Consider the following 72,089-nt stretch of genomic DNA (forward strand, 5'->3'; position numbering starts at 1 on the left):
TACACTACTCCCACAATGCTCCTTGTATCAGAACCTAGAAGAATATCTACTAGAGATAGAGTACCCAAAGATTTTGGTGAGGATTTTGTGACCTACCATTTAGAGGCTAATCCATCCACCTATAAGGAAACGATGAGATCTAGGGACTCACTGCTATGGAAAGAAGTCATTGATGAGAAAATGAGCTCTTTAATGCAGAATGAGACCTGACACCTTGTTGATCTGCCTGGAGAGGCCAAGACAATATGGTGTAAATGGGTACTGAAGAAGAAACTTAATTCGGATGGGTCTATAGCCAGGTATAAAGCACGGTTAATAGCTAGGGGCTATACCCAAGTGAAAGGGATATATTATTTTGACATCTACTCCTCGGTCTGCCATTTGGCAATGATAAGGGTTCTTCTTGCCATAGCATCTATTGAGCACTATGTTGTGCATCAAATGGATGTAAAAATAGCTTTCCTAAATGGAGACCTAACAGAAGAAATCTACATGAACCAACCTGAAGCGTTTGTCATGGAAGGTTATGAAAAAAGAGTTTGTAAATAAAATAAATCCTTCTATGGTCTTGAACTAGCACCTAAATTATGGCATGAGAAGTTTGAGAAGACAGTAAATAACCTTAGTTTTCAGACCAGCAACTCGGATAAGTGCCTTTATTTTTTGTCTGAGTCAAACAAGGTCGCGATTATCTGCTTGTATGTAGACGACATGTTGATTCTAGGTTCTGATCTCTCTGTAGTGAGTGACATTAAAGAAACCTTGTCCAAAGAATTTGATATGAAAGATCTTGGTGTGGTAGATATCATTCTTGGGATGAGAGTAAGCTTTAGTGAGCAAGGGGTCACCCTCAGTCAATCTCATTACATTGAGAGGCTACTTTTTAGTTGGGGATATAATGATTGTAAACCAATTGAGACACCCTATGACTATAACAAACGGTTGAAACCTAACACATGCGACATCATGAATCAGTTAGAATATTCTAAACTGATTGGTAGTCTCATGTATACAATGAGTTACGCTAGGCCAGACATAGCCTTTACGGTAGGCATGTTGAGTCGTTTCACTAGTAATCCTAAAAAAGAACATTGGGATGCCCTAACGAGGCTGATGAGATACCTTAAGGGTACTCTAGGTTATGCTCTATGTTATACTGGACATCCTCCAACTTTGGAAGGATATTCTGATGCATCTTGGTGCTTAGATTTAGGAGATAGTAGATCCACCAGTGGTTACGTATTTACACTAGGAGGAGCAGCTGTAGCATGGAAATTCAATAGACAGACTAGTATTGCTCTGTCATCTATGGAATCGAAACTTTATGCTCTAGCTTCTGAAGGAGATGAAGCAGAGTGGATAAAGGATCTGATCATGGATATTCCATTGAAGAGTTTCAAGTTAAACTCTATATCTATATTCTGTGATAATCAAGCAACAAAGACGATAGTGAATAACTCACTCTTTAATGGTAAGAGGAGACACATCAGGCTGAAACAGACCATGCTGAATTATCGAACAGAACAAGGGATTATCACTTTGATTGATGTGACATTGAATGATAATACGGCAGATGCCCTTACAAAGGGATTGAACTGATCGAAAATTCAAAACTACGGGGGAGATGGGGTTAAAGACCATATAGTCAGGTCTTAACCTAACCCAGTATTATTTTGAATTATTCGAATCTCATCTAGCCTTGGAAAGCATTCGGGATAGTTTACATGTTTCAGATAACTTAGTTAGGTTACTAAGTATGAGGGTTTATGAAACCATTCCAAACTTGATGGTGTAGTAAATTTTTCATGTGAAGTTTCTTCACTTTGTTATTCCCCAAAGAAATATGAAAAATGTCTGATATGTTTCAATGATATTGTACTAGTCTTTATGTCATTCCAAATTTGATGACATGTCTTTCATAGTATGGTATACCATTCTAAATTTGATGATACAACATAAATCTATGACTGATATGACAAACACAGTATTCCAAATGGAAACATTGTATGGTCCTTATGATAGAGACTATATAGGATCGAGTTCTTGTAAAAAAACTTGATAATGATGCTTATTATTTTTTATTTACCTTCATCCATATATGGAATGTACTAAGTTCTTATTGTTGAACTAGATACTATTATGCAAATGATTGAATTCATATTATCTTATGAAATTCATATTTGACAAATTACAGAGAATGGCGAAGATGGAGGAGAACGGTTGAATCTGGATCTCGCTGAGGATGATTTACTTGATGAGTAAAGTTACATGGATTGCAAGGACTTTTCATTTTGATTATTTCTATTGGTTTAGCCAGTTGCATGTGGAACTTCGGATTTATTGTTGAGTGTAGTTTTGATCTAAAACCCTAGTTTTATTTTTTGAAGTTTTATTGCTTATTTGATTTATTGGATTATTGATATTCAATTTATTCAATTTATATTGATTCAATTATTGATTGAACAATGGTTTTTATACATGTGTGGTGAATATATGTAGAATATAGGAGGAGATTGTAAGGGTATTATGTAATATCCCTTCATATGTTTTAATATAATCCTACTTGTATTAATACTCATGTTGTGAGGGACAATCTAGTAATTAGCCCATCTGACCTAAACCCTAGTTTCCTATAAATACTAGCTGGAGGCAGCAGTCTGAGTATTCCAAACTAGATACGCAGGGTGTAATGCTTTAAGCAACCTTGTGCTTAAACCCTAAACCCTAACAGGTTCAATCTTTCTTTGGAAGGCATGCTAGAATGCCTCAGCAATCATGCCTAATCTTAAGAGAAATGTGATTGCTTCCGTCATTTGCCTACACTGTGATCTGATGATGGAGAGAATAGAGCATGTGTCTTTTTTTATTGCCCCTTTGCTCAACAAGCTATATTTGCATCGTCAGTGAATCCTCCAATTCCTATTTATTAGTGGATTATAAAATGGGGTAAATCCCAGGGTTGATCAAGAAGGAGCAACAAAAGATCCACTCTTCTCATGCTATCATTATGTGGAAATTTGGAAGATGAGAAACTCAAGATGCTTTAATGTGGTTTTTGTTATCGGTGAAGCTTGATTTTGGTCCAGAATGTAAGGTTGAGATCTTCGGAGGGCCATTTCGGCCTCAAAACGATATCGAATTGCCAAAAATTGGCGTACGATGTGTTGTGTTAGGCTCATCAAGACCTTCGAAACGGTATATTTTGGTATATATGTTATGTTTTGGTCCGATCCTGTCCGGTTTGGCAATTTCTAGGTCTAGGGGTATTTTTTGTACTTTCTCTGGTTAGGGCTTCTCTATATAATGTTCTTATCTCTGAGAAGGCTGTAAGTGAGGGTTTGTAACATTTTCAGAGAATAGTAAAATTCGTTGGGTGTGGATGTAGCTTCCATCTTGGGAGTGAACCACGTAAATCTTGTGTGTTTGTGTGTACTTGTTCTTCTCTGTTTTTCGTATTTCTTCTGCAAATCGTCACTTCTGGACGTTGTTTTTTTAATAGTTTTGCCTCCTTCAGGACTGGATCTCATCTGTCAATAGAAATATAGAGGAAGTTCTTTCCTTGATTCATGGGTCCTCTTCCACTCAGAGCTCTGTTGGGTTGCCTGCTCCCCCTCCTAGTAACCATCTAGAGGTGGTCCTAGTCTTCTCTAATGCTACATTGTCAGTTAAGCCGCAAGTTTTGGGCTTGGGCTGTTTTATTATGAATGCTAGGTCGCTGCTCTACTTGATTGTGTCTAATCATGTGGCTCCTTCATCTGTTATAGTGGGCGAGTCCTAGCTCTCTGTCTCGCTATGAGATGTGCTCTCCAAGCAAGATATAGACAAGCTATCTTTCACTCTGACTGCCTCTCTTTGGTTTGATGTTTGTTTGCCTTAGTCTTGCCAGCCTCAGCTGGAAATTATCGCAGTTATTGAGGATATAAATTCCTTCAGTTAAAGTTTGATTACTATTGTTTCCACAATATTCCAAGAGCAGAAAATGTTTTAGCTCATTCCTAGTCTAAGTGGGTAGTGGGTTACACTTATCAAGATCTTTGGGTCTCCTTGTTACCTGAGTTTGCCTATTGAATCATTCTAGTATTTTTGCCTGGTTAGGCTTGTTTGACCTTTTCTCCATCTGTAATGTAACATTCTCAAAAGGGAAAAAAAAATTATTACACATAAATTAGCACAAATTAATGGCAGAGAAATTTCTATGACATACTATGAAATACCAGATATTACCATAACACATAAGACATAGTTACTAGACTAAATCTATTGATTCTGTATATTTTCTTTTGTTATTATTATTAGTATTATTATTTTTTACTTTTGACTTATATTTAGTAACTTTTGGTTTTTCTTATTGTTGAAATTTTTTTTAAGTATCATAAATAGACATCGACCTTTTTAATTGGATTGAATCCTTTTAAATCCAAGAAAAAAAGGTTGTTCATCAAAGAATATGTGGACTGTTATACCCTATTGTGTCGTATGGGAAGATGATGTAATTATTTAGACTATTGGATGGTTAGGTAATAGTTTGACTTAATCACAAGTCTAGTTTTAGAGTCATATTAATAATGTACTTTCCTCTTGTATATGTCAATGCATTCTCTAAGTAGTCTAAGTATTTTTTTTTTAAAGTAAGAATTAGTCTAAGTATTAGTGCATGAAGAAAATTCCTTGCTCAGTTGGTTGGTGCCTTGCTATTACTGTGTGTAGGCTCCCGCCAAGGTTCAATATCCAGGTATCGGACTCGGGATTGGTCATGACTGAAACCATTCTGGATCAGGATCGGATCGGTCAAAAAACCCCCCAAAAATTATTTTTTATGGATCGGGTCATGTATTGGCCAAAGTTGGTGGGTGTTGTGATTTCGGGATCGGATCGACCGATATTATTTGGATCAGATCGGTCAAAATCAGTTGGTATCGGTTAGTATCGGTCAAGATAATATAAAAAACTTAAAAACTTTGAAAATATAAAAACATATATTCAGGTGGATCGGTCAAGGATCGGATCGGATCAGCCGATCCAACCGAGTTGGGCAATCCAATCAACAATCCAGTCAAACCTTATTGTATCGGTCAAATCTTGAGATCGGCCTTGACCGATACCAATCCGATCTGACCAATAACGGCTGATCCAATCCGATACCTCAAACCCTGGCTCCCAAAAGATCATAGGTTTGATTCTCCTATCTTCACCTTATGCCAAAATGCATTCCCTTTCCCCACAGCTAAATACCATAAACAATAAAAGGAGTATTAACATGAATCTTCTTGGTAGTTCCCTTTTTTGTTTTTTTGGTTTGGGGGGAGATGTAATTGTTTCGAATACTTTCAATACTTTATTTTTTCATATGGCAACATACTTTGGATTGAAACTTGCCAAATGAGCAAGGGACCTTGACCTTTACCTATCAACCAGATTTCAACCCCATCAAGCATTCAAGCATGGATTTGGCTCCTGTTCTGCAGTGGCGGGAGCTGGAGCGTCCAGCCCATGGAAACCACCCAAAAATAGGGGGTGGGATGGTCATTTCACATGTGGGGCCCAGGTGGAACCCACCTATGAAATGACCACCCCACCCCTGTTTTTACTGTGGTTTTGCTGGGTTGGACGCTCCAGCTCCCGCCACTGCTGGACAGGAGCCTTTTCCTTCAATGATACACCAAAAAAACTGACTTCTTCCATCATAGAAAACCCTAACACTAACAAAATTAAACCCAATTGATCAACCAAGAAAGACAAATTCATAAAACTCTCCGACAGGATCAAACCACAAAACCCCAACTTCCCCCAACTTGAAATCCATTAAACCGTAACGGATCTGATTGCGAATCTCTAGAGGATACGGCCAATCCATCACCGATATTGTGTTACTAACACAAACAATAATAGCGTCTTCCTCTCTCCTTTTTCTATCTCTAAAGCTAACTCTGGAAATGTGACTTAAAATTTCACTATTTTTGAGTATCTTCGCTTTTTGTGGGGTTTTGATTTGGTTTTTGGGGCCCCGATTCTATTCAATCCCAGGCCGTAGAGGATCCAAATCCTTAGATTGGAGAGGCTCGTAGCACGAAGAAGGAAGAGGGGGCTTACTTTCTAAAGATAAAAGCAAATGTTTATGTTACCCCTCATATTTGGGTTTTATGAGCATGTGCTCATTATATTTAAGGCTCTGTTTGTTTCAGTGTAAAATTTTGCTTAAAAATTCACTTCAAAAAATTTGATTCATAAAATTTTACATGTATAAAAGTTTTTCAATGCTTCTTTTTTTATGAAAACAAACATTAAAAAGCTTTTCAACATATGAAATTTTACATTTACGAAGTAAAATTTATCGCAGAAAATTTTTCAGGTAAAATATGACATCTAAATAAACAAAGTCGCAGAATAATGAAAGAAAAACGTTTTTTGCCATAATCCATAATAGACTTAAGAGTCTATTATGATTTTGGGAGTATTTTCATTTATTTTAAATAAAAACAAGTTTAATTATCAATAAATAAATAAATAAAAATAAGTTTCAAAAATGATACCAAACACATGAAAAATGATACCAAAAAGACCCTAAATACTAATATTTATTTAATAAGACAGGAGTTGATCTCATAATTTATATATGTATATTGTCATATTTTTTTTTGCTCCGTATTTTTTAAAAATATACGTTTTAATATCGTACCATCTATTTAATTTATCTTTTATCAATATTTTTGACTTGTCTCATTCAAATTCTGCGTCGTTTTAAACACATCATACCTATCAAAGCTTTTCTGTTCAAGCTGATCTTGTTTGGCTTCATTCCCCTCGCCCCTTTTATTCATCTTGCCTTGTATGCCGACTTTTCTGGAACCTTGTTCTAGCGTTAATAAATTCTCTTTATCAAAAAATATATATATATCAAAGTTTTTTTTTATCATTCCCATTTTGACTTACTATTAGTGTACATGGCAAAAGTAGGGGTGTCATTCATAGATTCCACGCTGGACTGATTGTGTCACTCTGGCCTACCATTGTGCAAATTCGTTATAATCTTCTTTCTTTTTTTCTTTGACCATAGATGACATTATTATGATTGTAAATCAGAAAAAGTTTTATAATATTTCGGGTAATAAAATTTTCAGAATCTACCCCCTTATAAGGGTGTCAAAATCTAGCCCGAACCGTTAAGATTGACTAAAACTGACCGAAAAATCCGGATCAAACCGAACAATCCTTATTGGATTGGTTTTAGACTAGGGTATTACAAGACCGGTTGAAAATGGAAAGGCACCAGATCAATCGATAACAAACCGAAAACCAAACCAAATGAAACCGATAAAAAAATCATTGAGTATAAGCTTATGAATATGTGGATTGATTATCCATTGGTTTCAATATTAGTGAGCAATTTTTTGGTTATAAGGGGAATTGTTACAAATCAATGAGTATGAGGTTATGAAAAAAAAAGAAATTGATTTGTAACCATGCTTCTTCCATTGATCTCCTTGTTTACTATACAAAATTAGTTGGTTATCAAAAAATTATTTGATAGTAGTGTTCTTTTTGTGATTTCAATATTAATTGTCTTCTCAGTGACTATTCATTGATTTCAATTTTAATTATCTTTCCCTTACGATTAATGATAAATAACTATATGATTTGTAACAATGATTTGGCTACAAACTCTATTTATCCATTGATTTGAATATTAATTATCTTCTATTCTTCCCCATATAATTTATTCTTTTTTGTTTGGATTACAATATGAACATATCAAATCAATTTTCTTATTTTTGGTTATATACTTGTTTTTTTACTTGGGAAGGTGAATTGAAGTGTTTTAATCGAATCTTTCTTCTTTACAAATTATGAATTTAAGATTTCATTGTGGCTCAAACCCGAAAGCAAACCGATCTAAACCGTAACTGTATCGGACCGAAATCGAAACTGACCAAAAATCGAAGTTTCTTAACGGTTTGATTTTGGTCTCACCATTCCGAGACCAAAATCGAGCTGAACCGACCGTTTGACACCCCTACCCCCTTAGCATGGTTCTAAGTATCAATTACGTATCGCCCGATATCATATCCCCCATATCGGGCGATACGTACCAGTTTTGTTAGTCACTTATATCGATACCATACCGATACCATATCGGTAGCATGGTACGGATAAGGGGTAAAATGGTCAGAAAACTCATTATTTAAAAAAACTTAGGGGTAATTTTGTCCGATACAACCGGTCCAAGCCGATACTGTATTGGTATCATATCGGTTTTGCATATTGCCGATACCCGTTCCAATACCATGCACTAAAACCATGCCCCTTAGTGGCTGGCTCAGGTTCTCGTACGAGAACCATTCTCATACTACGTGAGCCACACAGATGGAATCCAAAAGTGGTACCACAGACCGTACGAGAACCTGAGCTGCACTCTACTCCCTTATGGTGCTAGTTTGCTAGAATTTTGAAATAAGACTTAGTTTTCTTCCAATTTCATACTATAACAATACAGTCAAGACTCAAGACTGCTTCAATGGGCTTCAATTTTAGAGTTTTGGGCTTGTTTTGGTTAAAATAGAGTCCATCCATGGTTATATGAGTCCTAAGGGTTTTTTTTTTTTTTGGGTAATAGCCCAATATATAAGCCCATATATGAGGATCATGTGCCAAGTATGGGACTAAGATAATTAGTCTAAATCTTAGGTTCCTATTAGTAATAGTCTTAAGTTGCGTTTGGTATGCATTCTTGGAATGTATTCTAGGTCGATTTTGCATTCTCAGACGATAAAAACAACAATTTTAATCACCCAAGAATGCATATCAAACACAGCCTTAGTTTCAATGTTTTGCAAGTATTCAAGTATTAGAGCTCCTTTTGAAGTTGAATTTAGTATCAGTTTTCGTTGTGGATAAAATCTAGCCTTAGGAGCGACTAAGATAGTTCCACATCAGTGAGTGAATAGAAGACTGTGATCCATATAAGGATTGGAGTCCTCATTCCCTCAAAAGGCCTTTTAAAACCGTGCGGGTGACATTAAGTTAGTTTTGGCGGGCAGTCCAGAGCGGACAATATTATGAGACATATTCTCTGGCCTCATCATTAACGTCGTCTATGGTAACTCCTACTCCCGCAAGTAAAAGCAACACACACTTTGTTGTGGATAAAAATTAGCCTGAGGGGTGACTAAGATAATCCCATAATGATGAGTGAAGGGAAAACCGTAGTCCATACTCCATACCCTGTTTTCTGGGTAAACTTTGGAACATCAACTTCTGAATGTAAAAATCCCTAGTTTGTTTGTTAGAATTCAGTGATGTTTTCTGGTACAAGGGGCGCTCAACCCACATTTCAGCACTAACCGATCATTATTTTCTCTGATATAATTCTTATCCCTTGGGTCTTCAAATCTGCCTTTTTGGTTTCTATGCTTTTCATATATATATATATTGATCTGTGGTTAGGATTACAATTTGCTTCTTAATTAACAGTTCAGTTCTCACATTCTTATCCTTAAATAAATAATTTAAAATATATATATCTTTGAATTTTGAGTCAATTCCTAGTTTTAACTTTTAACTACTTGTTTCTTGTAAGGATGTCAATGGATATTCGAAAATCTGTATTCGATCCTCATTTGTATCCGTTCAGGAGAATCCGAATCCATCCGAAAATTAATCGGATACGAATATGATAATCTTCCTATCCGACTGATTATTATCCGATTCGTTTGGCAATCCGATGATAATAAAATGTCTGAAATTTATTTGTGTCTATCTATCCGATTAAATTACCTTATTGGATTTTGTTTTTTTATTTTTATAATTTTATAATTTAAGATAATGTGCCTTTTTTTAAATTTTCTATTGGTTTATATATATTATTTTATGCACCGTGATACATGGAATCACATATCTATTAAAATTAATACAAGATAAAATAAAAAGTAAAAAAAAAAAAAAAAAACAGTAAAAAGACTTTTTTTGGTAAAAAAACAGTAAAAAAATTAAAGACTAAGAAGAGTAGAAGAAAGGGTTGTTGAACTCTCGAGTCTCAACCCTAACCCTCATCAACACAACTGAATCTGTCTGAAAACTAATAGGATGTTATCCAAATCCGTCCGAATATAATCGAATACAAATATGATAATGCCACTATCAGACCAAATTCGATCCGTTTACATCCTTAGTTTCTTGCAAGTTTCTCTCTCTTTATTCTTTACCAGCACAGCAGCACCCTAGTATCTCCATTAAATAATATAATTCTTATCTTTTCCCAATTTTGTAATCAACTCATGATGCTTTGCTTGTATGTCCCATGAAGATTATTTTTTCTTATCATCAACATTATTATTAGGATCGGCGTTCTCTATGGGGAGACCGGCCATGCGCACATGTTGACATCATGGGGAGCAGGATTTTCGCCTTTCATGGGGGTAGGGTGATCATTTCACATCCCTCTATATCTGAGCGTGGACGATACACTCTCCCACAGAGAACTTTTCTCCTTATTATTGTTACTATTGCTATTACTTTTTGTGCAGTATGTTGGTATTAAATATTGGGAGAAAGTTCTGTGTCCGGGAGTGTGGCCTATGCCAGCACTCCCATGTGTCTATCTCTCTCCTCTTCAAAACAAGGGGGCATAAGTGTCTTTTCATATGAGGGGCGAGAGATAGACTCATTGGAGTGCTAGCGTAGGCCACACTCCCAGACAGAGTTCTTCTTCATAATATTTTAATATAGAAATGATTTCTATATACAAAGTGGGCAAAATGACCACCCCACTCCATGAAAGGCAAAAATGCTCATCCTATTGATGCTTCTACGCATGCTCACATTGGCCCTGTTACGCACACAAGACCACGCTCCCTCACTTATAACTCTTCCCTTATTTTAATCAAAGCTCTAACCTTTTCGGTTTGTCCCTAATCCCCTATGCTTCTGGGATTTGGCTCTTTTGCTTAAATTGACATCACAAAAAAACTTTTAAGGATTGAATTTATCACTTTATACTCAACTATTTCGTGAGATTCGATTCAAGTTTCAGATTCTATTCTACCTTTACTATCACATAGGGATTCAGTTGATGATATTGGTGCCGGTATCGGTCACCATCGATGCTGATACTAATACCAATACAGATCAACCATATCAAGACAGATCGGACGATTTTGGCCCCCAAGATTCAGATACCTTTTTTTTATTTTTTTCGAACTATTTCCCTTCATATTTTTTGTAAACCGATACAGCCAGGTATTGCCGATACCGATCCATGCCGCTAAATCCAAGTTCAGGAATTCTTCTTTAAAATGTTACTTGTTGACCATGAGGGTGGAGAAGACTCAAATTTCTTTATTTTATACAGAAGCCAGATTCGTTACCAAAAGATACTTGGAAGCCCTTTTTCTAGTAACTAATTCTTTTCTTTAGACACCCGTTCTGAATTCCAAATTCCAAATTCCAAATTCCACATTCCAGAAAGCCCCTTCCCCAAAGTTAATTATCCTTTGTCCCAAGAGTCGATTTTACTTTTCCCAAAAAGGTTCAAAACCTGTGTAAGAATATAGATTTACACCCTATTCTGTTCTATTTAAGATGTCATTAGATTGAAGTGAGCCTAAGAGACCAAATTAGGGTTTTGAAACCTAGGTTACAAAGGTTCAACCAGCATATCTGTGCAAAATATATATGAAAAACATATGTACAAATATCAATTTCTCTTCAAAAGAAAGTGCAGTTTTTTTCTACACTATCAATGCCTCTCCTCCGTCCCTACTAAAAGGATTAGAACATAGGGGGGACACAAAAACAAAGCAAAATGTGTTCCATGTGCCATAGCATAAGGTATCGCATAGGAATTTGTACAAACCAGGATAGCCGAAGAGAGATCAGATTAATCAAACTGTTCCCAATCGTTAGTTGCGTTTGCAGAAGACGGCAGCGGGGGTGGAGCATTCAGGCTTCCCACTCCAGAATCAAAGGTCTCCCACTTGGTTGTCACAGATGCAGCGTTGCTGCTACTGCTGAAAGGGTTAGAGTTTCGTGCCTTTAGAACGTCAAGCATCTCCACGTAACTCTGCACACGACGAACCTGTACAGGACATAGAATATTGATAATGGTATCAATGAAACTAAATGTCAAAGAAGAATAGCTGAACTAAGGACCTACCTTATGGCATTCTAACAAAAAGAACCAGTGTTAGTGGGACTGGCTTGACTATCAAGAAATCCATGAGTATGTATACTTTAGCTTCAGGTGTTTGAACATCATCAATAAAATATCGGTTAAAAGAATATTTCCTTTCCGTTGCTGCAAAAATTACTATATGTGTCGCGGCACTACCGGTAATACAATAACACAAGGACTTGCATGCATGACAATGACATTTGGTTACACAACTCAAGCAAGGAAAATACCCAACACATGGCAGCTTAAAGATATGGAAATATGACAAAACTCACTTTTCATAATTCATTACTTCATCAAAATAATCATACCCCGTATCCATGTCTTGCACTTATATATCATGTTGAATGGTTTTACACAATTTATCAGATAGACAGAATAAGAGTTGATCCAAACTGGCAGAACCTGTGTATGAAATAACAAGATGTGGAGGACACTTAACTATTTTCAGAAGATCCAGGGGATAGCCACCTGTTAACAAAACTAATATATACTTAAAGAGGATTTGTTGATACAGTTGGAATGTAAAGGGCAGATTGAACTTCTGAAATTTTGTTATAAATCATGGAACCTACTTGGTTTCTCAAAAACAATATAAATATACCATCTATTAATAAAATTTAGATTAAGGGGGGCTTATACAACAGAACTTACCCATTTTTACACCATTTCAATAGTGTGTGTGTTGTGTGACAAGGATGATAAATCAATTGATCAAAGAACTAAAATAAGAGGTAGAGGGAGGCACAATGGATCTAAAAAGCGTAATTGATGCATCCCAAGTCACGAAACCCTGCTTTGGGATCACTGTGAAGCCACAAGGATACCAGATACCTCAAATTAAGAGTGCCGTTGCTAAACTATAATTATTGCGAAGTTCAAGATCCCTCAAGGAGGACAAATAAACTCAATGGCAGGATTGTAATTAAACCCAAAACAGAGACAATCTTGGAAATTCAAAGGGACTGGTGATAAAGTTAGAACAACTGATAAAAGGAGGGGTATAATGGGTAATATCAGCAACTAAGGGGTTTATTTGTAAAATAAAAAGGTCTTCTACCTAGCAATACAGCACTGGTTTATGATAACCAGCAATCGCATAGGTTAAGAGATCTCCTTCCTCAAAGCTCTGATTGAAGTGAAATTTCAGGACATGCATTCCAACAAACTACCTTCTTGAATCCAACTCATAAAGACCCAAGAGAATAAGTGAATGGTTAATATTTTAATGCTGAAATCATACCTGGTGGTAGAAACCAAACCAGCTGAGATTTCATGTTGGGTTCTCTCAGCCATAGTACTAAATCTCGCGAAATCTCGATCGAGATCTCGAATATTTCAAGTATCTCGACCTGACTGAAACGAAACAGCAGCTCGAATAAAAAAAATGCAAAAACTTGGTCGAAATTTCAACCGTCTCGCGAGATTTCGAGATTCCTTTTTCAAAAGTAGCTTTATAAATACCAAAATTCGTTAGTCTCGGTCGAAATTTCGACCGAGACTTAACAAGCTCTAGTTTTTTGGGTTTTTTCTCCTTGTTCTTCATCCTTTCACTTCTCCTTGCTGATTCTTGCACCGGCCTTCGAATCTTCGACGCATCTACGCCGGAGTACACACCATTAGCACATTTGTGAAGCTTTTCCACTATTTCAGGTAAAACCAATTTCTCCAAAAATGCTTTTTTGAAAGAAGCATGATCAATACTTGTTTGTTTGTGATGAAATTAATATATGTTAGACACCGGAGGCCCATCTACAACCTCACAGTGTCGAAATTTTTTTTCCATGTATATTATTTTTTTGCTTCAAAATTTTGATTTTCTTACAAGAATGTAAAAAAAATAGGGGTTATGTACATTGTATGGTGATCAATTCCCAATTTTGAGTACGACCCCCACTCACAGGGATGTAGTGGATCATCTTTTGTAGATGACATCTTTTCCTACCCAACCCACCAGCCGTACCTGTACATGCTCCCAAAGGTGTCATATCATAGTGGATCAGTGGGTAGTACTTCTTCACAGTTTGGTGACCCAGATCCTAGGATAGGTTACCTTCAACATGTTGATGATGCAATTTACATGGCCATTGTGGATGACTACACTTGTTTCTTCTCTCATACTATGACGTGGCATTCATTTGTCCTACAGTCAGAGAACAATGTACGTCAGCTCCATCAGAACTATGAGTGGGGTCGATCCTGGACATCAGAGTAATTATTATTAGAATATTTATAAACATTTGAGTCACTAGATGACTACTTGACTTGTATTGGACTATTGGGAATATTGTCATATTGATATCATCGTCCTAACTTGTTATTTACATATTGTACTTAATATTATGACTTAAGTTATGACTTATGAGTCATTCACTTTATGTTTCCAACTTCCAAGTCAATTTACTTGTTTAAATTGCTTATTAATCATTAATTTGTTATGTCCTCTAGAACTTAAAGTCTTAAACAATGTGTATGTGTAATTAACTAAGTTATACATTAGGATTCGACCGTACATTGTCAATCAATGGTGCAAATCCAAAACACTACTTTGGGTGACTATTTTTGCAATTTGAACATTTAAATGTGTTCATATAGCCTAAAATAGGGTTTCCATGAAGTTTCAGGCCTTCATTTGGCCTAAAGCCCACCGAAATGACCTACCGAAACATAACAGAAAAATGCAAAATTTCGACCGAAATATCCGAAATTTCGGATATTTCGATCAGCCCGAAACACCGAAACGAAATGAGTTTTCGAACTATGCTCAGCAGAAAGGGTTTTTAAAGGTGAAACTTTGGGATTAAAGTCGCCTAGGGTAGATCAGTTCACACCCAAAAGATGAAACAGAACAGAAGGGTATAACATGAGAAGAATGTACAAGTCTGAATGGACCAAGAATAATGCAAAAGAACTCAACCAGTAGGGGCATACCCCTAAGGATCAGCACCACATAACAAAGATAAGGGAGCACCCACACCTAAGGGAACGTTCCCCAACTGCAAACAGATCCATCATGATCGCTGGTTCCACGAAGATTGCACCCCACTTATGAACCAAGTTGCTGTTCCTCCTTGAGTCTTTTCCTTTTAGCGTCATGACACTGCATTGATTCACAACATCTGAATGGATGACTAAGATCAAACAAAGCCTGATTCTTGTCTTGTTTTGAAAAATTCTGAAGTTTCTCCTTGCCATATGTGGTTGATGGTAGCACAAAAAGCCAGTTTAGCAATGGCTCCAGTCAATCTCCTCCAATTCCCTCTCTATACAATGCAGTCAAGGCAATGCAGTGAGGAGAGAAGGGTTTGAATCTCCTTCCAAATCTGGACTGTGAAGGAGCATTGGAAGAAAAAGGTGGGTTCCAACTCTTCGTGCCCGTGCCCAATGAAAACCGCAGTGAGGGGATTATTGATCTTCTTCTTTGCCAACTGATCAACAGTAGGCAAATCATCAACCATGCAGCACCAAGCAATAAAAGAATGGTGAGTAATGTTACCTTGGAACCAGATGGATTTAGCCCAACCACTCTCCTCCTGGTTTAATAGAGAATCCCAAGCTGGTTTGGACGAAAAAGGACCCTGACAGATGAGGCTTCTAAATCACTGTCAGGATCCGTAGCATTAAGTTTTGATCTTGGAAAGATTTGACCACACTTCAAGAAGCTCTAACGAGACTGAGGAACTGGGGCACCAGTTTCCATCTCTTAAGATGTCTTTCACAAGAGTCTGTATGTTAGATCCCGCATCATACCTAATATGGTCCATACCGTTTGATAAGAATGCCCTCAAAATGCCAAGGGTCCAACCAGAGCTTGGTTGAGTGACCATCTCCAATCAAGTGCTCCACCATTTTCTCTGTCTTAGATCTAATTTTCAGGATCTTATGCCCATAGTTCAAAAACCCGTTTCGTTTCGGTATTTCGGGCTAACCGAAATATCCAAAATTTTGCATTTTTCTGTTATGTTTCGGTAGGTCATTTCGGTGGGTTTTAGGCTAAGTTAAGGCCTAAAACTTCATGGAAACCCTATTTTAGGCTATATAAACACATTTAAATGTTCAAATTGCAAAAATAGTCACCCAAAGTGGTGTTTTGGATTTGCACCATTGATTGGAAATGTTCGGTCGAATCCTAATGCATAACTTAGTTAATTACGCATACACATTGTTTAAGACTTTAAGTACTAGAGGACATAATAAATTAATGATTAATAAGCAATTTAAACAAGTAAATTGACTTGGAAGTTGGAAACATAAAGTGAATGACTCATAAGTCATAACTTAAGTCATAATATTAAGTACAATAAGTAAATAACAAGCTAAGAAGATGATATCAATATGACAATATCCCCAATAGTCCAATACAAGTCAAGTAGTCATCTAGTGACTCAAATGTTTACCAATATTCTAATAATAATTACTCTGACGTCCAGGATCGACCCTACTCATAGTCTGATGGAGCCGACGTGCATTGTTCTCTGACTGTAGGACAAATGAATGCCACGTCATAGTATGGGAGAAGAAACGAGTGTAGTCATCCACAGTGGCCATGTAAATTGCATCATCAACATGCTGAATGTAACCTATCCTAGGATCTGGGTCACCAAACTGTGAAAAAGTACTACCCACTGATCCATTATAATATGACGCGTCTGGAAGAATGTTCGAGTACGGCTGGTGAGTTGGGTAGGAAAAGATGTCATCTACAAAAGATGATCCACTACATCCCTGTGAGTGGGAGTCGTACTCAAAACTGGAAATGCATGGAGAAGAGATTTAATTGATCACCATACAATGTACATAACCCCTATTTTTTTTTACATTCTTGTTATAAGAAAATCAAAATTTTGAAGCAGAAAAATAAAAGAATAATATATATAGAAAAAAAATTTCGACACCGTGAGGTTGTAGATCGGTCTCCGGTGCCTAACATATATTAATTTCATCACAAACAAACAAGTATTGATCATGCTTCTTTCAAAAAAGCATTTTTGGAGAAATTGGCTTTACCTGAAATAGTGGAAAAGTTTCACAAATGTGTTGGTGTGCACTCTGGCGTAGATGCGGCGAAGATTCGAAGGCCGGTGCAAGAATCAACAAGGAGAAGTGAAAGGATGAAGAACAAGGAGAAAAAAACCCAAAAAACCAGAGCTTGTTAAGTATCGGTCGAAATTTCAACCGAGACTAACGTGTTTTGGTATTTATAAAGCTACTTTTGAAAAAGGAATCTCGATATCTCGCGAGATTTTGATTTTGTCTTGAGATATCGCGAGATGGTCGAAATTTCGACCGAGTTTCTGCATTTTTTTTATTCGAGCTGCTGTTTCGTTTCGGTCAGGTCGAGATACTCGAAATATTCGAGATCTCAATCGACATTTCGCAAGATTTAGTACTATGCTTATGCCAAACCCAAGAACAGTTTTGCAAGGCTTTAACCGTCCATAAGGATTCAGTCTTCAGATAACTTTATGTAGTGGTTAGTACTACATAGTTGTTTGTAGGAGTGCAACCAGGCCAGGCTGAGCCGGATTTTTTAAAACCCAGCCCAACCCTAGGTCCCCTCTGCTCAACCCAAGCCCAGCTCAGCCCGAGGTTGGGCTGGAATATCGCAACCCAGGCCCAGCCTGGCCCTGGCCAGTCTAGGTCGGGTTGGCCCTGATTGACCTTAGCAGTCCCTATTTTTGCCATTTTAGTGCTAGGCAAGGCCTGGCTGGCCATTTTTTTCACCGTATGTATGATATTATTAAGTATAATTGTATATTTTCTATTTAAATATACAGGGTCAGGCCGAGCTGGAGTCAACCCGAGTCCTCAACACATGGCCGGTCCAGCCTTACCCCGGCCTGAAAATCTCAACCCTACCACAGCCCGCGTGCTGAAAAGCCCAACCCAGGCCCTGTCGGGCTCAGGGCAGGCTTGGGCGGGCTTGGGTTCACCGGGCCAAACTTACCCCTTTAGTTGTTTGTTTCTATTTTACACTGATTTCAATTTTGTTATTCCAGATGTTAGTCTTCTAGACAGTTACTATTTCTGAAGGTTGAAAGGATTCTCCTTTTCCTACATAAAGGGTTTCCTATTTTGAGTTGTACCCTATGTTATTATTAAAGAGAAGGGCTGTAGTATCCCCAATAATAGTAGAAAATTCTGGTTTTGTTAACCAATGTCTAGTGAGAAATAGTTTACCACTTTGGTGGGAGCTAGGGAACCGGTGGGAAGTTGGTGAGGTCCGAGTGAGAGACTCAACCATCTATCCTTTTATTTTTTTTCTTCTTTTCTTTCAAATCTGTCCTGTGCATTCAAGTGCTGTGATCTGTTTTCATTGATATATTAATGTTGGAAGATTGGATGTGTATACAAAATTCTGTTGCGCATCATCTCAACTTTTTTAAAGCTGTGTTTATGCAGGCTATATTGGTGGAGTGATATCACTGTTTTAAAGGAGATATCAGTATCACATCGTAAGCTACAGTTGGAGGTAAGACAGACCTGCAATAGGTCTTTCTTGCTAATTTTTTATGCTTGATTGAAAGGTTCCAGCTGTTAGATGGAGTAGATTTTTGATATCATGTTATATACCTATTGAAGGGTGAAATCGATCAAGGTTTGACACTTTTATTTTGTGGATTGGAAGTTAGTTACAGCATAGTTCGTAACTCCAAATTCCAAAAATTGAGTTTCTATTTTGGGACCCACTCGTATCTCTGAATCCAACCATTGGATTGCTACGAAGTTTTTATGGGAAGTGTTCCTCCATACCAGCCCTATACCTGATTTAACTTTGAGGCTGATCTGATCTGTTGATTGGTTGTTATTGGGTATCTCCTATTCTGTCCTTCATTCATGCCGTGTGATTCTGCTTGTTGGGTTGAAATCTGAAACCTTATATAAGGATAAGGATGCCTTGATACCATCATGAGTCCAAATAAAAGATTGTCAAGCCCCAGTTTAACTTTCCCAATCATAATAAGCCAGCTTTTTGTAACATTTATATTTTCATTAATACATACTTTGCTGACCTTTAGCAAAAAAAAAAAAAAAAAACAGGTAGAAAGGAAAACTTTTACACGCCATGTTCTCCTCTCTGCATCAACTTGACTTTAAGAACAAAAACATAATAGATAACAGCAAGGACAATCATCCTTGCCTCTTTTTTTTTTTTTTTTTTTTTTTTTTTTTTTTTTTGTGGGGGGGGGGGGGGGGGTTGTGTGGTTAGGGACAGTTAACACTCTGTGATTTCCAAGAGATTAAAGGATGACTCATCAGCTATGTAGAATTTCAAGATTTGTTCAGGAGGAATACTCATAATACTTACTGTTTGGCTAGATGGAGGAAAAGGAGTTGAGATGAATGCAGCAGTAACTTTTGTGAAATTATGAACCCATGGAGGAAAATTTGACAACTTCTGAAAAGACAGATGGGGTTTAACCACCCCATTAAATTATCCATCTCATCTAAGCCTACCTAACTATGAGGGGTGGCAGCCATACTTGCATGTTTTAGTTAGTTTAACTGATTAATTAATTCAATTTTATCTAGACTCAATTCAATTCTTTAATTTTTTGTCTTCATCTATGTTAACATTTCATTTTCGTGAAGCTTGTTCAGGTCAAGTTCAAGTTAACCTGAGTCAGGTCTAGCAGGTTATGTTGGGTGCACCTTGTTGAAATATGCTTGATTTTTTAGTGCAATTCTTGAGGGGTATAAAGGTTGGTTCATAAATCAAGTAAAGTTTTGCAAATTGAACAACATTTGGGGGTGGGACCGTTGGAGTACTCAATGTCATGTGCACACACAGTCCTAAGTGTGTGCCTTCTTTCTTAGCGCCCCCCCCCCCCCCCTTCTCCAAGAAAAAAGCTAATCTATATTCATTCCTTGAGAAAGATCATACTTTCAACTTATATCATCGACAACAAACCATTCAAAAGTATGTAAAAGCTATACATCATGCAATCTGAAAATCCAAATTATGGATCTCAAATGCATTTTCAGGCCCACTGATCAAATCTGCTATCAGAGCTGAGATAAAGGAGGCAACTACGTTGTTAAGAGAAGAAATCAGATCGATGGAAGGGGAGGGAAAAAAGATGAGATCGATCTTCTTGGAAGGAAGAAAAGAGAAAAAACGTGTGGAAGAGAAGAGAAGAGAACTTTGGGATACCAATCCCATATGCACTGCTCAACAGCACCAAACTCTTGAAAAAAAAACTCATATTCTTTATTCAAATCATCTCTAATTGATGGGAGTATATTACATATATAAAGATGATCTAAAATTCCTAAATTATCTCATAAAAGGACTTCGAATCACTCTATTATACTGACATAAAGTAAATAGACTTAAAACATAATTCTTAAAAGATATTGAGTATCCTAATCTAACTCAAATACTCAAGTACTAATCCCATGTACTAACTTTATCCTTGCTTTATAGGTTTATAAATTAAGCCCATTACAATGAAACCCAAAAAAAAAATTTAATAAAAGGCCCAACCTATAATATAACTATCTAAAGGTCAATTCCAACCTATTGGATTGTCACAAGCACATTATGAGCCTCCCAAGCTTGGATATAGGCCTCCAAGCAAGATTAATGCCTAATGCAACTGCATCAATTCCCCCGGTGTTGAAAAAAACTCGCTCTCAAGTTTTGTAGAAAGGCAGTAATAGAAGGGCTCAAGAGAATGTCTCATGCTCCACCCAGTATTATGAATCAAGATCAGAAGATGAAACGTTGATGGTTTATCCTCATCTTGAAATATATGGGGAACAACAAGCTCAATATGTAGAACATCCATCACTACAGTAGTGTATATTGTTGCTTCACCCATAATAATCATCTCGTCTCCCTTTGTCATTTCTTGTTGTCCCTCATCAGAGTGGTCTTCCACTTGTGTTGACTCTTTCGGCTCTTTCTGCAACTGTACTATTGATTTCACCTCCTTTGATTTTGAGGATACTTCATCAACCAACCCTTACAAAACAAGTGTATGTCGTAGCTGAAAAGGTTTTAGGATGCGCAAATTACAATCGCAATCATCTACACCTCTTCACTCTTCCAACCATTGCTGACCAACTTTAATGATGCTTTCAGAAGATTCAAATATCTCAAAATAACCATCACAATATTGGAAAATTGAGAATTTGACAAAGAAATCATCCTCAGACTAAATGATGATCTTGTTGGTCTTTGAAAGCATCTCCACCACAAACTGCGAGATGAAATTGTCACTCTGCCCTTAATCTATGAATAAAATAACAGTTTTATGTTGGACATACGAAAACAAGTCTTGAAAACATAGGTATCTATGGCCAGGTTCGGCTCTGATACCAAATAATGCAATTTGAAAATTTAGATTATGGATCTCAGATGCAAGCAAACCACTAATCCAAATCAGTTATCAGCTTTGGGATAAAGGAAGCAACTGCATTGTTAAGAGAAGGAACCGGATTGATGGAAGGGGAGGGAAAAAAGATGAGATCGATCTTCTTGGAAGGAAGAAGAGAGAAAACAAGTAGAAGGAAAGAGGAGAAGATAAGAGGAAATCAGGTTTGGGATACCAATCTCGTATGCACGACTCAACAACACCAAAACTCTTGATAAAAAAAACTTATATTCTTTAATAAAATCATTTATAATTGATGGGGGTGTGCTCCTAATCACTCTCTTATAATGACTTAACGTAAATAGACTTAAAACAGAACTCTTCAAAGCTATTAAGCATCTTAATCTAACTCAAATACTGAACTCCTAATCCCGTGTACTAACTTTATCCTCACTTTATGGGCTTATAAATTAGACCCATTACAATGAAACTCAGAAACATTAAAGGTCCAACCTATAATATAACTACCCAAAGGTCAATTCCAACGTATTGGACTGCCACTAGCACATTATGAGCCTCCCAAGTCCCAAACTTGGATATAGGCCTCCATATGGGATTAATGTCTAATGCAACAACATCAATACAATTATATCCACTATGAAATATACATAATTGAACATGGATCATTCAATCAGAAAACTTTCTAACCTCAAAAATCATTCTATGATATGAGACTCCACATACAAGAAGTCTCCATTCACCGCTTCTCTAGCTATGTCTTCTACTTGTGCACCTTTTCTACTTTTCTATTCAAACCTTTTTCCCAGGTTGACACTGAGAAGGGGGTGAATCAGGATCACTAAAAAACACTCTCAAACAATTTCCCACGCCCCTGTTGGTGTTTCCCAAATTTCCAACACAGTTGGCTCTCGCACAAATTACTCCTAAATAGATAGCACTACTCAACTGGCACTACTAAACCTTACACTGCTGTCCGGAGCTGATACACATAAAGCTGCTAAGAGCTGGTATATCTATACTGTCCACTATTGTCCCTCATAGACTGGCACTGTCACTGGCACACAATCGTGTGAGACACCTTTCCTCAACCACAGGCAGAAATACAATTCTTGTGGGAAGGTCTACCTGGTGTCCACACCCATCTTACAGACAACCACTCCAATATACAATGCAAACATACACAACCACAACACAAGACATACGTGCTTCGGCAAGTTCCCTACATGCACAGAGTAATGGTCACACTGATCCCAGCATCTACTCAATATTAGTCTTTAACTGCAATCAACAGTTCAGCTGTGACTCAATACAACTTGCCTGCTTCAACTACTGATGACTAAAAGAGCAAGGGTGTTACCCCCAAAGGTACCCCGCACCCACTGGTTATCCAAATACAGAATTGGGCTTATAACAATGTCCTACAATGAAAGCATATCTAGTCTAGGTCTCAACAATATACTCCTTAAGACTAGCATATACAAATGAATACAGAAATACAAATGATAATGCTAAGAGATAGAAATGCTCACAACCATGCACTGTCTCTGATTTCTAGTATCCGGAGAAACTCTGAATGGGCAGTGGAGCTTCACAAGAGATGCCCTGGCAGTGGGATCTCTTCTTCTTCTTCTTCCCTCTTCTTTTGTGGACTTGTGAAAGCTTTCAGAGACTTCAACAATGTCACACACACACACACCTTCTCTTTCTTTTTCTTCCTTGTTGTTTTCACAAACACCTTGAGTGCACACACAACAATATCTTTCTTTTCTTTTTCCCTTCCTCTCTTCTTCCTTTTCCTTTTCTTGTCCTTCCTTTCTTCTTCCTTCTTCCTTCTCTTTCCTTCTTATTCTTCCCTTTTTCTTTCCTTCTTCTTATTCTTCCCTTTTTCTTTCTTTTATGCCACAACCCGCATAAATCAACAATGAGTGCTACCTTCAATTTCAGCAGCTTCAATGGAGCTCTAAGAATGTAAGAGCAATGTTGGTGATGGCATCAATGCACACAATGGGAAAGAGGGTTTTACGATTTTTTGCACTATTGAGGCTGCAACCCATGTGTTTTCTTCTTCCCACAATGTAGAGCTCGGAAAAACGGAAAAAAAACCCAACTTGGATCACCTCAAACGGTTGGCCAATGACAATGCTCCAATTCGAATATTCTCTGGAATATTCCATGGTGTATGGTACGTTACGCTAGATGGAATCAAGGCGGGCAGCAGTGTACCGTGGACCATGGTAATAAGTTGCGCCACCTCCACTAAGTCGCGACTTGGAATCTTTGAGAGCGTATAATGTATATCTTGAGATCCGTGCATGATAGGAACATCCGAGTCGCACCTCTACGAAGGTGCTTTGACACATTTCGATCTCCCTTTAGTCCGACCATGTTTGGATAGATCTCGACCGTTAGATCTAAATCTGAAGTTCTGATGTCTACTGTCTACGATCCTTTGGATCGGAATATTCCATTCAAATATTCCTAAGTCCTCAGATTAAGTCTTGTCCTGTCAAATGGAATCTTAATGGTGCATATGGTGTACCGTCAGAACACAGAACAAACACTCCACAGGCATCACTTTCATGTGGGATGACATACTAAAGATCTGTGTACCGTCGAATCATCTTGTGTCGAAGGGAATCAACGAAGCTTTACGCTGCACTGGCGTTACACCATAACAATCTGCATATGACAGCTTTTGATTCAATGTTTTGTGGTGTACCAAAGTAGATACACTCAACCAATGAGAGACCAGCCAATGGAATCTTATCCTTCACCTACTGTGCACTAACGTTCCTGGTCACCGATTGAGTATCAGAAGACGTGGTTTAATCTCATCCACTGAGACTTTGATCCAGTGCTTGACAGTGTACTCCCTTTATTTATGCTCCCAGCCAACCAGAACACCCGAAAGGGTATCTAGGCCATATGTCTCTCGTGCGATCGAATTTTTGGACGCGGTTTGCAGCGTCGAGCAAGTAACAAGAAGAACTATCACTATGCATGTAGAAATCAGTCAAAACTCACAGAATGCATCTGAAGAACCCAAAAACTTCAGATTTGCTTCCAATCTGCACGACTGCACAGAAACAGAAATATTTTCATCAACCGGAATTGAAACAACACACTTCCAGTTGTGTTTGAAAGGCGACTTGATGCTCTACATTTCTCATGTAGATTGTTCCACCCAGTTCTGCCATTTAACCCTCCGAAAATGCCGACAAACCCGCTGCTAGTGCGTGATCCTATGAAACCATCATTCCGGAGGCATCTAGCCTTCACTAGAGGCTGTCCAAGGCCGCCAAACACTGATAAACCATGCAATGAGGTGCCCTATGCTGCCACATACGCCCGGATACTCCTGTGTCACTGCCAAAAATGTCCAAAATACCCCTGTGAGCTGTGTCAACACTCAACAGACCACTGTGACTGACATAATCATGAAAATAGCCCAGGATGCTGACTGTAACCTGTCTAGGCCATCTGTACTCTGTAAGATTACTGAAATACCACTGTAATGCTGTATTTGCCCAAAACTGACAGAAATGCCCCTGGATGACTCCCAAACACTGTGGGACCTCTGTGTACACTGCCAAACCCCAAAAATACAATCACTGCCACTGTAACATTGTAAGAACTGTTGGGGATGCTGGGAATATTGTCCAGTCACTGCCTGCACTGCCAGATGTCTGCCATCTCATCCAGAATGTTGCCTGAACTATCCTGACCTCTATAACTGCCCTAGACTGCCACTATCACTATAGTGCACCAAGATGCACTATGTTGACAACAATGACAACCAATACGCAGACATTGTCATCTGCACTGTGTGTTTAACACCTTTTAACCTCCATCATGTTGTATCCTTGTGCATTTTGTTCACCTCTTTGCTACTTCATCATCTACAGTCTGCTTTGTTATCAATATTATTTCATTTCACAATTTTCTTAAAAATAAACATTTCAAACTTAACCCTACCCATGTCTCATGCTCACAACCCCTCATCTAACATGAATATTGATTAGGCAGATTGAGATACCGTCTATTAGGCTATATACGCAGAACAAAATCCACTTGTTATCAAAAGAATTAGGTGTGGAAATACCCAAGCTAAGCCCATTCATAATCAGGAAGGTTTACATGGCCAAGGTATATATATATAACATTTAATGCTAAATAATTGAAGTAAATGTCATAACAGTTTTTGAACTTTGTCGCAACTTGCCATGTGGCAAAAATGAGTGGGTACATGTGATAGAGGAAGTAACACACATCTCATTGGTCATGTTTCACCCCAAACAACTAAGGTAAGTGTCTTAAAAGATCACTTAATAGATTGGCAAAATGGTATGCAGGTCCATGGAGGATTTGTGGTTTACAATTGACTGCTTCAAGAGAGGATACTTGCATTCTTGGCCAAATGGCTATGACGGTATCATAGAATGCCCTTATATGTATAGGATGGACCTAAGCATGAAATCAACTCTAATGCTTGGGACTAGTGGTAAAAGGGTCACCTAGATTTGTCCTCGAGATCATTAAAAGACTCCTTCCTTAAGCTTCCCCTCAGCAATAAGATTGACCTGGGCAAGTGGGGTAGGATTAAATTTGGGAAGACAGGTAGTCGAGTGACATGTTCTGGGTCTTAGGTTTCCTTGGAATTCTCTCTTTAAACTTTTCAGAGCTCAGCCCTATCTCCCTAAAATTATCATCTTCAGAGGTAATACTCTAAAGAGGTCTTAGATAGTCAAAGATCAATAAATGAACTATTCTGTCACATCTCCTACAAGATATCTATCTCTAACAAGGTCAACGGGATAAGTAGGTTTGGATTCTAAATATATGCTACAAGATATTTCTACAAAGAACTAGACAAAGTGGCTCTGGATTTCTTACCTACTACGTGATCAACCCTTCAACTAGGAAACTGGACCTATCCATCATAAGGCTGTTTGAAAACCTTGTGCATAAAACGCAAAGTCCTTGCCAACGAAACCAGTCATAAAAAGGTCAACAAGTGTTATATTGATGCAGTCTGATATAGATGGAGGGTAAAAAATGGTGCACTCGGATTACCTAAGGATAAGTTCAGACGCAGCCCACAGGATAGGAATGCAGTGACAAGTTAGAAAACCAGATATAGTGAATCTTATTAATTCAAAATCCAAGACTCCGATCTGAAGCAAAATCTGGTCGAGTGTACCCCAAAAACAGTATATCGGAATCACAAAAACTGATGATGATCCATTGGTTGTATGTTGGACTATGGATGGATTAGAAACTCTAGATCCGATGTTTTTTAGAAACCCAGATATCTCTAAACCTGCAGGTCAAATGTTTACCAAAATCAAATTGAAGGACACTGCTAGGGGAGAGAATATCTCCTCAAAATTAGGAGCAGATTTGATAGATAGATCTTTTATTACAACACTCTTCAGGTCTGACCAGAGAATTTAGAAACAGAATATCGCTGGTTAAGATAATGTCTGATTTCAGACATATATCTCTCTTCTCTGTTCAGCCGGTAGAGTACTGATCTCTGCCCAGAAAAAAAAGAAGGTTAGAAAAATAGGGACTCTTATTCTCGTTAGTAAGAAGTAATCAAAACCAAATCAAATGCTGCAGCCATGAAAATAGGACAGTGGTACATGACCAAATCTTCTTGATAATGCAATCTTCTACATAATCTCCTTTCCATGCAAATCACACTAGTACCGGTCGTGGGGCTAACTAGAACCAGAACAAGGTCTAGTTTTGGGCCTGGTTCTTTCTCCTCCTACATTGGTACTGTTGGAGCTCTGCATCACTACTCTCTTGGGAAGATCATAAAATTCAGTGTCAAGGGATCGAGGGAGCCTTTCCAGCCTACTCAGTGAGTGTGATTCATGTTCTCCTAAGACCTATTGAAGCAAGAGACTAAGCTCAGGTGGAAATAAAAATTTAGTGTTATACACACTCCTAGACATTTTACAGGGAGGGGGGAACATAGTTAAATGTTTTGACGTGAAGAGGAAATATAATTATAAGCACACCATTGTGATCCTCTACTTGACAAACAAAAAAATTACAGACTTTTTAATGTGTCTGCATGTCGAGATTAAGAATTGCCATTTTCCAAACACCTCCTATCAATGTGCGACACTTTACGGTGCGCTTGTTGTGGAAACATACTTTAAATGTCACCGAGATTTATTGTTCAGATAATTTTCAGCCAATCGGTTACATGCTTTATGCATTGTTCGGCATCATTCCAGTAATTTGACAAGAATCAAAATCATATGCTGAATAATATATCGCCAGAATATTGATGTTGCCCTCAAATATATAATTATGTATGCATGTTATTTTTATACAACTTAATGTAATTAAGTTTCAATACAGAACACTGTAGAGCCAGCATACTTTTTCTCATTTTTATGCATTGCTCCTTAAAAAAGGTAATACACAATGATTCCTTTCAATCCAACTGTCCTTGTACAAAATAGGAACCCATATATAAACATGTAGGCACTGTATATAACCTAAAGGACGTTGAAAGAGAGAAAAATGTAGAGGAAGCAATAATTTGTAGGACTCTCCATGCATTGCACACAAAAAAAAATTGATACAAAACAAATTTAAATTCAAAAGTTTTTGTACAAAATCGGAGCTCAACTATACAGATTTGAGGATTTGAAACACAAAAAAAGAAATCTTTTTGTCAATTGAAGAAGACCAGACCTTCATTTTCAGCCTTCTAGAAATGTTCTTCTCATTCAATTTTAAAATTTCTTTATATCTCCGCCTTTTGTGATAAGTCAGAAGGATTTTAATACAATGAAGAGAAAGGAGGCAACCAATATTACACAAGCTCACTGAAGAGCTTTAACAAACTATGTTTTTCTAAAGTAAAAATCAACACCTCCTGCAACTGGCATCTATCCAGGAAATGACTCCTACTGATTTCTGATAACTAAGATATTCAACCTCCTAAATTCAGCACAATTAAAATCCCACCATGGCACCATAGTAAGTTGTTTCTAATTCTGTTGACATAGGGGGAGAGTTCCTACAAAGAGATGAGCCCTCAAGAAATGGAATCAAGCACTAAATAACAATATGATTGCAATCTGTTAGGCTTTAGTAGGAGAGAGAATAGCCCTTATTCAGTCCTAAGGTGAAACAAGGATGTGTTAGGGCTTGGAGATCCAGCATATAAGTGATAATAAAGGAAAATGAAGAGGAAGAAAATACAAAAGCGATAACTAGATAAGCTATAATAACCAAGTCTTTACCACAGGCAAAAACTAGAACTGGAACAGAACAGCAAAGTCCAACAACCCAACTTCAATTCAATAAAGCAAACAACAATCCAACTATTCAACTTGGCCAGCCCCCATTGTCTTATACAGGCTGCAATGTTTTTGAAAAATAAAAAACCCCTGACTTAATAATTCTCAAACACAGATTCCCTTGTCAAGATAGGAGCCTTCTAGATTTTATAGGCTGTCTAATTTACTAATAACTCAGAAACTAGGGGCCACTTTCGAATTTAGTGACACATGACTCCAACTTTCTATTTTGGCTCCAATTACAAATTTAGCAACTCCAATGAAAATTTCTCGGAAACTGGAAACTCTGAAATAGAAACTAAACTAAAACTCCCCACTGACAAATTTTGGGAATAGAAATCTCATAGCATCAAAACACTCAGTCATTAAATTGGCTAAAGCTTAACTAAAACAGCTAGCAATTCCAAGATCTTGGTCTCATTGAAAAGCTAAGAAGGATTTTAAGTGGCACCTAAATCATGCCAACCAGAGAAATTTTGACCTTGCAGAAATTGACCCAAATGGGTGTGGGGAGTGCGGAAGAGAGAGAGAGAGAGAGAGAAATGAAATATAAGTCTTCATCTTTGCATACAATGTATCAACTACAAACAAAAATATAAAACGGGAAAAAGTTCAGAGAGAGCAATAATGACTGATATCATCATCTTCCCTTCACCTAGGTGAAACAAACATTTCCCACATAAAAGGAGTTCAATAATAGGATTTAAGCGGTCTGAGAAGGTTCACAGACTGATAATGGAGATCCTTCAAACAATCGGTTGGCCAAAACCAACATGTACTAAATGGATTGATTATTGTACCCAAGTCACATTCCCCAATAGCATATTTAATGACCCATTAAACATAACATTAATTTCAGTCTTCACCAGAAAATATTTTAAAACAAAGATAAAGTCAACTATTCCATATGAATTCAATGCCTCTTGGTAGTAACACAAGAATGACAAAGAAATAGAACTAAGTGGCAATATTTTTTTTTTTTTTATGAGAATTAAGTGGCAATCTTAATCATAGTAGACCAATTGCTGACTGACCTCAATCCGTCTTTGCACTTTTGCTTCTCCTTTAGCCTCAATGCTATCCAGTTTCAGTAATTGTACCATAAATAGCTCTGTCAAGAGAACAAATTCCTTCTCTGCAACCTTGGTACCTCCACGCATAGCTGCCTCTAAGGCAGCCACCTACAAAATAAAACATTCTCCATGAGTCCCAGTAGTGCTGCAAATGGATTTCTCTGGATGATGGGATCCACCTTTTCAGAGAGCTTGTTAACGTCAGCTCTGACTTTAGCAACAGCTTCACAAGCTTTTGATATCTCTTGATTCTTCTTCATTTCCTCAAGCTTTTTCTCTTTGCTAGCAGGATCCTCCAGGAGTACCACCTTGGACATGTCCTTTACACCTACCATGTGTAAGCACTCATCATCTTCTTTTTCCTTCCCTCTGAATAATAGTCTCTGTTCTTTAGGTTCCAATCCAGTTTCCTGGGCAAGGACCTTCTTCAATTCCCCTACATTATCGACCATCCAGGCCATAGATCAATTTCATCAAGGAAAGAAACAAAGAGTTAAAAGAAAAACAGTAATTACTAAAATTAGTCTCAAGGGAGGAAGGCCCACTGCAATAATCCCTTCCCAAAGATCGAATTACGCATAAATACACCATTATCATCAAGAAAAACTAGACAATAGCGGATGTAAAGCAATATGACAATGATCCAAAGGACTGAGTGAGAATTCCATTCCATTGATACCAACCCATCCGCTATTTTTTTTTTAAGGGGGCCCTTCAACAGAGAGATGTCAAATCAAGTAAGCACAGATACATCTACTGCACTGCACAGAGATGAAAAAAGACACATGAAGAGAGAAGAGAAAATGACTAACCAAGACCAACTTGAAGGTCGAAAGCGAATAGACAAAACAGTGACAAAAGGGGAGAAACGGCAAGAGTTGCCCAAATTAGCTTAATGCAAGTATTTGTGAACTAAAATCTTTAGAAAATAGAAGAACCCATCAAGGAAAATATAGGAATTACCAAAAGTTGCTTGAGCAGGGACGTTGACCTCGTGCTGGTAAGAGCCATGAGAGACTTTGATCTTGATCGTGGGTCCAGAAGCATCAACCCCATCGTCTCTTTTCTGAACAAGCATACCACCAGGCCTCAACTCCCAATCGATCGCCTCCTTGTTCACATTTTCCATAGCTCCTTTGAAATTGGATCCTTTCATACTCAGCTAAGCAACAAAAAACCAAAAAAAAATGAAGGGGGTTGGGATGGAAAGAAAAAAGGAAAAAATCAAGACAAAAGGCGAAGTGGGTGAGAGAGGTGTGAGTTTTCTGCAATAGCAAGAGAAGCGGTTGCGTTAGCAAGCAAAAAGGAAGTGGAAGATTGACAGGCAAAAGCACCTTTTACAGAGTAGCGGCTGGTCGGTTCCGTTTTGGCTATTTGGCAGAGAGAGAGAGATTGATTACGACTGCGTGTGGAGTAAAGAACGGTTTTCTACGGCTACAGCAAATCAGTAATAAAATCTCTTTCATCATCAAGCTCCTATGAGACGGGTATTGCAACTTCTCATGCTCAAGCTTCTGGATCATGTTAAGATTGGATTCCCTTCAGATTCCTGATATTGGTTTTTGGTTATTTGTTTGGGACAAAACATGTAAGCATGGTTCTTTTCCATATGTCGATTGAGCCCTTTTGTGGGGTAATTTCTTATGGGAACTTCTGGTGGGGGTAAGTTGTCAAGAATCAAGATGTCCTAAACAATACTCATTTGGAAGAGCATCTCATAAATTATTGCAAAACTACTCCGAGAAAGGTCAATGACGAATGATGATTTACAAACAAAAAAAAACATTTGTAGGGATTAATAAATCAATATCAGGAAGTCCTTGTAGGCCTTTCCCACCAATAAACATTAATGAAGATAAAAAATAATAAAATGGGTTGTTATTAGCGGAAGAAGGGTGGGTTACTTTTCCACGTAACAAAAATGTGAAAAGATTATTATATAATAAAAAGAGAAATTTATGAAATACTCCCTGAAAATGGGTCGAAACTCAGATCACTTCCTGAAATTTGAAAATACTCAGATCACGCCCTCTACACTAATGGTGTTAGTCTGCTGTTAATTATTATTGTAAAAAGACTAATTTAACCTTGTACTAAAACTTTAGAATTAAATTTACAGTACTACCCTTTCCCTCTCCTTCTTCCCCAAATCGCTAAACCAAGAATGAGAATGGAGAAAACCCATTTAGGGTTTTAATAACCACCACCGTGGTCTCTTGCGGCGACCGAACCAGAGGCCGGCGGCCAAGCTCAAACACGGCCAAAGACCGTCAAGGTCCGACGGCCATAACCCCGGCCTCAGATGCCGGTGAAACCCAAAAAAATCCCTAAACAACTTTTCCCCTGTTTGGTGAAGAAAACCCATTGAAGAACCTATCTGTGCAAGCCAAGATCAGAAAGATCTTCATGCCTGCACTGAGCTTCACCATGACTGAAGGAAAGACCTTCGAAAGGGGTGGAATAAGTCTTAAGAAACCAACTGAATCTGATGGTCAGATTCAGATTAATTTCAGAAATCAAATCTGAAAAAAAAAAAAACCCCCCAAAAACAGGGTACCGCCATCATTACTGCTACAAAGATAGAAGAAGGGAAAGGAGGAGAAAAATATATAAAAAAACACGGAACAGAGAAGAGAAGAAGAATGAGAAGAAAAAAAAAAGCAGCGGCAGTGGGAGATTTGCTTTGATTTCAACTAGGGTGAATTTCGGTTTTTGGAAAAGAAAAAAAAAAAAGGGGGAACATCAAGGATGCTATAGATTTGCTTTGATTTCAAGGTGAATTACAGTTTGCTTGCATTATTCCGCTGATTACACCCAATATCTCCTGGAATGAAACCCACTTCTGAGATATGTCAAACCTTTGAATCTCCAGCTTTTTGGCATATTAAACTCACCACCAAAATTCTCGGTAGAATGCTAAAGAGCAGAAAACCATTTTCTTCTCCACCCATCCACAACAGAGATAGTGTTAGGGTCCCAAGTTCGTGGGCTTTGATCGTAACAAGTCTGTTCATGCCTGTCTTCTCTCCGGCGAACTTCAGAAATTGAAGCCGGTGGTTGAAGAAGAAGGGTGCTTGAATAAGGGCGTGAGTGAAGGCAGACTCTTTGTCAGTGGTTTTCGAGTATATCTCGGCAAGTCATGTTTCAAATTCGTTGTCTTTCTTCATTCCGGCGAACTTCAGTTTTGGAGTCGCAGGTCATTTAGAAAGAGAGTCAAGAACAAAGAGGAAAACATTCGAATTTGGGGATTTTTCTTTGTAAGGGTAATATTGTAATTTTATATTGCACAAGGGTAATTTAAAGTTTAAAAAAATATTTAAATAACTGACTTCATCATTTAACGATGGATCACTAACTGTAGGTTGTAATCTGAGTATTGGGCTCTAATACAAGGACTGATCTGAGTTTTTTCAAATTTCAGGGGATGATCTGAGTTTCGATTCATTTTCAAGGGGTGTTTTGTTAATTTTTCTAATAAAAAATAAAACAAATAAGTATCATTAAATAGGACAATTTGGACATTTCATTATTTTATTAAAATCTCATATTTATAATATAAAATGATATTTTAAAAGGATATTTCTGTCATTTAACAACATACATTGCCTCCCTAATACACGATTGTAATTTCTCTCTCCCTAGTTGATCTAACGGATGAGAGTTTTCAAGCTTAACCCAACTCAACCCTAACCTAACCTAACATTCTCTCTCCTCTCGCACTCCTCCCCGTCTCTCGTTTCTCTTTCTTCCTTCCTTCTTCCTCCTTCTTTTTTCTTCTCCGGGGCGAACACCACCGTCACACGTCCAACCGACCCACTCCCCTGGTTTAAATCAACTCTGTTTTTGTCCTTTCCAAAATAACCTCCTACTCCCACCAACTCTTTGGGAATGAAGACTCCAATTGCGGTCAAAGGGGCAAATGAGTCTTCAGTTTAGAATGTGGGATTTCTTCCTTTACTACGTACATGATCGAAGAAGAAGAAGAACAGGAAGAAGACCAGTTTCGTGCTACTCTTTCGAGTGCGTTTTTAGGCGAGAAACTATCGAATTCCAGAGGGATTTGGGGTGAAAGACGAACGCGGACATTCAAATTGCTAGCACCACTATAGAACATAAGGACAATTTCTCACTTCCCACCTTTTCTCTCTCTCTCTCTCTCTCTCTCTCACACACACACACACACACACACACGCTGTCACTCCCTTTTCTGGGCTGATTGCCATTACTATAAGGTCAAGCTCCTTGTGAAGAAGAAAAGAAAAAAAGACGAAAGTGGGAGAGATTAATTATATAGGAAAACAGAGAGTAGAAAGATAGCACTGTAAGGAGGAAAGAAAAAAAAAATGATGGGTTTTCGTTTGGGATTTTTTATGATTTTGTCTGTGATGGTTCTAGCTTCTGCAACTCCTCAGATTCTACCCATCTTGTCATTCGATGAAGGGTATTCTCATTTGTTTGGGGATAATAATCTCATGATATTAAAAGATGGAAAAATGGTTTATATCTCACTAAATGAAAGATCGGGTCTCTTCCGTTTCTTTGTTTTTAAACAGTTCTGCTCTATTCCCCTGTTTCTTCACTTCTTCTTCTTCCACCCCCCTCTCATATTTTAGTGTTTTTCTTTTTCTGGTTTTCTATGGGGAAAACAGGTGATGGGTTTGTCTCTCGGGACCTTTACTTGCATGGGTTGGTGGTTTCTTCATCTATCGCCATTGCGTCTAATTTCTCCTAATTGAGCAGTTTCGTACTCCTGTTCCTTTCTTCATCTTCAGAAAAAAAGAAATTTCGTGAAGCTTGAAACTCATTTCAATGGCAGGAGAGACTGGCGAAGAGGGCGATGATTTTGGAGATTGCAGCTTTTTCAGGGACTTTTAGCTCGCCGGGAAAAAGAAAGAAAGAGGTTGGTTCATCGTCGGAGAGTCGGAGACGAGAGATTTGGGTATTGATTTTGGGTTGGGGAAGATGGGTAGTGTAGAATTACATTTAAGCCCTTTATTAAAAAATTAATCTAATATTCTTGGGTTTTCTGGATTTTTCAGCAATGAAGAATGTGATTTTACGCCAGGATCCTTATAAAATTATTTCCAACTGCATCCTAAATTGAAGTTTGAAGAGGATAGTAGCTGTCTTATTATGTTTGGATAAATAACAGACCCTTGCTACGTTAATAATTACCCTAATAAAATATATGAAAAACTAATATTGAAGATGTTAACAGAACCTGAATTTTGATCCGATTCAGGGGCGCCCACCCATGGGGCAACCACGTGGACCACGATTTGCCTTGGATAGATCGGCCACTTAAGGAGGTGACCTTCCTCCTTTGATCTCTTCTCTCTTAGGACTCATAATTCGATTGTGAATCTATAAGGGGGAAGGGGGCTGATTATATATACTTATCTATTCTCAGCCCTAATCCCGATTGTTAAGATTTTGGTCTCTCTCTCTCTCTCTCTCACATTCTTTTTTCTACAAGTTGATATCGTATTCTCTGGGGGATTCTATCTATTTCCAAGGATTTGTGGTGTGGAGTTCTCCATTGAGAAGCCTAACAAGATCTCTAGAAGTTGAAGAAGATCATCAACATTGTTGTGAAGCTTGTAACCATATATGTTTGAGATCCTCTTCCGCTGCGTTCATCTCCGTTTCAGATAACACCCTTACGATGTTGATTTGCTTATAGCAGATAAATCAAATTTAAGTCAAATCACAAAAATGCACATACAACTTTTTAAGTGAAAATCTCTTTCGAGAAGGAAAAAATCACGAAACCTAGTCCAAAATCCAAAGAGATCTCCCATTAATTTTAATGGGATTATAATATTCCTCTCCAGTTACACTAGAGGCAACCAGTACAATTTCAATGGAAGAACCCCCTATTAATGGGATTATAATATTCCTCTCTTGAGGAGGTTGCTCCCCCTATTCACCATTACATGTACCATTTGTAAGAACCTCATCATTACCATCTTTCAATATCTCATGCATCATCATCATGTACCATGGGTGGAAGAACTGGATTTCTCAGTCCTTTAAGTGGGATCCTTGAGTTGGGATAGGTTTCACTTGTAAGATTTCTGAAGGTGTGTTTATTCTCTATAATTATTTCCTTTTGGAGATTGGTGAGAGTTATAGTATGAGTGAGCTTGGGTTCCATAAACAATGTTTTGGGTGAGATGTAATTTTTTCTAAATAGTGAAATGAGCTCCGTGTGATTGCCCTGTGGATGTAGACCACCGTTCCAAACCACATAAATCCTATGTCATTCTCATCTTTTATTTTTCTGTGTTTGTCTTAATTACATACTTTAGTTTCATATGTGCCAATTAATGCGGAACATATTTCCGCAGCATTATACTTGTAATCTTTTTGAAGTCTAGAACTGTAATTAACTAGCAAAAAAAGTAATTTGTAGACGTACTTATACTAATGTATGGTAAGAATTTTCCCAACCGATCAACCTTTTGGCTTTAGGTAGCTATGCTTAGTTGATTCAATTTTTGATAACACTGAGAGCAACAAGGAAGAATTCTCCAAGAATACCCACAAAAAAAAAATTGAACAAAAAGACGGGCCTGAGCCACATAGATGGAATCTGAGAGTGAGACCCACTTCTCTGGGATACCATCTATGCGGCTCAGGTGGTACGAGAATGGTTTTCGTATGAGAACTAGAGCCTCTCTCTCTCTCTCTGGTTAGGTCATGTTCTTGGTTGTGTCAAAGTTGCCTCAACCCTAATGTAATCGTGCGAAAGCATTCCAATTACCAACCATGTTAATGTCAATGCACTGCAATATATCATGTTTTGGACCATATTGAATTTTTTTTTTGGAAACTACAACATTACACAAAATCAGGTTTCTATACATTTACTTTTTGGGTTTAAAGAACTACCAAAAATTGTGAATTTTCCCAACCCTGTATGTTTCTTATCCATTTTACCCTGAACTTCAACCACCCTGCGGCCCAATGCATGTCCCAACGGTTGTAATGGGGGTGAGAAAGAGAGAGAGTTCTAATAGGGGTGGGAAATGAGAACAAGATGCTGGTCCCGGATCTTGTATGACGAGGCTTGATTTCTCGAAATTAGTAAGGATGGCCCGCGGGAGGGGTTGCAGGGAAGGACACCCGACATGGTGATCAAAGAGTAAATTTGACAACAAAAAAAAGACACAAAAAAATTTGTGGAGTGAGGATTACTGTTTTGACTAGTTTTGTAAATTAACCTAAAATCAATTTTAAGTAATTTTGTTAATTGAAATCAAATTAATTCATCAATGATAAAAAAAAAATATTATTATATAAACGAAAAACAATGGTCTCTCTCCCAAACACAGGAAAAACAACACTACTTGGTTGCGCCTCCTACGCTCCAACATAGGGATGGTGAAAATGACCACCCCACCCCTCGTGTTGGATGTCTGGGCGTGCTCTCCCATTGGCTTCCGCATTGGTGCAAGAGCCACGCAACCAAGCGTTGTTCTCTCTCTTGACAAAAATATGGAGAAAAGTTCTTTGTGGAGAGTGTGCCGCCCATGTGGCCACGCCCATACATAAAGGCATTGACCCCTTGTGCGCTTAGGGCCACATTCTCCCACACCCAAAAGATATATATTTATTTCGAACATTTAAAAGGTTATCATTATCAAATAAGTCAAACATGTCAAGTGTGTAACATGCGCGGTGTAAAATGGGCTTATGGACAGTTTGTACCAAATGTCCTCTACTCAAATGTCAAATTTTAATCGAATCAGAATTGACCACATGGCAAAACAAAGCGTGGAAAAATTCAAGAATACTAAGAGGGTCAATCAAACAACCGAGGGGATTGCATGGACATACTTGAACGACTATGTCATTTGATGGAGTGATAAATGATTGAATTTGAAGCTAAAATTCGACACATGACTAATTTAAAACATTTCTTAGATATCCAATGGTTAGAATTAGCTGCTTTGTTGAACTTATTCCAGGATATCTCTGGTCAGCAAATTAATTATAAGAAGAGTGGGGTGTTATTAAGTTGGCATGTTGGTGAAGATATTAAAAAATCTGAAGATTACAGCCTCTGAGGCACAAAGATAATAACGAGACAATTAGCTGAAATCACAAAAAGATGAAGTAGTATAGTTAGTACATCTGGAGGGCCCCAAATCCTCAAAAAAATATTTACTTTGTTAAGAGATGCGGGTGTATATATAGCGGATCTAAATTGTCTACTGCCGAGCTGCCCCACTCGGGCAAGGCGCTCGGGCAGGGTTAAGGTAGTTATTGCATGCTTTACTGTGTCTGCGCAGCACGGCAATTAATAGAGGATCTAAATTGGTGTATAGGTCAAGTGGACTGTTAATTCTTATTTGTGTGTTTACCTTTATCGGTGTTGGTGGGGGATTCTGGGTGAATAGAAAATAATATTAAAACAAGACGAAAAACTATACAACAAACCCACGAAGGGAACAAGAGAGAAACAAATTAAGCTGAAATTACAAGGAAATAACTACTTAAGCAACCTAATTTGAAGACCCCCTGATGAAACAATATATCGATTCTTTGCAGAGTTTAAATCCGAAGCATAAATATGGCTAACCTTAGGTTTTTTATCTCAAAATCAATTGAGCTCCAAATCTGATTGAGAGTTCTAGATGAAGAAGTCCACCTACGCTTGTTTCTCTCCCACCACATATGATAAAAAATAGCACAAAAAGTCATCTTGGCAACTCTATTACAGACAAATTGTAATTTCCGTTAAATTCACTTTTGATCCATTTCCTTTCACCTTCAAAGGAAGAAGAAGGATTGTGAGAACGATGATTGATATCTTCAAAGTAGTTCCAACAAAAACAACAATTAGGAATATTAATATTCCTAAGAAGAAGAAAATCTTGGGTGGGTCGGGAGAAAGTTATGGCCCTCCAAGTAATAAAGCAGTTGATGGGCTGCACAGGCGTCCTATGTTCATAATGCTTTTTTGGGTCGTTTTCTTTTGAGCTTTTGATTTGATTTTATTTGGTTTTGTTCCTTTGCCTTCCCCATTTAGAAGGCTAAAATGGAATCGAAATTGACTGCACTGTTTACAATTGAACCGAATCGGTCTGCAAAGAAATTATCCAGTACAATTATGATTTCATAGGTTCTCTATCCGGTGTGATTCGGTTCAGAACCAGGAAACCAAATAAGAACCGTTTGCATAGGATGAACATATATACTTTTGGTTTAGTAGTACTAACTACTAGGTGTTCTTGATTTTACAACTTTTTTAGTGATGGGTGAGGTATGTTGGTGGGTTCTGTAAAGAGATAAATAACTAAAGGAAAAAAACTCTCCGAGCCTAAGGTGTACACCACACCTTCTCACATGTATTATTTTAATAATTATTTTAAGGTGAAAAAAACAATGAATAAAAATTAAATGTGAGAAGGTATAGAGTACCTTGCTTGCTCAGAAAAGCCTCTCCCATAACTAAATAAGAACGTATGTATCCTATTCCAAACTCCCATACAAATTAAGCTTTATTAATATATGATTGGATCGAGTGGCTACAGAATCTCCAAATGGTACATATATAATAAAGGAAAGAGTGTAATGTAACATGTAAGTAGTGTAACCATGAAAGATATATTTCTTGCATATTCAATCTCCATATCAAGGAGAATTTAAATCTCTGAACCTGTTGTTCATAAGCAGACTGAGGGATTTTTACCCTTGTAGCACTGCCTTCATGGATTGGATGTAGCAGGGCTTTGGAAGGACTCTCTTCCTCACCACATCCGCAAAAGATGTACTTTCCGTCTCTTTGGAATGGCGTCGAGAAGAATCATCGTGCACACCTTGATCATCATCCTCCCGATCTTCCAACAAATGTATTCGCATCTTCATTGAATGTCATCTTCTAGGGACTAAAATAACTTCTCAAATTGGGTTGTCTTCTTCTTGCTTTTCCAAAACTGGTACTACAAACTGCATGTAAACCAGATAACAAAAATTCTACAAAAAAAAGAAAACAAACTAGATAACAAAAACTGAATTGAATCTGATTAAATAATCTGATTGAATGTAAAACAATTATGATTTTATTGATTCCTACCCAGTTCGGTTTTGATCTACACTTTGTCAAAATGGATATCGCACTGCACCGAACCGAATAACCGGAACAGGATTAATTAACACCTTTAGATATGATTAAACACAACATTATTTTTAGTTTTTCAAATCTTCCTTGTAAGAGTAGACCAATAGATGTCAAAATCTAACTGATTAGGCACATTGTTGAAAAAATTTAACAAAAAAGAAAGGGAGAGGTTTTGTACATAGGTAAAATAGCCATGCATGGTGCATGAGCGTGCTTTCAATTGTTGGATAGGTATGATTCTGTACAATACACGACCTCTCATCCCTATCCTTATCCAACGGTTGCAGGCAGAATGGTGCACCATGCACGATCATGCACAAAACTTTTTGCCTAAAAAAAAAAATACAACCTTTAAATTGAAAGCCCTGAAACTGCAGATCTTTATACCTTCCAGTTCCCTGCCTGGCCCAGTTCCCCAATGCCTCGAACAAGGAATGATCACCCTACCCGTATCCGAATACTCTGCCAAGGTGGGGTCCATCTCCTTATTAGAGGTGCTGAGGAACTGGAGGAGATAATTTTCCCTGAAACTACTGGGTGCAATGGTGAGGATTATCATCTCCAATTCGCGAGCACCTCCAATTCCTCTAATAGGTGGGAGTAGACCCCACTTTTGGGCAGTGTTTTTGGGTAGGGGGTAGAGAGGTCATTTCCGCCTCATGTGAGGAATTGAAGGAATTGGAGGAGATAGCGAATTGGAGGGGTAAGGATTCCTAAACAACATGCGACAACAAATGAGCAAAGAAACATCGCATCAGTGATGGAATCATCCTGCCCCTAATACAGGAATTTTTATCACCTCTAATTCGTTGCCTGCTTCAATTCCCTCCAATCCCTCACATAGGAGTAGAAATGACCACCCTACCCCATCTTGGGCAGTGGGTAAGGTGGTCATTTCTGCTCCTATGTGAGGGATTGGAGGGAATTAAAGCGGGCAGGAATTGAAGGTGATAACGATTCCCTAATATAGAGAAACTGACGAACTTCAAATAAAAAATAGAATCAATATGAGAATTAGAACAAACAGCAGATATGTATAATTAAATATAATAATGCAAAGGAAGGGAAGCCTTAAGGAGGTGGAGAAGGAAACTTGTGGTCTTGAAGACATCTCTAATCAAGGTGTGACCTTAAGAAACAAGAAACAGATTCAAAATGAGAATCAGATCGATCAGCAAGCAGTTATTTATAATCAAATATTACAAATCCAAAAGAAGGGGAGCCGTATGAAGACGAAAGAAACTTGTGGGCTATGATGAGACACGAAAGCAAAGCTAGAGAGGGAGGGAGCATTGGAGAAGAGAAGACTTGAATCCAAAACTACATCTTCTAACGACGAATTTTTATTTGTTGCCGTACGTAGCAGCGGTCATGTGTGTACAGTACGACGTCAGTCATCAAAAACGTTCTGTGAGTTCCGAAGGCTTCTCATGTTTTGGACTTATATATGGTGGGTTTAATATATATATATATATCAGATGCCCACCAACATCTCTCTCTCCCCTCTTTAATGCAATGAAAGCCATCTCCTGTTATCAAACAAAAACAAAAAACCATCTCCTATCCTGTCAAGCTGTCACCCGGTCCCTACTATGCTACCACGAAGCAACATATCTCTCTCTCTCTCAAGCCCTTATGGGTAAATAGCTTACCAATAAGGAAGGGAAAAAAATGGTTTCTTTTGTCTTCCGGAAGATCTGTTTCCCTTATTTGGTGGTTCAATTATCTGGATCGTTCATCTGTTTGACTGCATCTAGTATTTGAAACCCGGGGCACAGCGGGTACGATAATAGAAAAAACATCAAGGATTGGGTGCGAAATATTTCATATCCTTTCAACATCAGACATTCATTACAACAAGGGAAGCTCAAATTGTGAGTTGTTTTGGTTTAGAGGCTATTCCTCCAATAGTAAAACTGTCAGTCTTGATTTATTGGTGTTCATTTTTTATTTGTGTGAAACTGAATATAGATGGTGCTTGTAAAGGTAACCCAGGATTAGGTGTCGGGAGACGAGTTATTAGAAAGAAGAACGGATATGCACCGGAGGTATTCTTTAATTTATATGGAGAATGCACCAACTCGGTGGCCAAATTAATGGTTTTGAGGGATGTCCTGAAGCTGTGTTCAGATATGAGTTTTACGGATGTTGTGATTAATTCCAATTCTACTTCTACGCTTAAAGTGATCAACCAAAAGAAGTGTAATCTCATGAAGGAGTGGTATTGGTTTCAGAAAATTTTGATGTTGTGTAACTCTACTCGCTTGGCGATTTCTTTCACGTTCAGGGAAAGTAACAGAGCGGTTGATTGGTTGGTCAATTGGGCTTGCGAAACGGCAGTCAACATAGTTTCCAGTTTGGGGAAGAGCCTCTGGGGGAGCTTCGGTGTATTTTACAGTAAGACAGGGCTGGTTTGCTGGTCTTTCGAAAAAGGTAGTGCTTGATTTTTTTCTCGTTGTTTCCTTTTGATGTAAAGGGTAGGGTTTTCCATGTTTTAGTGGTTGAGAGTTTGAGCTATGTGGGTTGGGGTAAGGTGGCAATGTTCCCCTCTTGTATTTGGTTTTTAATTATACTTTTATTAATAAAATTTTAGGGGTCTCCCCCGGGTCCCAGATAATATTCGGGTGTTTAAAAAAAAAAAAAAAAAAAAAGACTGCGTCTAAAATTTTGATAGGTTTCCAATAAAAATATTTTTAACAATTTTATTATGGGAAAGAGAACACCACCTAGTCACACAACGCACACCACCCCTACACCTTGACATAGCGGTGTACAAAATGACTGATGCACCACTGGAACCCTGGAAATGACCTGGGGTGTGGCAGTCATTTCACATGCCCCTGTGTCAGAGCGCAGGGGCCGCATGTATTGGCTTGACCAGGTGGTGTTCTTTCTCCCTTTTATTATATTCGGTCAAATTCAACTCAAGTGGATAAGCTGTTAGACTTCCATCTTGGAGAAAAATTTAGAGGGAAGTTTTTCTTTCATTGCGTCAGAAGGGTTTAATCACTTTAATGGCCACCATCTAGGGTCCTAAAACTAGGGCGAGCCTTAGTGCAACGGTAAAGGTATGCTCCACTGTTAGAAATATTTTTAACAATTTTATTATGGGAAAGAGAGCACCACTTGGTCGCACAGTGCACATCGTCCCTACGCCTTGACATAGGGGTGTAAGAAATGACCACTACACCACTGGAACCCTAGAAATGACCAGAGGTGTGGCAGCCATTTCGCACGCCCCTGTGTCAGAGCGCAGGGGCCACATGTCTGGCATGATTGGGTGGCGTTCTTTCTCCCTTTTATTATATTCGGTCAAATTCAACTCGAGTGGACGGGCTATTAGACTTCCATCTTGGAGCAAAATTTAAAGGGTTTAATGGCCATCTTCTAGGGTCCTAAAACTAGGGCGGGCCTTAGCGCAACGGTAAAGGTTTGCTCCATTGTGACCAAGTGGTCATGGGTTGAATCTAGAAACAGTCTCTCTAAGAAAGTAGGGGTAAGGCTGCGTACACTATGACCCTCCCTAGACCCCATAGTGGTGGGAGCCTCGCGTACTGGATATGCCATGTATCTAGGGTCCTAAAACATTCTCTTATATATTTTTGAATGGTCGAACATACTTCTTCACCGTGGCTTAAGAAAAAATTGATCCAGATTGAAATATTGGCAGTTTTCTTCAAGCCTCAGAGAAGAAGGAATTCTTTTAGTATATGGTCAACATTATGGTAGGATGGAAGTATAGAGTAGTGAGGGGTAATTTGGACATCCAACAAATAAAAGTAGTAATAATGATCTCAGAAGGTTATTTGGTGTTTCTTTTATCGTGGGGGAAGAAAAATTTCTCCTTTTCAAAATTAAACGTAGAATTTTACCAACTAACCTTTCACAAAAGATCCGAGAGATTTGTATCTTACACTTTCTATTAATTACTAAAAATTTTTTAAGTTAAGTATATATAAAATTTTCAAATTAATTTGATGCTGTGTTTGGAATGCATTCTAGGTCGATTTCACATTCTTAATTGATAAAAATAACCTAAACATACAAAATTGACCTTGAATGAATATCAAACACAATCTAAAAGTGATTATATGTCACTGTCTAACAATATCATAATATATTTTTAAATATAATGTGAAATTACAATATTTATCCTTATTGAATATATATAGTAATTAATAAAATATAAATATAAATTTTCTAATAATTGATTGGCCATGTGAATCACATTTTGTGTGAGGTCAGCATTTTTGTTTTCAGGTAAGGTGAGCTAATAGTTAGGGTTGGATCGAGCCTGAAATCTGAATATTGAATCAGACCATTTATTTCGATATTTGATCCAAATTGGCAGGCTGGCAGCCCTATTGCGGCGCCCCTGGATTTTGCGAGTTGGGTTGAGCAACTCCCACTTTGAAGATAATTCTGCCTTCTGGAGTTTGGATCATTGACACAAGAATGGTTGTCTTGTCTGAAATCTTAACTCCTATGTGGAGCTGCTCGATCCATTCTAATAGTTAGTAAAAACGAAAAAAAAAAAAGAAAAAAGGAAAATAGACGGTAAATCTAAAATTTCAAATAATATGGTTAAAAAACACACAAACAGTTTGACTTTATAGATTTAAGAAAAGAAATTTGAGTAATTGGAGGGGATAACGAATTGGAGGAGATAACAATTCGAGTAAAAACCCCCATTAAAACTTCTACCTAGCTCAAACATGGGTTGTTCATTCAATTTGGATTGAAAGACGCATGCCCCTAGAGATCTGATCCCAATAATTGCTCCTTGAATTTTCGATACTTTTGATTTGGTCTTCGTGAGCCGTTCTGGCCTTGTGATTCTAAGAGCTTTCTTAGTTTTGAGGGTTTTTCCTTCAAACTTAGATTAATTGCCTTTGAATCATAATTGTTTTATTTTTTTTTCAATAAATTGATATGGGTGCGTCTATTTATAAGGTTACAAACAGATTTTGTAACCATATATTTTTTACCCGTATCAAATGATGTATCAATTATTTAATGAGGTTAAATAGGAAAAATTGCTACCCTCATCCTGCCCAGTTTTGTTTCTTCTCCAAAACTGTCAATCCCCCTCTTTCTCTGTTATCCGAATTTTCTCCTCTTCCTGTCTCTCCTCCCCAGACCTGCAACTTCTACTCCCCCACCCTCACGCTTCGACGGGTGACTCGACGACACCGATAATGGAGTGAAATACCCCAAAAGTGTGCTGGGGCTCGATATCAGATAGAAAGTGTGTCCTCAGGGGAAGGAGGCATGAATCCAGCACGAAATTGATTCGGTTGTGGGTTTTTGTTTGGGATGATATCTGCTTTAATGGTATTCTGGGCTAAATAAGAATTGTATTTTTTATTGGGAATCGTTGAACCATGCCTGAAATTTTGCAAGTGAAAACTGTTCAATCTTGAAGAGGGCTCTGGGACGAAATCAGAGAAGTCTTTGAAAATTTTTGACAAAGTCAGGTACACGGGCCATCCTAGAAACCAAATCAATGAATCAACCAAAGCGTACACTTGAAATGAAGTGATTATGTGAGTTGCAGGTTATCGTTTATGGGGTTTTTGTAGTTTTGGGGTTTATCAACTCTCTCTTCCCCGTTTATCCATTGATCGAAACAAAGCACCCTGACGGGGTATTGCCATCTAGACAATTTCCCTCAAGATAACGACACTACACTTATAATGGTTTCCACTGAACCCCATAATTAAGCCAGATTCGGAGGTAGGAACGAAGAAGACGAGTTCTTTGATGGTCATCACATATCTTCATACCCTTTGGTGTATGAAGAAGAATGCTTCACTTTCTCTCAAATTCCATGGAGATTATTCAAGCGACAGAGAGAGAGAGAGAGATGCACATAAGAGGAGAACACAAAGTAGTCAATTAAGGCAGGGTGGCTTGCTAAGTTCCGGTGGGAATGAAGACTTCAAGTCTGAAACAAAGAGAGGTAAGGGAAGGAGATAGGAGGCAATGAATTGAAATTACAGAAATGTCCATAATAAAAGAAATGGTAACTTGGTAAGTGATTCCTCCAGGGTTAAGAAAAAGAGGTTACAAAAGTGAGTTATAATCGAGTTGGTTACAAACAGGTTTACCCAATTGATATTACCTATTAAAAAAACAAAAAAAACACATATGCCTTTTATCTTAATAGGATTTTGGTTTTTTTACCAAAAAGATGGTAGATCTATCATCATGGGTTTTAATCTTTGATTTAGATACCATACAGGTGTCACGCAAGCTATCACAAATTCACGACCCTAAAATCTGCAAGTGTAATCGTGTCTTTGTGGAACTTTCTCTGCATGAGTGCATGTCGCTCATTCCAAGTTTGCAGAAGAGACTTTACTTTCTACCAAAGCAACTTCCTTACCTCCTTCTTCTGAGTGACCAACCACTTACAGAGCGAGAAGAGAGAGAGAGAGAGAGAGAGCAGCTCCGTCATTGAAAGAATTGGACTGGACAAAAAATCAAAACACAACCTAAATTTTTTCACTTTAAAATAATATAATCCAAGCCTCTCTGTTGATTCGGTAATTTCGGCCTGCTTCTTCTGCTAAGCCCATCAACCAAACCTGCTAGGCCAGGCCACCAGAGGAAGGAAGAGAGAAGAAAGAAGAAAACCAAAAAAAAAATAAAAAATAAAAATTGACCACCGCCCTTGACACCCACAAGATAGAAAACCAAGTCTCAAAACTTGCAGACTTGACCCTTCACATCGATTAAACAATCCATTACAAAGAACGAGGCTACCTGGGTTCGATTCTCACTATTTCTTTTTTAAGATTTTAAAGTAAAAGAGAATGGATGGTGCAGCAAGCAATAAACACCCAATCGAAGGCATCCCTCTCTTAACTCCTTTGCTCAGTAGCTCTTCCTCTTCAGCAGAGATTAACAGCAACAGCAACAGCAACAGCAACAGGGTTAGCAGGAAAATCAAAGGGAAAGGTGGTCCAGATAATAACAAATTCAGATATAGAGGTGTAAGGCAGCGTAGCTGGGGAAAATGGGTAGCTGAGATTCGTGAACCTCGTCAACGAAGTCGCAAGTGGCTCGGTACTTTCGCCACTGCTGAAGATGCTGCTCGTGCTTACGACCGTGCTGCTATCGTCTTGTATGGTTCCAAAGCTCAACTTAACCTCCAACCTTCCCCTTCTTCTACTTCTTCTTCCCCTAATGCCCATCTTGCCTCCTCTTATTCTTCCTCCTCCGCATCTTCCACTACTTTACGACCTCTTCTTCCTCGTCCCTCTTCTTTTAGCTTCAATCTCTCTTCTTATGGTGTGTATCCCAATCCCACCTTTGGTACCGTGGCTGCACCACCGTATCCTTCAAATTCTGCCGGTATAGGATTTTTTGGACCCACCACCACAAGCACTACTAATATCATAAACCCTAATTCTCAAACCCTAGTGTATGAGGGATTGGATTCCTTTCCAGGTTCTGTTGATTCTAAGGTGTCTCTTTCTAGCCAAGAAGGGTTTGGAATAGAACCGCCGGTCATGCCGCCGATGCCACCGGTGGGTTTCACGCCCAACTCACCCACGTTATGGCCGTACTCCAACGATGATGCTTTCCCGGTTTCTTGTCTTTGGGATGTTGGAACAGATTCTTTCTGGTGCGATTTCTGATTTTTTATTTTTTCTTCCCTCAAGCCTCTATAAATACATAATTTATATTGTGTGGAAAGTTGGTTCTTCCAAAGAATATGAAATTAGAGACATATCAGGGTTGCAAGCAAACCCTAGAAATTCTCACTTTGTGCTCATCTATTCAGTTAAAGTGCAACTGAATCGAATTTGACACCTCTGGCAAGATCAAAGGCGTGATTGATGTCTTGAAGATGGAACAGATAGATGGGAGGAAAAGATCTGTTATTTGATCTTACACCAGGTGCCTATCTCTGATGATGCAGAGGTTATAATCAAGTTTCAAGTATTGGATAATATGGAACATTTTAAGTTGATCCATTAGAATTGCAAAGGTCTTCTAGTATTCTGTTGATTCAGTTCAATCTCAATGTAACAGGGATTTAGGGTTTGGTGAAGAAATTCTATCTTTTTTTTTTTTATATATAAAATCGTCCCAAATTTTGGTTAAAGATTCTCTCTGTTGAGTAGATCTAGCAGTAGTTTCAGTTCACTATAAAATTTAATTTTTGTTTTTTTTTTTATTTTTTTTTATTGCTTTATGATTTATGAGAGATTTTTGTATGTCATGTTTTTTTTTTTTTTTTTTTTTGTGTGTGGCTTCATTTGAGTTGCACACTTCATTAATTTTTGGTAATAAGAGGATATATATGTAAAATAAAAAGTATGAGCTATGAGGCCTATCGATCTACAGGGAAGAAAAAGAAGAATTTGAAGTTAGATCTGAAGCCATCCATGTTAATCAAATCTGCACTCCTAGAAGCAATCTCTATCTGAAGGCTATGATGATAATCTGATGGTTGAATCAGATAATTAACAAGGATGTGATTACCTATCTTCACCAGAACTCTAGGAATTCCCCTTTGGAGTTGCATTCTATTCCTTGAGGATATCCTGTACTCTCATCTTTTCAATTTATTACTTGTACTTTCCAGTTTGTTCCAAGGGAGATTAACAGCTTCGCAGACTCCCTGGCCAAGATGGCACACTTTCGGTAGCATGTACGATGGTTTGGCCCAATTCCAGTCCATGATTAACCATGTGTTCTGGGGTTTTGATTCAAGTTTTTGAGATCTAAGAGTCCCACAACAACACTGCTTTGATTGTTGGACTGAAGGAGGCAAACCACAGCTTGTGGCTACATCTACTTTCTATTTTATGTTGGTGATTCTGCAGGGAGGGGATGGTGATGACCGCACAGGGAAGAGGATGGAGTGGGATGGGCTGGCACGGCGGTGATGGTGTTAATGGTGGGTACGTGGTGTTGGCATTGGGTATCTACATTTACAAATGAATAAGAAGATGATTTGGGGAAGATGAGGGCATTTTAGTCAATTAAAACACAATTATAACGTTTTGTCACCGCTTAATGGACTGGGTTTTTTGTTACTTAGTTTGAACCTCAGGGGAGTGATGTGAAATTTTCCAAATTTTACAGGTGAAAATGTAATTTGGTTAAACCTCAGGGGAGGTATGTGAAAAATTTTCAAACTTCACGAATAAAGATATAATTAGGTCAAACCAGGGGTGGTACGTGGAATTTATCCTTATTTATTTTGATATGCCTTTACTAGCTAGTATGAAGATTTGGGATAATATGTGGAGATTCTTAAGCTATTGAAACAACAATATCTCCCTCATCTATATTTGAAATGTGATTTGGCCTGATTGAAGAATACCAAGATCTTCCATGTCTTAATTCTTGGAAGGAGAATAACTTGAGGAGCAGGGGAACTGGAGCCGCTACCTATAGCCAGCCAAGAGGGGACGATTTTGGGGTCTTCCCATATTTTTATTTTAGTTCTTTTTTAGATACTGCATTTTGACATCTTGGGAGATCATCCCGACGATGATGATCTAGGCTCATCTAGCTCTCGTGGTGACCGAATGACAAAAATTATCATATCACCCCTACCCTACTTTTTGTATCCAGATTCTCCCAAATAGAGCCAATGCACCTAGGATAATTTTATTTAACCATTTTAAGCCTCTACGTGAAATTTCACCTGAATCCGATATCTTTTGCAAAAATGACCACTTTGCCCTTGATATTTTTCTCAACATCTGAACTACCTCAGTTTGATAAAAAACACTCTACATTTTCATTCAAATCTGATATTGTTCGGTACTTCTTTAATTGCATTATAACTGTTTTCCCCTAACATTTTTCTCAACATTCGGATCTTCCAATGTGGTCCTAAACCTTTTGTATGATCTTATTTGGTCATATTAAGTTTGCACGTAAAATTTTGGTATTAATCGGACCTCGATCAATGTGAAATTTTTTTTTTGGATGAATAGTGTGAAACGTTTTCAATGGATTCCTCAATTTTTTGTGCCACTTTGATTGAATCAGGTTGTGGCTACCATACATATAGAAAGTACGTATCGAGAGCTTCACAGCGATACGTAGGGGGCGTGTCAAAACTGTATAGATTGGGAGAAATAAATGTTTTAATTCTCAGCCCTTAAAATAAAATCTTTGGAAAAAAAAATAAAAAAATGTTTTTGGGTCAACCCGATTCAACTCAGGTCAACCCGGGCTGACACCACCCGAGCCAACCCGTGGCAACATGGGCCTGGGCAGCCTAGCGGGCATGCGTACACGCTAGCTCGCGCAAGACTATGAGTGCAATGCACACTCGCCTCTGTTGGGCGCGCCCCTACCTGCCCGTGCGCATGCACCCAAGCCTATTGCCTTACCATCGTAGTCCTGACTATGAGACATTTTGGGCTAAGGGACTATAACCCCCCCCCCCCCCCCCCATTTGAAGGCCTTAGAAGAAGAGGAAATTAGTCTTTACCAAAAAAAAAAAAAAAAAGAAGAAGAGGAAATTAGTAATTCTCAAAATATAACTAACCTAAATAAGAAAAATCATTCCATGACCTAATTACATCCATCAAATTTTCGATATAGAACTAACTCTTAAGATGTTTATATATTTTGCAAATAGGGCATCTTTGTTTTGATTTTTATATCTATTTTTTGTTATTTCTAAGAGAATATTTGAAATCTAAGCCGGAAAAAAAAATATCGTTTGGTAACCAATATCCATAAATTATGAATCATAAATAGATTTGGTAGACTTATCTATAGAATGCATTCTACAATAAGTTTATTATTCCATTATAAAACGACATGCATAGCTTAGGCCTTGTATCAAGCATGACCTTGATTAGAGTTGGTTGGAGGGTAAGGATCTATGTTGCCGACCCCATTTAGTTGGGAATTGGGATAAGGTTGAGTTGTTGTTGTTGTTGTTGTTGTATCCATCTCAAATATACATAAGTTGCTACAAGAATTCAGGAGAGCCCAGCCCAAAAGCTAGCTTGAGAGGAGCAAAAACTCAAATTCTTATAAGCACACATCAAGTCACCAAGACAACTGATGTGAGACTCAAGAGTGTAATAACATAAGCAAATGGAGTTATTAACATTATAAATGCTGAGTTGTTGTTGTTATTAACATCACAGATCACACATGTCTCTCTCTCTCTCTCGTTTCAGTTTCAGTCCAAACTGCAAACACCTTCTCCCTCTAAATCCAACATAAAGTTACAAAAAAGTAGTCAACATACCAGAATTTTGTGGTGGACTCGATCCGGCCCATGAGACCCAGGTCCAAGCCCACAATCCCTGGCTGGATCAGTAGTTTTGTTTTCCTTTTCTACGGAAAGCTCATAGAGTTACATCAGAGTAGAGATTTAGTGGTCTGCCTAGTCTTTACTCAACATCTGCCATGAGGCACATAGATGGGCTTAAATTTTTTTGGATAGCTTGAACCTAAGGTCCCGCACTTTTATGTCATGTTCCAGCCTAAATAGAATAATTTCAAGTGGCAAAATAAAGCACTGAAACATTTGGGATTACTAAAATTGTGTATATGTAGATACCTTATTTTGTCTCCCTTAGGCAAGGAGGCCGATGATGAACATGTATTGAACAAAAGGTCTTGCATAGTCCCTGCACTTAAGGACCTTTCTCCACACCCACGAACAATCATGGGGTGTCTTCATTGACCATATACATTTGGCCCCTTTAAGTATCTATGATTTACCCACTTCACCTATAAGGACTCCTTCTGGGAGGTCACTCACCAAACTTGGTTAAGAATTCAAGACATATTAAAGTCTTTTATTCATTTTATCTCCAAACCACTCTCCACCTTAGGCCTACAATTAACATCCCAAGCAACATAATGAATACTCCTCTCCAAACTAGTTCTAGTAATATAGATTCTAAATTGGAGATAACACAACTAGAGAGCCCAAATATATATATATATATATATATATATATATATGAACAAAAGTGATTAGATGGAGCCTATCCTCGAATGAAAAAAATCTTGTTTTTCACCCTTCCAACCAGTCCCTTACCAAACCAATAAGGGGAGCACAATCGACAGCCTTCAATTTTCTAAAATCAAAGGGACCCCAAGATACCTAATGGGGAGGTTTGTAAAAGAGAACCTCGTCAACTCCACCACCTCCAAGAATAATATATGACGTAGAGTTGTTCAGCAAAAGGCCTAAGCTGAGGAAGAAATCTGACAAGGTTCATATCTTTGGGTAGAGTGTGACCCAGTTGTAGTTTCGATCCTTTCTTCTCAAAAAAAAATTCATTGGTTTGTGCGACAAGAATGATTAGCTTTCCAATCATATCTTATATTCTATAGAGTGGAAGATTACTCACTGCTACAGAGAAGCAAACTTGCTTGCTGATTTCCTAGCTAAGTTAGTAGCTAGATTAATGGTATCCTCGTCAATGGTAGTTTTTCCTCCTTCAATTAATGATGAGTTATTAATTGATGCCCAATGTAGACTGAGATACCAACATAGTAGTTTTTTTCGGTTTTGGCTGATTTTCCCTCCTATTGATGGCATTACCGAAGGTGGGAGCGTAAATCTTCGCTAGACTGCAGTTGTGTCTGGCTTAGCCCAGTTTTCTTGATGTAATATATTTTTTCTTTCTTCTTTAATACAAATGATCCTTTTAGTGAAAAAAGGAAGAAATCCGACAAAGTCTCCATCACAGCATGAGCAGACACCGAACTACAATCAGCCTTAACAAAAATCATTAAATCGTTAGCGAACACCAAGTGAGCTAGCGAGATGGGCTTGCCCCGAGGGATCTACTGAATTATGGGGTTCTCCACCACATTCTTCAAAAAAACAGAGAAATCTTCCATAGCTAGAGTGAAGAGATAGGAAGAACTTGGATCCCCTTACCAAATGGCCCTCCCCGAGCGAAATAACCCGTGGGACCCCCATTAATTAACTAGTATAGAGAACCTCCACATAACACTGAACACACTCAATTAATTGATATGGGAATCCCATAGTAGACATGATAAGAAACAAATACATTCTCTTCAAAGTTTCATTGGCATTGTGTAAATAAATACTCATGGGAATAATCAGAAGTACCCAGTATTTGCTTATTAGTAAAGTGAAGAAAACTAAAATAAAAGTATGGAAAATTCTGTAATCATTAATAGTAGTAATTGTGTAACTAAGTATAAATATACAAAAAATAGCAATTGAATTCTACTTCACTTCTCAACCAATTATTGCTGACATTTCTTACACCTCTTGCATTGCCGACATTTCTTACCCCTCTTTCCTTCTTTATATTGTTGCCCTCCCTTGTTTCCGTATCAATTTACATCAACTTTAGCTCCAACAAAGTACCCCAATTGATTTTTTAATCATTTCACTCTATTTCACTTTACTACTAAAATGTATATTACTTCACTTTATTTCTAACCAAATGGTTCCTTAGACATTTTCCTTGTTTTATGGCTCTCCTACATTGTATATATATCTTCCCTTTGGATATTAATTTTTATTCATGATCAGCATTAGCAGAACATTTTTCTTTGGACATGTTTGTTATTTAGTAGGGTTATAACCAAACAGCGCCTCAAGAATCCCATTTTCAGAGTGCAAGTAGCTTTCAAATGCATGAGCGAGACATGATGAATGAGTATGAAATTGGCAGGAGCACTAGCGAAGGATCCTTCCCCATTCACCAGAGAGTGATGATGATTGAGTAATTGTTGGACTGTGTCCATCAAACCAGAATTATTTTGGAATAAATAAATTTAATTTTGACTATTGCATGAATTTATTTACGGCCTTATAAGTTTCTTCCAGTGGTTTTCATCCAAAACAATTCTCCATTAGAGATAGGATCAGACATCCTATTCATGTGGTCGTTACATTGTATGTCATTAGAAAATTAGTTTTCATGGCATAAATGTAAGTACACATCGTATGTGTGTATAGAAAAGAATCTGGTACAAATTTTCACGTGTGTTACTGTCTATTGTATTAAGGAGAGATGCATACCTGTCACCAGTGACCCTTTGATCTGAGAGATTCTTATCGTTATGGTGTTGCATTATGGATTTTGGTACACCAATGGTTGATGTCATGTGGACTATATATCGGTGTGTTGGATTTGCGATGGCGCATCGTGAAAGAAAAAGATGCTCAACATAGAATCCACTACGTACCCTTGATTGGGGAATATCAAATAGAGAGAATGTCTGTGATCAATCAGACTGGAATCTGGATCCAGTGACGTTTTTGTAAATTATTTACAAAATTTATTTTTAATTTATTAAATATATTAGTATATTATTTCAAACAATGTTTAATCACATTTTTGGTCGTCTGATTATGATCATGGAATATCTGATTAAAGATATGTACGATGTGGATTGGGGTTTGGCAGTATTGAATTACATGCCCTATATATAGTTCATCATGGGATGTTGTTTAATGGAGGTTCATATATGCAAATTAAAGAGTTTAATTATGTCTGACATTTAAATAGAAAAATAAAATAGATTGTTGGTCTTTTAATTATAGCATTTTATTTGATAAAATATTGACAATAATTAAAGGACCATAAAATCCCTTTTAGATTCTATCTTTTCCCTCTTTAGAAGCAAGTTAGAGTGCAAGTCAAGTTTCTTCACCAACAAGTTTTCTATTCACTTTAGGAAAGTGAATAAAAGAATCCAACACATCCCTAAGGGGTTGTAGTTATAAAAGCACACCACTGGAGGGGGGGATCGGCTAGCCAAGCCGAACTTGTCTGGTCGCTCCCTTAGCCGCACTCTCTCTCTCTTGCTCTCTTTGAATGCTAATGTGTGGTAAGGGTTTTTGAAACCCTAGTTAGTTGGTGAGTAATCGTGTTGGTTTGCTTTGAGTTGGAGATTCAAGAGTTGAACTTCTTCAAATCCCATCGTTGCTCGAGTGTGTAAGAGCTATTATTTGGAGGAGGAACTACATTTGCATAACCTATGTTTCCCATTTAATTTTTGTTATGTGAAGAGATCTATCTCAAACTTGAATGCAAAGGTAAATAACCGATCCAATTCGTTGCGCATTCGGGTAACTTGGATGTTTCCCAACAATAATAGTACTAATTGGAGCATTGGTACTGTATTATTGTGATCTTGTGCTTAAATCTTTTCTTTGAATTGTTGGGCCATGGTGGCTATCCCATTTAACAAGCATGGGCCTCTCCTTATTATCTTTCTGTAAGGATATCTTATTCCACTAATGCAAGAAGGACTAGCATTTAGAAAGTTCTTCATGTATGATATAATTTGGTTTATGCTTGTATTGTCATTGTTGTACTATATGGTGTCCTTTCAGTTTTTTCTTGGGTCCTCCAATCTTCATTGATAATAAAAATACTGTAACATTCACAAAGTAGGAAAAGGTGATCCCTCATGATATCCCAAAAAAATTACAATTTGGTTTCATATTAGAGAAGTCCCACTTCTCTCAAGTATAAACACACCATACTCTTACCACCTGTGACCCCCAAAGTTGGTAAAAGTGTAGACTGTACATCGACCATCTTTATGTTCTAATGATCAATTTTTTTACACTATTTTTTGTTTTTGAGAAGTTGATCATCTTATTGTTGAACGAGGAAAGAAAACAAAAATATATTCAAGGCAAAGGCAGCCTAAAGAGCCTTGGGCCTAGGTTCCCCAAGACTCAAGAGGCTCCTAGACTAAGGCCATAACTAAGGCCCACCGCCCACCCAAACAATTCCTTAAGGACTCCATGAACACAAATGAAACACAAAGACCAAAAGATATATTAATATGTATAAGAATGTACAGGATTACCATCTAAGCAAACCTAGATGAAGAAAAAAGAAATTGACTTGACACTTCACCTTCCGTAATGCTATGAGAAGAGAGCAAGACAAAGCAGAAAATGCCTTAAGATTCCACCCTCGGCATAGCCATCAACAGTACCTCAAGACATCAATAATAATCAATTAAATGAACTCTTCCTTCAAATCTGAAATAAGATCTTTCTTGTGATCAATTACCAAAGGGAATACAAAGATGCAGATCATATAACTCAGTGGATCCTTAAAAAGAAAAATGGTGTTATTAGTTGGATTTCTTAATGGAAGTGCTTGCTTAACCCCACAAGATATATTAAAGATGAGCAAATTGTAGAAAGATATGTCTTATGTATACGCCATTGTACATAGAGAAAAAAAAGTACATAGAAATATTCTAAATATTAATTGTGTGTATTCCTTCGTAGGCACAAGTGTTATGTATGTCTCAAATTCTTGTATCCGTTTCGAAGAATAACCCACTCCGACATTTTTTGTGGTGACCTAAATGAACCTTTTTTTGAGATCTATGATGGTAGCGCAACACGTTTTCAGGGGTTCTTGAGAGATCTGTATTGTAACTTTCTTTGATTTACATAGTGAAACATCTTCAGCTTCGCCCGTGGACGTAGCACACCATACTGATGTGTAAAACACCTTAAATCTTCATATCATCTTGCTCTGTTTTCATTTTTGTTTGGTGTTTGTTCTAACAAGAAGTAGGACAAATTCTAAAGTTTCCCAATAAAAAGCCTAAAGCCCTTCATCCCACAAGATGGACCCCTTTCATGCATTGAGTTGTTAACAGTTGCAGATTAATTTGCGTCTTTATTTCATCTTCTAGCCCATTAAGTTTATTGCTGAGTTGCCTATGAAGATGATGCCCTTTTTTAATTTTTAATCTTTTAAACCTCACCATCAAAAAATCAATCAAAGCCGGCTCTTACCAACATGAGCAATTTTTATGGTTGGCAAAATGGATAAACTAAACCCTCCAAAATGTCTTTTAAACAATTCAAACCACAATAAATTGATAGGATTGAATGTTTTTTTAAGTTGGGAGTTGGAAGCCACCATTTGATCATTTAGTAGGGTCTCTCTTTCTCTCTTTGTCACAAACACTTGGAAGACCATTTCCACCATATGATTGAAGCCATGACTTTAAAAAATGGGTCACAGACAGTTAGAATCATCTACCTTGAAGAGATCTTAAAGATGGGGAGTTGGGTAGAGAAAGGCTAGGGGACCTATAGAATGGTAGGTGGCTTGGCATCTTCTTAACAATTTCTTCTCTCTATTATCATTGATATTTTAATTCTTCTTCAGATGCAATGATACATTTATAAAGTTATAGAGCAGATCATCTATCTTTTAAGGGTTGAAATGATTAACGAGAAGACCCACCCAACTTAGAGCTCGATCTCTTTTGGAACATTACTAAGAACAGATGGTTTGCACGCCTATGATGGCCCAATGTACTAATGAGCTAATTAGGTGGGAAATAACTGCTTTCCAAAATGAAAGATTGGATTTTTACCTAAACCTGTCTCAATCCAAAGCCCACCACCATAAAAGCCAAATCTTCTTGTCACATTTGTATATGTGGGACCAATTTCAGGTAAATGAAGTGGGCCCTAAGCTTACAGTGTATAGCCTTATTGAATGCTCCAAGAGATCATCCAAAGAATATTAGAAGGGGGTCCTGCTAAGTCGTCATGATGCATGCCAATAAAGAACTAGAAGGGGACAGATGGTTCATTTAATTGGTAGAACACTTGTGGAGGTTACATGATGAACTCCCTGGCCCACATGTGTATAATTTTCTCCCCATCATTGAAAGATCTTCCATTTTCCAGATCTGATTTCTGAGGGAGTGGTGGAAGGTATTGGAGTTAAGGTCTGCCTTCCTTCCCTTCTTCCCTCCCCCGAGTAAATGGATGTGTGATCAAATATGCAAGTTGAGAAATTTTTTTTTGGTTGAAGAGAATTTACTCAAAGAGGAAAAATATAAGAAGAGGGGAAGAATATATTGACGATTATGGTATATGGATTAATTTGGGATCCACTATTATAATTATCAATCTATACATAGATCAGTTTCATGTATAGTCTGGTTAGGGTTTTGGGTTTAAGCATAAGGTTGCTTAAAGTAATATACCCTGCATATCAAGTTTGGAAAAAATAAGGTGCTACCTCTAGCTAGTATTTATAGGAAAGACTAGGATTTTAGGTTAGATGGGCTTTATCAAGTAGAGTCCACCATAGTCTAATTTCTTATTCAAATAGACTTATATTAAAACATATATTAAGATTATAGAATATACCCAACAAGTCTGTGGATCCCAATCATATGAGTGACTAATTTCCAAGGTAACCTTCTTTTTTGTTTTTGGATAGATACATCTGTTTATTACAAAGAAAAAAAGAAATAATCATACAAGAGGGGAGCCTTACTTCACTCTTAATACCAATCCCCAAGAATTATTCAAGGAAACTTTCAAAAAAAAACAAAAAAAACCAAGATGAAAAGGAAGGTTTTAAACGAACCTAGGTTTTGACCCGAGTTAGGGCACCCACCCAAGAGGGCAGCCACGTTTTTGGCGCGATGCACCTTGGGAGGTCGGTCACTTAGAGTGACCTTCATTTCCTTTGTGTTCTATTTCGATCAGGATACTGGCTGAATTCTTCTTCATGGAAAAACCTGACAAGATATTCGAAGATCATGAAAAAAATCTTACAAGTTCGTGAAACTTGTAACCAAATCCGTACGAGATCCTCTTCGACCCGTTGTGCTCCCGTCTCCATTCAAGTAACACCCTAATAAATAGTGATGTGTTTACAAAAGGGACATAATACACCCTACCACCTCCCTTGAAGAGAAAAGCACAGTGAAAGAGAAACCACCATGATGAAGCAGTCACGTAGAATGAGTGCATAAAGGCTGCGACCCCCAATGTTCCACAAGATAGGCATTCTTTTTTTTTGTTTTGGGAGGTGTGATAAGTGTGACATCTATCCTCTACGTCGCTTTGAATATCTCTGCCGATAACCGGCCTAGTTCGGATTCTGTTCCAAAATAGGTGGAATTTCTATTCCATTTATGAGAAATAGTGCAACAAAATGCCAACTTTGCAATAGCACCAATATAGTTACCCTTAAATGTCACCCTAACCCATTTCACTTCCAACAAAGCATTTCTTGAATGGTTCGTACTCAAAATTGCATTCTAAACTTGGATAGAGAGTGGACAATCAAAGAAGAGGTGGTCTCTGCTTTCCAACTCCGTCCAACAGAAGCAACAAAGGGGGTCTATCTGAATGGATTTCTTCCTCAGTTTGTCTCAAGGCTATACATTTTGTCTAGAAATGCAAGATTAGAACCATACATCACAAGTCCAATGCACAAGGGGAAGAGTATCTTACAATATTTCAGACCAACTTGGAAGAGAAGAGGCCAACTTATCCTAGTAATGTCTCAAGGCTATACATTCGGTTTTGATTCCTTTTTTATTTGGGCGGAAAGAAATGGTAGAAGGTTTGAGAATAAATCAAAACATACTTCTCTAACTTTCCATGCCGTTCTGAGAAGTATAAAGGATTTGGCCCCCTCCTTTAGTTCCCCAATGCGAAATATTTCAGATTTCTCATGTGCCACCTATTTTAAAATTCCTATTATTCCCAGGCCATCCCATTTAATCAGAGAGGTTTGGTGGTGACCTTTTGCGAACTGGATTAAATTAAATGTGGATGGATGCTCCTTAGGCAACCCAGGCAGAGCGAGCGTGGGTGGTATTATTCGAAACAGCTTCGATTCTCCTATGTGAACTTTCAGCTTATTCCAAGGTGTCAAGACAAACTATGTGGTAGAATTTGAGGCTATAATTCAGGGTCTTTTGAGGGCTGAGGCCCTTGGTGTTTCGAAACTTTGGATAGAAAGTGATTCTGTGGCTGTTGTTTTGGCTATGCAGTCTAGATTGATCCCCTGGTTTGATAGACAGGACCAGAATGCTCTTCTTCCCTTCATGGAGCACATACATTGGAAAACTACCCATTGCTATAGGGAAGCAAATTCGGTGGCAGACTATCTCGCAAAAGCTGATGCGAAGAAGGGCGAATCTTTCCCCCAGGCGTTGATTTTTTCCTCCTTTGTGAAGAATGCCATAATGGATGATATCTTGGGTCGGCCACGATACCGATTTTCTTAGAGGTTTTCCTTGGTTCATCTTTTGAAGGGTGAGCTTTTCCGCTGATGGCTGTGCCGTAGGTAGGTTAGTTCTCTCTTTTCTTTGTTTTCTTGTATTCGTCTGGGTATGCCTGGACGTTAAACATTTGTATTTTTACCTTTAATTATTAATATTTTTTTACTAACCTTTAACAAAAAAAAAAGAAGTCAAACTGTGTAGGAACGCTTTCCCATACAGTTCTAATATTTTTCATGTAATGGAAAATGAAACCCAAATATAAATAAACAGGGTTTGAAGCCCAACTCACATTTCAAGTTTCAACCCAAATGATGGAGTGCCTACATGGTAAATCTCCTAGCGGTAGTTGGGCACATGATTTTAGAGTGCCCTCTATGAACTAGGTATAAGGGCTTTGATTGGAATATCAAAGGTCCGAAGTGAAAAAGCTCATTAAGAGTTAAGTTCCTAGATTGATACTGAGAGGGAGTGAATTGAACCAGTGTCATCGAATTTTCTCCCCTAAAATTGTGATCTTGACTTGCGGTAATCTGCTTGTGTAGCTACTAACCAATTAGACTGACTGAGGCAATACCAAATTTACTAGTATCATAATGCCTAGCTTGTAATCAACAAGTAGCCAGGCCTACCAAACAATGCACACCCACCCTGTAGTCAAACACAACCCACAACACTTGCCTTGACCCAATGCTCATCCTTGCTAGCCTCAACTACAGACTTGGGTTCAACTTGAGATAATAGAAAATAAGTTTCAGACTTCATTCTTATGGTTTGCACACTAGATTTGCCAAGCGAGATCTGCCTATTCAATTCATCTCTACCACTGATCAACGAGTTGACATCATGATCAAGGGTCTAGCTTCTACAAGCATGGTTTCAATTTTTACGCGATAAACTGAAGATTCACTGCCTCAAATCCTCACCTTGATGGGGGTGTATCAACCGAATATGTCGTTTCCATTCTAAGATGGTAACCAATATTCAGTTACCAACTTAGACTAGGCTTTCCTATTCACCACGTGTTTCTATTCTTGTATAACTCTAACACACATAGCATGTGGGGCATCTACTGTTGCATATATTCTGTTTACCATCTGTGAATACGGACCAAGTTAATGAAATCAAAACCATGCACTGACAAGGGGAAAGGGGGGGGGGGGGGAGGAGGATATGATTGATCGAATTGGGCCATGGTTTGGTGGACCACTACTCTGGAAGATCTTCCTATGTGATTTTTTCCTTTTAACAATAATCATTTTGAGGAGATTTTGGTATGCATGCATTGAAAAAAAATGGCAACCAAGGCATTTAGAAGGAAAATGCTGATCAAACCCCTTTCTCTGGTCTAGCTAAACCCGACCACATAAATGGAGCCACAGAGAATGAAGCTTTGATTTCTTAATAGGTGTTTGTGAGGGAACTGTGAGAGAGCTATGATCCTTTATAATATTTATTGTGTGCTGTTATATCAAATTGATTGAAAGTGAGGTATGGGCTTAGTGGGGTTTCGCTTTCACTTCCGAATGTAAGGATCTTTAGGGGAGAGAGGAGTACCACATTCACACAACCCTAAACACAACAAACGCACACACAAGAGAGAGAGAGAGAGAGAGAGAGAGTTCTAACTTCATCTCTCACATAATAAACAAATGAAAAGTTCACAAGACAAAACATATCTCATTAACTTTCTTAATTATTTTTTTGGTAAAGACCCATCATAGCAATTAAGTTAATCCCCAAGTTGTGTATTGGTGCCACACATCATAAACCTTATCCCCACCCCCAACCTTGTAAATCTTAAGCATGCATTCATCAACTGGATCATATCTTAGATGGTTGAACAATAAAAATTGAAAGCCAAAAAAAAATAAAATCTACACATGATATAATGTAGGGAAATTTTCTTAAATCCACTAGATAAGAACAGAAATTACAAGATAATAAGGTTTCAAATTTGTTTTACATCCACTGTTTTCTATTTTAAAAAGATTTACTTAATCTCCAAAGTTGATTAGTACTCATGCCAGATGAAAACAAAAAAAAAACCCTTCTAAAATTGCCCTAACCTCATTAAACTGTTTTAAAAACGGTGAAATCCGATGAAAGTGCCCCTTAACTGAAGGAGTAGAAATCAAAGCTCCTGTTATCCCCTTCAAAAAAAATGAAAACAAAGCTATAGCATCGAGTCCAAAGGGAAGTACACCTTAATTGTTGGAATAGAAACTTATTTAAAAAAGAAAAAAGAAAAAAAAAAAAGAGGATGGTTCCCCCACCATCCTAGGGTTCACAAACCCTTCTGTGTTTTGGAATGTTCCACAATACCCTCCCGATACCTATTCCCATCCTCTCCCGCCCCACGGTGAATGGGATCCCATTCACCGTGGGTGGAAGGAAACTCGATCAAAAAAAAAAAAAAAAAAAACCTAAACAAAAAAAAAAAAAAAAAAACAAAAAACAAGAGTGAGAAAAACCAAAAAAAAAAGAAGGTATTCCCTCCTATTTTCCCTATTTTGGGGCAATTTTGAAAGTTTGCTTTTATTTTATTCCAGTGTGACATGAGTACTAACCAAATTTGGGGATTGAGTAAATATTTTTAAAATTTTAAACAAATTTGAAACGTACATATATTATAATTTTGGTTCTTATCTAGTAGATCTAAGAAATTGTTCCTATAATGTAAAGCTCGATCAATTAAGGAACAATATTGCAGATGAAGCTAGCAACATGGCGTGAGGCTGAGATGATCTAAACGTGGATAGGCTACGTAAGCAAAGCCAAGGGGATCAAGAGGGGTAGAGACAAAAACACATTCTATTATTAATTCCCTTTTGTCTTCCTTTTTTAATATGATCAATCATTTTGTTGTCCCAAGTCTGGTCCATAGTTGATGATGGAGAGAACATTCTCATAAAGGCAGCTTTCCCTTCCCCTCCCCTCCCCTCCCCCCTCCTTTCCATTTCGTATAAATAGCTCTCCTTTCTTTGCCTTTCTCTTGTGCATTTATTAACCCATAATTTAGTTCACACTATGTGAACTCACTCTCTCTTACTCTTCCTCTTTCTTCCTCTTTGGTAGCCCTTGTTTCTGCTCTCTTAACTACTCTTTGGAAAGTCACTTCTGTTCAAGTCTTCACCCTCAAACTGTTTTATTGTTAATGTCACAATGACATTTGAGAAACTTAAGATAAGAAGTTACGACGCCAAAATCGATAAAGAACGGATCAAAGATTTCGAGCGGAGCTGCGAAGTAGGATCAACAGAAAGTGCTTTCCTCTTCACAGACACCATGGGTGACCCTATTTGTAGGATCCGTAACAGCCCACAATACAAATGCTGGTAACTCTCTTTCTCTAGTTTATATTAATATAGAGAAAGATAAGAGTCCATATGTGTTTGTGACAAATTGAAATCTTTCTATTTAGGTGGCCGAGTTGCATCATGAGTTGGTAGGAGTCATTCAAGGCTCAATTAAGAGAGTAACAATTAAGAATCAAGCCCGGGTCGGATACATACTAGGCCTCCGGGTTGCTCCATTTTACCGGCACAAAGGAATCGGTCTGAGCCTAGTGAAGCATCTCGAAGAATGGTTCATAACCAACCAAGTAGACTTCGCATACATGGCCACTGATAAGGATAACTTAGGTTCAGTGAAGCTATTCACAGACAAACTCGGGTTCATCAAGTTTCGGACCCCAACCATACTAGTCAACCCGGTTGGCCTAAGAAAGAGTCGGATCTCCCCAACCGTTGAGATTGCAAAGCTCAAGATAGAAGATGCGGAGCTTCTCTACCGAAGGTTCATGGGTTCTACTGAGTTCTTCCCAGATGATATAGACCGAGTCCTCAGAAATAAACTGAGTTTAGGCACCTGGGTTGCTTACCCGATAACCGAGTCATGGGGGGATATCAACTCGGGTCAATTCCCACCCAATTGGGCTATGCTTAGTGTGTGGAACAGTGGAGATCTATTCAAGCTAAGGGTGGATAAAGCACCACTATCATGCTTCATGTATGCCAAGAGCTCAAGATTGATCGATCGAGTGTTCCCATGCTTGAAGATACCGGTTTTCCCTGATGTGTTTCGCCCATTTGGGTTTTATTTCATGTATGGGTTGAACCAGCATGGGCCAAGGTCGGGTTTGTTGGTTCGTTCTTTGTGTAGGTTTGTTCATAACATGGCTATGGAATTTGAGGAGGATTGTAAGGTAATTGTAACTGAGGTTGGGGGTTGTGATTCACTTAGCCTTAATATTCCACATTGGAAGTTGTTATCATGTGAAGACTTGTGGTGTATAAAGGGTTTGAGAAAAGAAACACAAGATAGCTTGTTTGAATTAACAAAAACTCTAACCAGTAGAGATCTTTTTGTCGACCCTAGAGAGGTATGAGACAAAGTATCAAGATTCTTGTAGCCTTCAAGTCCTTGTTCCCTCATAGATTTCACTCCTAGGGAGAGATGATTTGTTGTTCCTTTCGTTTTTCACGAGAGCAGATCTGTAAAGATTTCCTTATTTGGGTGTTTGCCTTTGTCAGCTCTTGGTCTTGTCTTTTGATGGTTAACCCATCTTGGTGATGGATTTGGACAACTCAAGACGCGGAGGACTCGTGTGTGTGTGTGTGTGTATATATATGGTGTCAGGCCACTGATGGTGTTGCTGGACAATTTGGATCTTCTACTGCCGAGCTGCCTGACAGGACCGTGCTGCTTAGACACGGCGAGGTGTGTAATGACCACCTTACCCCTATCCAAATGTCTTGCCCGAGTGGGGGCCGATAAGGTGGTCATTGCACGCCTCACGATGTCTGAGTAGCACGGTATTGCCGGGTAGCTCTGCAGTAGAGGATCTAAATCTGTTGCTGGATCCATCGATAAAAACATATTCTTTTCTAAGCTCTTGTTTTTTTGGCATATGGGTCTCACAGCTTTAAATCACATGAGTAAGGGAGGACTATATAGCATATATAAGTATTCCATGACACATCTCCAGGCGAGTGATTCTACAACAGCGGGCCTTTCCACGTCAATATAAGACATTTTTAAGGTGGGAATTTGTGGCTCTTTGGCTGAAAGATTCAGACAAGAACACAAAAACAATCAAAATTGATGTTTTTCAAGTTTTTATTATTGATGAAGCCGAATCTCCTCTGTTTAAATTCAGAAAGTACTATTGTTATTTCGACGGGCTGTTTCGCCTTTGAAACATGCTAGAAGGATAAAAAAGTAGCGACCGGGTGAGCCAATCGCCAATTAAATGCCTTCGTCGAGATCTAGGTGGGTTTCTGGGGTAGTTTGTACTTTCATGGGTTAGTGTTTTTCTCTATGTTGTATCTATATATAGTGAATTTGGATCGTCTACGGTCCGCCTGACCGTAGCAGCCATAGCAACGCCCTAATGAGGCGTGGTGCAATGACCGCCTTATCCCTGCCCAAATGCCTTGTCCGAACATGGGGAAGACGATCATTGCACCACGCCTCATTAGTGCGCTACTATGGTTGCTACGGGCAACAGGTCGTAGACGATCCTGATCCATATATAGTGGTTATCTCTTTGGAAGATGCATGATGGGGGTGTGAGAGCGATTTTGTATTTTTCGTTCATAGAAATAGTGGATCATTTCCTTCTCTGTTATGTTCAACAGAACCGTACTCCAGTGGGAGAGATGTCAACCTCATTGGTCAGATGCGGAATCAATCTCTTTCCTATAGCAGACTCATGCATGTGGTAAGGATACAACAAAGTGGTTTTTATCATACAAAGCCACAGATCATCATCATCTTCTCGTCTTTGAGGGAAAAATTTGGATAAACCAGCATGAGTTAGGTACGTGTGTCTTCTCTCTTCTCTCTTCTAATAACTGAGGTGAACCGATTGAGGATTTGACAAAAGTTATCCAAATAAATGAACCCAACCGTACCAAACCCCTTTAACACCTAATGGGAAAGGATTTTGATTATTGATTCCTAGCTAGTTTGCTTGGCTTTTGTCATTTATCAAACAATTAAGTTGGGGTGATGTGGTGATGTGAGGGCCTTGCATCATGCTCTAATGACCCTTTTAGGCCTTTCTTTTGATTGATGAGCTTTGATGTTATGTTTGTGGGTTTCTTAATTCTTAAAGAAATTGCATTTAATTAACACAATGCATGCATTTCCTCTTTTATCTTTTACCACTTTAGAGAATTTGTCATGGAACCCATAGCCTAGCCATACTTTTAACCCGATCATCAATTAGATTCAGTCCTGAATATGGAATAAGGGCTTCAATGATTATTGGATTTGTGATAGTGATTAAGACTCTACACACCCAACAAAGCTTATGTAGAGTGATGAGGTCTCTTTCATCTATTTTAACTTTCTTCAATAAAATGCAGCAAACAGCTTTCCAATATTGACATCTCCATCCGGCCAGAATTGGACAAGAGAGAATTGGAAGCCCAAGCCCACCATATGGACATTGTTACGATCCCATATCAGTCATATGGGGGGGCTGCTTTTCTATGTTGGTAGGTACCCTCATCCAGGAAACCAATTTATGGGGTTGAGTTCTTCCAAGATTTGTACCAATGGTATCGAAGCAGTTGATACTTAGTACAACCTTCACATGGAAGGGGCAACTTAGTGCCAAAGTGGACCCGTTGGAAAAGGGCTACCTGTAGCCACGTAAAGAGCTTAGAACAAAATGGAGCCGATTAGAAATGACTACCCGATCTGGAGTGGGCCACAGTGGATGCTGGTTTAGAAGCGTGGTTGTATGTTACGATCTCATATCAATCATATGGGGCTGATGCCTCATCGGTTACGAAAGGGGTTTGTTGTGGATTGATATGGTCTTGGGTTCCCTAATCTTGTAAGTAGGTTTATGGGGTTGAGTTATTCCAAAATTCATATCAGACATCTTGTCCATTGTTGCCCCTCACAATTGTATAGAAAGACTAATGATCGAAATAGAACAATTGCAAGTGTAGTTCATCTAAACTACTAGATAAATCTTCCAAGTTACTGCTGAAACTCTTCAAGGTCTCAAGAAAATTCATAATTGAATAGTAAAAATCAAATTTCATACAACAACAACAAACTTAGTCTTATCCCAACTTAATGAGGCCAACTACATGGATCCAAACAAGACAATTAATGTAGGTAAAAATGAGGTCTAAACAAAACAGGGGAATGAAAAGATGGGAAAAACGGGTCATATCGGCTTATATTTAAAAGAAAAATAAACCTAAGTCTTAGTTCCTAGTCTAACGATTTTGCAGTTCCCAGATGGACACTGAAATGGGAGGGGGAGGGGGACAGTGTCTCACAAAAATTCTTTTCAAATTACTAACCCAAACAGTCTCACTGTCAACACTTCCTATTGTCTCACTTGGATTAGTTGGGGCAATCTCAATTTTACTAGTATATACACACAGCCATATATGTTACACTTACACCCAATTAATCACTGAGGTGCCGTTAAGTTTTTGCTAAAGATCAACAAGGTGTATATTGAAAGGAAAAGAGTAATGTTACAAGGAAAGGCTATAGAGGTCCTTAAAGAAAGCCAAGCATTGAGCCTGACAATCTTACAAATTACTTAAATCTATAGTGAGGTCGCTCAAGCGCTTCCCAACATACTGTCTGCGAAATAAAGCTAGGGGGGGATTCCATACGGTTGTTGAGTAACTATCTTATTTTGAGAACGTTATTCTTTGGCAGAATCATCTTTTTCCGTTTATGTGCTGGAATTGTATTATTTTAACATTTAATGGCGGTTGATAAACCTGTTCTAGAACGCATTCCAAAACAGAAAAAGAACATCAATGGTGTTTGTTAATCCTATTTCGGAACAATTTCATATAACCATTGACAATATTTACATAAATGACATTAATCTCGATATATAACTCAAATAAGTGCAGGATTGGCTGAAATGATCTATTTAACCTCAAAATTACATGACATGACTAGTCCATCAGTAATGTTCAACACAAAAATTACATAAATTCCATTACACAATGTCCAAATTCCTAAAATACTCATGAGATGGTATCTCCACCTTCACCCAATTTAAGTTTGCTCACAACATCTAAGAGGTCTTTCAACAACCTTATATGGTTCTCAAAGCCTTTAATTGCTCCTTTCAAATATCCCTTAAGATATCGGTTGAAACTGAAAGAAGTGAAGATGTCGAGGTTTGCAGATTTGACTTAGATGAAGGGGTACTATGCTGGGTATAAGAGCAATGTCTTGATTCTTCTATCCATTGTTACATCCTACAACCATTATCCTTAACCTGCATACCAATTACAAAAGGTTGTTATTAAAATTTAATAACGATTGTATTGGCAATTTCGGGTTGACTAGCCATACGTTGTGACATTGATAACAGAGAATGTGAGTTGCAATTGCAGAATTTGGTTTTCAGTTTAATTCTCACTCGAGACATTTGACCCATTTCGATCAACTCATTAAGAACTAGCAAGCAACAAAAATAGAGGGCAGTTCCACATAGTTTAGGCAGCCACCAAAAAAACAAAAAAAAATTCTCTTGCACTTGCAGCCAGCAAACAACTTCACTTTTTTTTGTTAAAGGATAATATAATGAAAAAGAAATCGGATGAAAAAAAAAAAAAAAAAAAAAACAACGAAAACCAAAAACAGAATTAATCGGACCTTTACCTACGGCATTACCATCAGCAGAGGAACCCCAGCTACAACTAGGAAAATCTGTTGGGTAAAACCTCCAAATGGAAACATTTTTTGGGCTCTAGTAAATAGTAACTATTACACATGGATTCCAATTCAATGGTTCAAATCCTCCTGCTATGAAATCTCTTAGGTTAGATGCAACAATTGATACTGTAGCTAGTTAGTATCATTAATTTATGGGAGAGAAAAATTAATACAAAACTCATTGTGATAGGGTGTATGGTACATTGGCTGCATGAGAAAAAAAAGGCAGGGCTGATACTAAAACGAAACAATGACCCTAACTACATGACCTCAACCCATCAACTTGCTACACCTGTCTAGAAGCTAGAGTAATCGACACTAGCCTAACCTTCTCTCCCTTTACATGCTTCTATTCAATTTTCACTGAAATTTGAACTCTACATGAAATAGGACACATTAAAACACATACCCAGAACAAATCCTATCCTCTATTGTCTTTATCAAATTGATTGTTAGCCTTTTTAATTATGCATTTTGTCACTGGAATTGAGTTGTGGATGGATTTCTACATCAACATGGTATTTAGGGTTACCCATGATTGTCTTGCATCAGGGGCTTTTTATATTAGTTTTCCTAACAAAGGGCAAGGTTGATTGGATTTCAAATCTAACCATGAGGATTTAGTTGTTATTTGGTATTAACTTCTTTTTTTTTTTTACCCGGTCCTCAATAGGGATATAAACGAATAGCCGAAATCCATTTCCGTATCTGTGTTTGTATCCATTTAGCACTATTCGAATGTGTCCGAAAGCTAAACAAATGTAGATACGGATAGGTTATAGCTATCCGAAAAGCTATATTTGCATGTAAATGGATAAAATATCCGATCCGTATCCTTGTTCTTATCCGTTTAGACCAAAGGCAAATTAAGAAAAAGGTTGCTATTAAAAGCCAGATACAAAAGCAGATGAACAGGTAGATGCTAGAAAGTAAAGAGGCATTAAAAACAATCACCCCAAATAAGCAAAAGAAGTGGGCAGTCTGTACTCCATAATTAATCAGAATAGAGGACCAACTTTAAGAAGGTGATCCGATCAACTGCCCCACCTTTTTTTTGATAATGTGGGAGACGGGCGTTCATCCCTGAAAGAAGCAAAAAGCACACATGAATCTTTCTGAATCGAGGCCCGGCCTGGCTCATGTTGTTCCAACAACCGGGTTTATCAACCCCCTCAGTCTACGATTGCGCATAGTAACTGGTTAAAGGGTCATTATCAATAGGGTGAAGTACACGTATCCCTGTAGAATGCACTCAATATTCCTTGTACCCCCCTAAGCAACTCAATATTCCATGTACCACCCCTTAATATTCCACGTACCACTCCTGCTTTACCCCCCTAATGTCATTTAAGTCCACACCATATGTTAAATGCTAAAAAATGACCAAACTACCTTTTCTTCTATCTTTTTTAAAATTCTGAAAAGACCTAATGGTCTTGACTTATTTACTAAATTTTGAAAAGGCCAAAATACCCTCATCTTCCCTAAATCATCATCTATTTTTACAATTTAGATACCTAATATCACCACCACCCACCATTAACACCATCACCACCGTACCGAACTACAAGAGATACAGGGAGATTGTTTCCAAACTTCCCACAACAGAACGTGGGTTCTTCCATGGCCACAAATGCACACCACGCAGCCTAAAGTGACCCAGAAGATGGCGTCAGGATGAGGGGTTCTGGGCAATAACTCGGCCAATAAGGGTAAATCTCCACTCATCTGCTAGGTTTTCTGTGTGTTCCTTTCAGACGTCTACCTGTGATTCTTCTTCTAAATCAAAAACAAGTGAGGGCTGCAGGATGCAAGAAAACGAGAACCTAGAATGGAAATCCTTCTTGGATCTATTCCTAGATCTGAGAATGGGAATGTAAAACAAACAAACAAACGTTTTTTTTATATATATTTCAGAATTTATTGACCCATTTCAAACCCACCCACCCCCCCCCCCCCCTCAAAAAAAAAAGAAGAAAAATCTCAAAGAATCAGGACGTTTTGTCCATCTTCTCAACCTTTCTTCTTACTTCCGGTATAATTCCTAGAATGAAAATCAATAAACAGAGCTAACAAAGAAGCATTAAACACAGCATTCAAACACCAACCCCAAATCCCAGAACACCCAAACCCATTAAAATGGAACCAAAGCATCACCATTGAAACCCCAAAACAGAACACGAATTGAAAGATCTGAAAATCTGTTACCAATCTCTTCCATCTCGGTCGTCTCCCAAGTGAACGCAGCATATAATAACCATACATCACTGTATAGCTTGCTTCCAAGCTTGCAAGGCATAGTAAGCGTTCTTGAGTCTGGGATTCTCAAAGACTAGCGAAGGATCGACGGTGACATTCTCTCCTTTGTCACCGAACTCGTCCCTGTAGTACAAAAGCTGCCTCTGCCTCTACAAAAAATTGAAGCGAACTATGCTTCGGTACGATGGTGATGGTGTTACTGATGGGTGGTGGTGGTGATGGTGATGGTGTTGGTGGTGGTTGGTGGGGCTTCACGGTGGTGATGGTGATGGTGTTGGTGGGGGTTGGTGGGGCTTCACGGTGGTGATGGTGGTGGTGGTGGTAATGATGGGGAGTGGTGGTGGTGGTGGGTATGTAAAATTAGATGATGATTTGGGGAAGATGAGGGCATTTTAGTCTTTTCAAATTTTAGCAAATAGGTCAATGCAATTAGGTCTTTTCAAATTTTAGAAAAGATAGAAGAAAGGGTAGTTTGGTCATTTTATAGTATTTAATACCTGGTGTGGACTTAAATGGCATTTGGGGTGTAAAGCAGAGGTGGTACGTGGTATATTGAGCCGCTTAGGAGGGTACGAAGAATATTGGGTGCATTCTAGGGGGGTACGTGTATTTTACCCTTATCAATATGATGTATCTCAGACTAGATGGGCTAGATTAATACCACAAAAATGGTGAAATAGAGTCAATCAACGCCCTAGGGCTCAAAATTAAGATTCAAAATATTTGGGTTCATATGAAAAAAAAAAACAATTAACCCCAAATCACTCCCTAGGAGGATTAGGTAGGTGACCCGAATTGCATAACAACAATCTGCCAAATCCCACGGATCTAGAAGCAGTGCTTACAATCATGGAACCACAACCATCTCTTTATCATAGGCAAGATCGAGTGCAGCAAATAAACTACAGTTCGATAATAAAAGGAAGCATAGCGATACGGGAAACAATGATAATATATACATATAAAAGTTTTACATTTCCCATCAACCCACACACAAAGAAAACAAGGAAGCAAAGCTAGTAACTACAGTACTACATACAAAGACTTGTA

The 72,089-nt window shown here is 38.1% G+C and overlaps 2 protein-coding genes and 1 long non-coding RNA gene across 4 annotated transcripts; 1 reads left to right on the plus strand and 2 right to left on the minus strand.

The window, feature by feature from the left end:
* Positions 1-11,679: 11,679 nt before the first annotated feature.
* On the minus strand, positions 11,680-31,251 carry LOC122672873 (BAG family molecular chaperone regulator 4). 2 transcript variants are annotated; one of them, XM_043870377.1, is made up of 4 exons: positions 30,872-31,251; positions 30,088-30,344; positions 29,870-30,016; positions 11,680-12,070 (listed from the first exon to the last, which is right to left on the minus strand). In XM_043870377.1, the coding sequence occupies exons 1-4, from the start codon at positions 31,062-31,064 to the stop codon at positions 11,873-11,875; spliced, it is 795 nt and encodes a 264-aa protein (XP_043726312.1). In that variant the 5' UTR covers positions 31,065-31,251; the 3' UTR covers positions 11,680-11,872. The 2 variants fall into 2 exon arrangements, with proteins under 2 accessions (XP_043726312.1, XP_043726313.1); XM_043870378.1 differs by lacking the exon at positions 30,872-31,251 and adding an exon at positions 30,454-30,546.
* On the minus strand, positions 12,191-24,340 carry LOC122672874. Its single transcript, XR_006334500.1, has 4 exons — positions 24,328-24,340; positions 22,463-22,467; positions 20,416-20,430; positions 12,191-12,410 (listed from the first exon to the last, which is right to left on the minus strand). It is a non-coding gene; the product is annotated as an uncharacterized LOC122672874 (long non-coding RNA).
* Positions 31,252-63,394: 32,143 nt separating the features above from the next.
* On the plus strand, positions 63,395-64,452 carry LOC122672423 (probable N-acetyltransferase HLS1-like). Its single transcript, XM_043869901.1, has 2 exons — positions 63,395-63,400; positions 63,487-64,452. Exons 1-2 carry the CDS (start codon positions 63,395-63,397, stop codon positions 64,450-64,452), a joined length of 972 nt encoding a protein of 323 aa, XP_043725836.1.
* The last annotated feature ends 7,637 nt before the right edge of the window (positions 64,453-72,089 follow it).

The sequence above is a fragment of the Telopea speciosissima genome, chromosome 8 (genome assembly GCF_018873765.1).
Source record: "Telopea speciosissima isolate NSW1024214 ecotype Mountain lineage chromosome 8, Tspe_v1, whole genome shotgun sequence".
Taxonomy (NCBI): domain Eukaryota; kingdom Viridiplantae; phylum Streptophyta; class Magnoliopsida; order Proteales; family Proteaceae; genus Telopea; species Telopea speciosissima.

Bases quoted from the DNA above. Each gene is read 5' to 3' on its own strand.
- LOC122672873 (XM_043870377.1), bottom strand. From the start codon at position 31,064: ATGAAAGGATCCAATTTCAAAGGAGCTATGGAAAATGTGAACAAGGAG. The intron at 30,017-30,087 runs GTGGATCCCATC...TTTATTTTGTAG, and splicing joins TTAACAAGCTCTCTGAAAAG to GTGGCTGCCTTAGAGGCAGC. The intron at 12,071-29,869 runs GTCAGTCAGCAA...TGTCCTGTACAG, and splicing joins AAGTGCAAAGACGGATTGAG to GTTCGTCGTGTGCAGAGTTA.